The 68,641-nt window shown below is 54.8% G+C and overlaps 3 protein-coding genes and 1 non-coding gene across 5 annotated transcripts in view; 1 reads left to right on the top strand and 3 right to left on the bottom strand.

The window, feature by feature from the left end:
* The window catches only part of DAPK3 (death associated protein kinase 3), a 12,755-nt gene extending 1,710 nt beyond the window's left edge, over window positions 1–11,045 (bottom strand). Inside the window, exons 1-8 of one of the 2 annotated variants that reach the window (XM_068537265.1) lie at window positions 10,957–11,045; window positions 9,817–9,974; window positions 3,396–3,756; window positions 2,980–3,109; window positions 2,685–2,733; window positions 2,038–2,064; window positions 770–922; window positions 1–41 (exon numbers count right to left, since the gene is read on the bottom strand). The exon at window positions 1–41 is cut by the window's left edge and continues 5 nt beyond it. In XM_068537265.1, coding sequence (XP_068393366.1) covers window positions 1–41; window positions 770–922; window positions 2,038–2,064; window positions 2,685–2,733; window positions 2,980–3,109; window positions 3,396–3,756; window positions 9,817–9,878 — 823 coding nt within the window. In that variant the 5' untranslated portion in view covers window positions 9,879–9,974; window positions 10,957–11,045. Of the gene's footprint in view, window positions 42–769; window positions 923–2,037; window positions 2,065–2,684; window positions 2,734–2,979; window positions 3,110–3,395; window positions 3,757–9,816; window positions 9,975–10,673; window positions 10,791–10,956 lie in introns of those variants that run through there. The other variant, XM_068537266.1, reaches the window with a different exon arrangement.
* Window positions 11,046–13,550: 2,505 nt separating this feature from the next.
* Window positions 13,551–23,185, bottom strand: EEF2 (eukaryotic translation elongation factor 2). The gene is made up of 15 exons (XM_068537264.1): window positions 23,082–23,185; window positions 21,857–22,071; window positions 20,776–20,957; window positions 20,473–20,684; window positions 19,794–19,972; window positions 19,594–19,699; window positions 18,970–19,083; window positions 18,605–18,743; window positions 18,290–18,485; window positions 17,384–17,642; window positions 16,834–16,941; window positions 15,675–16,028; window positions 15,254–15,436; window positions 15,039–15,171; window positions 13,551–14,274 (listed from the first exon to the last, which is right to left on the bottom strand). Exons 1-15 carry the CDS (start codon window positions 23,082–23,084, stop codon window positions 14,081–14,083), a joined length of 2,577 nt encoding a protein of 858 aa, XP_068393365.1. The 5' UTR covers window positions 23,085–23,185; the 3' UTR covers window positions 13,551–14,080.
* Window positions 20,050–20,114, bottom strand: LOC137760361 (small nucleolar RNA SNORD37). Its single transcript, XR_011073315.1, has one exon. It is a non-coding gene; the product is annotated as a small nucleolar RNA SNORD37 (small nucleolar RNA).
* Window positions 23,186–39,647: 16,462 nt separating the features above from the next.
* PIAS4 (protein inhibitor of activated STAT 4) lies at window positions 39,648–65,419 on the top strand. Its single transcript, XM_068537263.1, has 11 exons — window positions 39,648–39,733; window positions 44,708–45,134; window positions 57,519–57,603; window positions 58,306–58,347; window positions 58,631–58,721; window positions 58,849–58,977; window positions 59,077–59,182; window positions 61,773–61,846; window positions 61,937–62,097; window positions 64,126–64,256; window positions 64,593–65,419. Exons 1-11 carry the CDS (start codon window positions 39,707–39,709, stop codon window positions 64,859–64,861), a joined length of 1,542 nt encoding a protein of 513 aa, XP_068393364.1. The 5' UTR covers window positions 39,648–39,706; the 3' UTR covers window positions 64,862–65,419.
* Window positions 65,420–68,641: the final 3,222 nt, after the last annotated feature.

Raw genomic sequence — 68,641 nt, 5'->3', positions numbered from 1 at the left:
TCCAGGAATGCTCCAGGCTCTGGGCGATGGTCATTCTCCTCCTGGAAGAGCCCCCAACCCTAGTTAGTTGCACGTGGGCCACTTTACCATCCTCCCCGACGCAGAGAGCAGGAAGGGGTGAGCCATGCTCTCCCTGCTGCAACTCTGGCTCTCAGCCCCACCTGTGGCTGACTCAGGCACCTGCCCCTGGGGACCCCCCCCCCAAGTCCCTAAAGTCACCCTCCAGCCCAGCAGCAAGTCCCTGAAATGACCGTGAAAGTACAGGCACCATGAAGAGCTTCCACTCTGCTTGGCCAACCACAAGGAGCCCGCCAAGGAGCCTGGGGATGCGGACTCCAGGGTCTCCATGTTTTCTGAGGGGTTTCGTTCACAGTGTTGACACTTAACGCTGGGGTCTCACAACTCAGGTGCCTAGAGGAGGAGGCTGGGGAGGACAGTGGCCCATGGGAGCACCTCTGTGTGAATACAGGCTCCGTGCTGCCAGCACAGTTAGATTTTTTTCTAAGAAAAAACAAATAGTAATCTGGAATCTTATAGGAAACCTCCTATCTTAAACGTTGGCCACAAATTAAAAGCTTAAGAGACAGCTTCTTAAAAGGGCCGACCTAACTTCTCTGTGCTATCTCCAGCCCAAAGCAGAAGCCACGCCCGATTCCCAGTAACAGGAAGGTGGCGGCTCGGACGGACAAGGACGTGTTACTTGTCCTCGGCCACAGCGCCCATCCTGGGGGCCTTGCCAGGCCCTCCCTGCCCGGCCCAGCGCTCCTACTTGGGGTCTTTGACGAGCAGCCGGCGGATGAAGTCCTTGGCCAGCTCGCTGGTGTTGCTGAAGTACTCCTCATCAAAGTCGTAGTTCACGGCCGAGATGTTGGTCAGGGTCTCCTGCTTGGTCTCTCCCAGGAATGGGGACGCGCCACTCAAACTGGAAGATGGACACCAGGCTCAGTGGGGCCGGACAGCCCAGCGGTCACCCCACAACCAGGCCGCTGTCCACGCCACCACCCAACTCCGCCATGCCCATGCAGGGGGCAGACGTGGAGGAAGGGCGATGCCGGGCCCATGGCCACCAACCACAACTGCGCCCAGCCTCCAACCAGAAGCAGTGAAAACCCACTGCCCAGCCAGTGAGGGGTGCTGAAATGGGTGGGCAAAATCTCTGCAGAATCTCAAAGTAGCTACGCAGACGCACAACCTTGAGGCACTTCCCTGAAGCGTGTAGTAGTTAGAGGGAAAACGGCTAACTTTGGGGGGAGGTCGGGGGGAGTCCTGGCCAACACCGTAGACATCGTGTGTCTTCCAGACATGCTGCACTGAGGCCACAGCACCACACTGTGGGGTTCTGGGTACGTGATGCTGTGACTTAGGGTGACAAATGTATATGTGGTCTTCACTCCAATCCTCAGGCACACACATCCGAAAACCCTCGTCATTTCCTAAAACCCAAGGTGGGAGCATCTTCTGTTATAATATTTGGTCTTTGTTCCCTTTCCTAAAACAGCTCAAGGTTCGAGATGAAAGGAGTGTTTTTGTTGTTCACAAGAAGCCGCCTCCAACCACACCTGAGTTGATGCCACTGAGGTGACTTTGGAAAGGCCCTAAGGAGGGGGCCGGTGGCCGGGGAACCAGCAAGTGGGGTTACAGGGATGGAACTTTCATCCTCACCCCTGACCTCCAGGAAGGGGAGGGGCTGGAGGCTGAGTTACTCTCCAACGGGCCCGTGTCTGAATCCACCACGCCTAGGAGCTGCCAGCCAGAGGACGAGGGGGACACGCCATCCCGGTCCAGGGCCTTGCACGGTTGTTTCACACGATCAGGCCCTGCCTTCTGAACTCTCCTGAACACACCTCTCTCTCCTGCACAAATTCATTCATTCACTCATGCATTCGTCCACCCATCCAGAGTTCCCGAGCGCCGCGACACATCAGAGCACTGAGGGTGCTGCCTTCCACTCTCTGTCCCCGCACAGAAGCCTCCCTACCCTCCTCTTGACCCAGCAGGGCCCCGGGAGGGAGCAGGAAGCGCCGAGCAGGTACTCACAGGATGTAGGTGATGACACCAATGCTCCTGGAAGAGAACATACAGAAGAGACAGGGGTCAGCTCAGCCGGGGGCACAGCACCCCAACCCCAGAGCCCGGTCGGCAGCAGGCCCGTCAGCCCCAGGGACCCTCTCCCTCCAGGGGCTGCACAGCCCCCACCAAGGCCCTCGCTCTGCTCAGAGGGTCTCAGGACTGGACGCTGAAGTGCCTCTGGCCACACCTGCCCGTCCAGGCTCAAACTGGCCAGGGTCGGGGCGGCGTGGACAGAGTCCAAAGGCACCACAGACATGCAGACGTGGGGCCCTCGACAGGGCTGCTGTGGCCAAGGGCAGGGCTGGCAAACTCCTCCTCTAAAGGGCGAGACGCTGAGCGGGGCTTTGGGGGCCACAGATGGTCTCTGCCACACGTGTGTGTGTTTTTAACAACCCTCCAGAAACGTGAGAACCATTCCGAGCTCATGGGCCTGGGTCATTGGCCAACCCTGTTCTAAGGCAGCAGTCTGTCCTGCCCCTGCCCCACAGCTCCAAGACCAGGAGAAGAGGCTACACTCCAGCCTACGGCTGTGACCGGCAGCTCCTGGGGACAGATGGGGGATGCCCTGAGGAGAAGCGACGAGGGCAGCCCCGGGCCCGCCGCCCCCCACTCACCACATGTCCGCCTCCAGACCCAGGGGCTCGTAGTTGACGATCTCGGGAGCTGCAGAGATAGGCAGACAGGGTCAGGTGCCGGGTGTGGCTAAGGGGGCACCAGCGGACAGAGCCCACTCAGACAAGGCCGGCTCTCGGCAGGGAAGGCCAGGACGGTGACAGCACCAACGCCAGGCCTTGAGTCCCCGTGTCCAGCGCCGGGGCCAGGAAGGGAAACCTGAGGCCAGTGGGCCTGCCTCACCCCATGCCAGCTGGAAGTCCTCCAGTACCCCCCAAGGCCCACACTGGGCCTTACCCACGAACTCCGGGGTGCCAAAGATGTTCTTGAACTCGTTCCCTGCTTCGATTTTGTGGGCGATGCCGAAGTCGATGAGCTTGATCCGCGGGTTGGGCACATTTTTGTCCAGGAGCATGATGTTCTCTGGCTGGGGGCGGGGTGGGAAGGCAGGGCGCTGGGCGGGAGGCAGTGCTGCTGCCGGCCCGGCACCTCAGGGAACAGCGCCAGGTTGTCCCTGAGCACCTCCCAATCCCAGCGTGCGGGGTTTGTGCGGGCTGACCCCCGCACAGGTCCAGGCCTGAGCCAGTCTGTCTCCCCAACGCCCCGGGCAAGGACATCCTGTGCCGAGGGGAGGTGGACCCTCTCGGCCCCCATCCTCACCCTCCCCGGTCAGGCTGGTCCCCAGCTTTGTCCTGAGGGCCCAGCGGGGCTACCTTGAGGTCGAAGTGGGCGATGCGTTTGGAGTGCAGGTAATGGACGCCGTCCAGGATCTGCTTGAGGAACTGGGTGGCCTCGTCCTCTGTCAGCGACTCCTTCTCCGCCAGGAAGTCGAAGAGCTCCCCGCCCGAGACCAGTTCCAGGATGAGCACCACGTCAGTCTTGTTCTCAAAGATGTCGTGCAGCGTGATGATGTTGGGGTGCCGGATCTCCCGCAGGATGTTCACCTCCCGCTCGATCTCCTCCCGGCTGACCCCCCGGCGGCTGGACGACAAGCGGCGCTTCTTGATGAACTTGGCCGCGTACTCCTTCCCAGTGCCCTTCTGCCGGCATTTCCGCACAATCGCAAACTGGCCGCTGCAGGGACAGAGCGGGAGGGGAGAGTGGGGAGTGGGCGCCGAGAGGGTCACAGGACTCTTGGGACTGGGCCACGCTCGGATGATGCAACCTCCTGGGACAGCTCGTCCCATGTCCTGGCACCATGCTGAGGTGCACCCCACCAGCTGAAGAATGCACCCCACCTGGCAGGGGTGCTCCCACGTGAGTGCAAATTGGTGAATACAGTGGCTACCTGGCGTTTCTGCAGCAGTGAAAGAACAGAAACGGCTCCACGTTTATCAAAAGGGAGCTGGACTCCCATCATGGTAAGTCAGGCAGAGTTTTCAGTCTTGGAAAAGAATGACTCTCCTTGTGCTGACTGGAAAGACACCCGTGGGCTTCCCGGGTGGTGCAGTGGTTAAGAATCTGCCTGCCAGTGCAGGGGGCACGGGTTCAAGCCCTGGTCCGGGAAGATCCCACATGCCACACAGCAACTAAGCCCGTGCGCCACAACTACTAAGCCTGCGCTCTAGAGCCTGCGAGCCACAACTACTGAGCCCATGCGCCACAACTACTGAAGCCCGCATGCCTAGAGCCCGTGCTCCGCAACAAGAAGAGCCACGGCAATGAGAAGCCCGCACACCGCAACGAAGAGTAGCCCCCTCTCGCTGCAACTAGAGAAAGCCCATGCGCAGCAATGAAGACCCAACGCAGCCAAAGATAAATAGTTAAAATAATAAAATAATTAAAAAAAAAAAAAGAAAAGACAGATACCCGTGAAGACCGGCTCAGTGAAGACAGCTGCAGGATAACACAAGGAACAAGATTTTTCTGGGTAAAAAAGGTACATGCTGTACCCACCTATGCAGGTATGTTTATGTGTGTAGATGCAGGAAAAGAGGTCTGAAGGACACGCACCAAGCTGTGAGCAAGAGACATCTCTGAGGAGTGCGACTGAGGGCAGTGAAAAGGGGTTTTTACTTTTCATTTGATATGACTCTATACGATTCAACTTCTCACAGCGTATTTCATCATTGTTTAAAATCTAAGATAAAAAACCACTGAGTTCAAAAGAGCTTCTTATTCAGGGACTTCCCTGGAGTGGAAGTGTTTAAGACTCCATGCTCCCAGTGCAGGGGGCACGGGTTCAATCCCTAGTCGGGGAACTAAGATCCCACATGCCGTGTAGCTCAGCCAAAAAATAAATAAATAAAAGGATGTCTATCACCTTTAAAAAAAAAAAAAAGAGCTTGTTATTCAATAGGCAGAGTGAAAGAAGTACATACATTTTCACAACAAGAGAGAAGAGTGAGGATGTGGAGAAACCGGAACCCAGGTGCATGGCTGGTAGGAGTGTGAGACGGGGCAGCCGCGGTGGAAAATAGTCTGGCAGTTCCTCAAAAGGTGAAACATGGAGTTACCATCGGACCCAGGAATATCACTCCACAAAAATTTGCACACAAATGTGCACAGCACCATTATTCACAGTAGCCATAAGATGGAAATAACCCAAATGTCCCTCAACAGATGATGGATACACAAAATGTGGTCCCTCCACACACAGGCACATCACTCAGCCATCAAAAGGAGAGAAGCATTGACACTCGCTACAACGTGGATGGACCCTGAGAACACGATGCTCAGAGAGAGAAGCCAGACACAGAAGGACACCCAGTGTGTGGTTCCATTGATGGGTTATGTCCAGAACAGGCAGATCCACAGACACAGAGAGTGGATTCCTGGTTGTTGGGCTGGGGGAGGGGATGGGGGTGTGCCTGCTCATGGGGATGAGGTTTCCTTTTGGAGTGATGGAAACGTTCTGAAAGTAGTTAATGGTGAAGGTTGTAAAACCCTGTGAATGTATGAAAGATCATTAAATTGTACACTTTAAATGAGTAAACTGTATGGTGTGTGATGTGTATCTCAAGACCCCTGGTATCTGAAGAGAAAGAGAGAGAAACTCTCTTTACTGCACTCCAGGGAGCTGTCCAATGTCCGTATTCTTTTGCTATCTAGGAACTTACGTTAACTTGCTTTCACTCAGGAGTTGAATGAAAAAGGCCAGAGGGTAAATATTTTAAGCTTTACGGGCCATGTGGTCTCTGTCACAATTCTTGTGTGTTTTTATAACCCTTTAAACAAGGAAAAAACCATCCTACGTTCGTAGGCGGGCCATACTGAACTAGGTGAGGGCCGGATGTGGCCCAAAGGCCACGGGTCGTGCACCCCAGCCTCCAGAGGATATATGAACACACACGTGAGCAGAGAAACTAATTCTAAGACAGAAGGCACACATTCCAGACAAGAAACTTCAACCAGGCACCACTGGGGGTCAAGGGAAAGGAGACTAGGTGACTATGTGACATCTCGTGGAAATGGGGGACAAGCACGCAGAGGAAGGAATTGTGCAGACGGGCCTTGGGGACAGGAGGGGTCTCTTAAGTTGGTGACAGCACAGGGAGGACAGGCCAGACAGAACGAGAAACGAGTGAGGGGCGCCTCTGCCAAGCCAGCAGGGCCCTCAGAAAAGCCGAGGGACCCAACTGGGTGTGTCCCAGTAAGTGGACCTCACTGGGATGCCCAGGACCACCTGCAGCCAGCAAACACCTGAAGCGCTGCCCTCGTGAGCATTGAGACACAAAGGCGCCCACGGCAGGCCACTGCAGACACGCTCCGAGCACACTCAGGCAGGTGAGGATCAAGGTGGGGAGTGCAAATTATTACCAACCAGGGTAGGCTAAATAAGGGTCCACATCCGAATCCCCAGAACCTGTGGACACGTCATCTCATGGGGCAGAGGGCCTTTGCAGACAGAATTAAGTTAAGGCCCCTGAGATGGGGATGACCCTGGATTCCCTGGGGGGCCCAGTGTCATCACAGGGTCCTTATAAGAGGGAGGTGGGAGGGTCAGAGGCAGAGAGAGACGGGAGATGCTGCGCTGCTGGCTGTGAGGATGCAGGAGGGGCCGCGAGCCAGGGATGCGGTGCCTCTAGAAGCTGGAAAAGGCGGGAACCGATGCTCCCCTGGAGTCTCCAGAAGGACCAACCCTGCAGATCCATTTTAGACTTCTGACTCCCAGACCTTTATGATAATAAATGGGTGTTGTTCTAAGCCACTAAATTCTGGTAATTTGTTACAGCAGCAACAGGACACTCATACACTAGTCTAAAAGCCAAGAGCACAGGTCAGACGAGAAATGTCAAGTGTCCCTGATCAGGCCTCGCCCCCCGCACGGAAATCCACGCTGTGCTCCTGCCCCCACCTCCACATCTTAGCTAACATTCCCCACACCTGAAAGGCCTTTCTCCCTCCCCTCTGCCGACATCAACCAAGCAAGTTATTCCAGGTCCACCTTCCATCCCACGATGACGCCTAACGGTAATAACTTCGAGGGCCGAGTGTTCGCCGCGTGCCCGGAACACTGCTAAGCACTGGACATGTGGCCTAATTCTCAAATACAAGGATTTTTTTCCCCTCTAGCTTTATTCCAAGCTGAACTAACAAAAAAACTAACAAAGAAAGAGTTCATGGGAAGAGGGACAAAGACACTGTTAGGTGTTGAATTGTGTCCCCCAAAATCCTAACCCCCAGAACCTCAAAATGTGAGGTAATTAAGTACAAAATGAGATCACTGGTGTGGGTCCTAATCCAGTGTGACTGGTGTCCTTATAAGGAGATTATAATAAGAACAGGAGTTTAGGACACAGATATGCACAGAGGGAGAAAATGTGAGGACATGGGGAGAAGGCAGCCATCTACACACCAAGGAGAGAGGCCTCAGAGGGAACCAAGCCTGCTGACACCTCGACCTTGGATGTCCAGCCTTCAGCACCGTGAGAGAATCAACCTCCACTGTTCATGCCCTCCAGTCTGAGGCACTTTACTACAGCAGCCCGAGCTGACGAATACAGACACACACAGCTCTCCGTGACGTGGAAGCCAGGCTGGAGGTCTACAATGACCAACCGCAGATTCATTTATTTCCCAAGACTGTCCAGGTGACTTGAATTAGGAGGAAAGAACCCTCCATACACATCCGCACAGGCGCACAAAGAAACTCACTCCCAGTTCATTTAGCCCGTGACTCTTGGGACAAGGAAACACGACCATGCTTTACTCGAGACAGGCAGAAGAAGCTGGATGCCCACCTCTGGTTCCAGCATGCCTGGGCTTTGCAGCCGGCAGGGCGTGGCCTCAAGGTCTGAATCCTGCCTGGCCACTTTTAGTCTGTATAGCCTTGGGCAAGCCGCTTTCCTGCTCTCAGCCTCAGTTTCTTTATCTATAAAATGAGGATAATAACAGTATCTGCCTGGTAGGGCCTTTCACAGATGAATGGAAATGTAACAAAAAAACAGCCCAGGACTCAGATGTCCAAACAACATCTGCAATTTATACAAATTGCAGCACAGTATGCACAGTGTTCTGTGGCATTAATCCTTCACCTCATGTGTCTCCAAGAATGTTCTGGATCATTACATAGGGCAGCGCTGTCCAAGATGGCAGCTACTGGCCACACGGAAGCTGTCCAGCCCATTCGAATTAACATGTGCTGTGAGTGTACAAGACACACCAGATTTCAAAGGTGCACATCAATAAAAGGCAGTAAACTATTTCATTAGTAATTTCTATAATGATCACAAGCAAAATGATAACAGTTTGACATATTGGGTTAAGTAGAATACATTACTAAAATCATTAAAATTGGGACTTCCCTGGTGGTCCAGTGGCTAAGACTCCACGCTCCCAATGCAGGGGGCCTGGGTTCGATCTCCAGTCAGGGAACTAGATCCCTCATGCATGCCACAACTAAGAAGTCCACAAGCCACAACTAAAGACCCCGCATGCCGCAACTAAAGACCACGCATGCGGCAACAAAGATCCTGCGTGCTGCAACCAAGACCTGGCGCAGCCAAATGAATAAATTTTTAAAAATCAATTAATTAAAAAAAAGGTTAATTATAAAAAAAATTATTAAAGTTGACATAGCTACTAGAAAATTTCAATAAACTCTCTACGAGGCTTGCATTATACAAGTTGCCAGGCTCTTTTTTTTTATTTAACATTTTCATTGGAGTATAATTGCTTTACAATGGTGTGTTAGTTCCTACTGTATAACAAAGTGAATCAGCTATACATATACATATATGGGCACTGAAGAAGCTTCCCATCTTTTGCTCACAGAAAGTCCTTACAGTAACTCTCCCTGTCCCTAGATCCTTAGGTCCATGTATGTACTACTCCCACGGAATTAACTCCTAGCAGCAGAATCAGTGGGTTAAAGGGAACATACATGGTATTTTTGCTGACTTTTGCCAAACTACTCTCAGCAGCAGGTCCTAATACATTTTCAACAACAGAGTCTGAGACTTCTTTGGGGGTGGGGAGACAGCCTGCATTCTCTACCACTCTACCGGAGGAAATTCCTAAAGGAGGGACTTCAGAATCCCAAATGAGCCCCATACACTCTCTCAGCAAAGGCCTGATGAACAGCTCAGTTTATGGCTCAGTTATTTACATTCCATTCTGGTGACATCATGGGGCCGGCCAGCAACAAACTCACCAAATAAGGTCTGAGGCTCTGTGGGGGGGGGAGGATGGTGCCTGGCAGGTCTGAGGGGAGTGGGGCGCTCCCAGGGGACGCTCCAAGGCCCAGCCCAGCAGGAAATCAGCTGCTGGCTGGATCGGGAAACCTCCGCTCTTTCCCACAAGGGTGTGTGCCCAGACAGGAGGCCTTCCCTGGAAACGTACGAGACCCGGGGAGACTCAACTGCCCTCCCACAAGAGAGGATTAAAGAGAGGGACAGACCCTCACCAACAAACCTGCCAACATCTACTGCTCTCACGCCAATGCCAGGCACCGTATTAGGTGCCATTTGTGCTCAGTTATGTTTCTCCCCAAAGGAAATGCACAGAGGATGTCAGAGCAAGAATTCCAGGCCCAGACTGGCTGACTCCAAAGCCCAAACTCGTTCCACAGCACATGATACTGACTCATCCCTTCTTGGAGAGTAGGATAAAGGACAGGAGAGGAGATACACCCAGAAAACCCCACAGCGGGTCTCTCCCCTCCTTGGAGCCCCATCAGAGGGGAGAGCTCACCTGCCCAGCTCCTCCCCCATCTCATAGTGGTCTTCCACATCTTCCTGCCTGAATGTGGACATAGCGGCCGGTCTGCCTTCCAGCGCCTTCCACTCCAGTGCAAACGCAGTCACAGTGGCCCGGGGGACAGGACCTCAGGGAGTCCTCTAGCTGTGACCCTGGAGGAGGAGACAGGGAAATAAGAAAGGAGTGAGATGCCAGCCATTACTTCTAGGTCAATGGAGTGACCTGCTCCCCCAAAATAGGTTTCACATTACACCATGCTGAAATTCCACGGTCCTTGTAGAAAGCACTTGCACTTGGTGGGCGGGGCACTTCCATATGTCGGCTCATTTAGATACCACACCGCCCCCGAGGTCAGTGTTAGCCCCGCTGTGCCACCTCCACCCCCATAGCTCCCACCAGCCACAGACCTCTGCTTCCAGACACAGCACCCCTGTCTTCTTCCACCTCTCCCTCCTAGGCTTCTCCCAACCTGCTCGTCCAGAGCCCCACACACTCCTGCAAGTTCCCCACACTCTTCACACCCCCAAACCCTGGGGCTCCCTGATTCCCTGCCAGACCTCCAACACGCTTCCATCTCCCTACCCATCAGCGGCCTCAAACCCTCTTTCCCTTACCCACTAACCCCTCCCCCTCGGCTGGTCTCTTAAGACTCTCTGCAGCGCTGTGCTCACCCCATCTCTTGCTCCCCCCAATCCTGAATTCCCCAGTAACTGGACAATGGCTTCCAAGCTCCTCCAAAGGCCCCGACCCGCTCTTGCTTCCCCTGACCTCCACCGTCCTAGCAAATATAACTTCTTCCTCCCCCCGTCCCCGAAGGCCCCCCCACCCCGGTCTCCACACTCCCAACAGGCCTCCTCAAAGGGCCACAGCTGAGAGTCTCCTCCATCGTCCTTCTCCGCCGACCGTCTCCCAAGCTCCAAGGCAGACCCCGACGGCTTCCTTCAGAGACGCCTCCAAGGTCTCCCCAGCCCCTGACGTCCCTGCTCCAGCGTCCCAGAGACCGCCACGCCCCTCACAGGCCCCGGCCCAGCTTCTTCTCCCGCCCAGTCATCCCTCGGGTCCCCAAACGTGACCCCCGCTAAGTCCCCCAAGGGCCCCCCAACCCGCCAGCCTCGGACCGAGCCCGCTCCGCACCCTCCTCGGCCCCGCGCCGCGAACCGGGCCCTCAGCCGCGCTGGCCGCCGCCGCGTCCTCAGGGCCCGCAGCCTTGGCGGCCTCGACGCGCTGACCCGTGCGACGTCACCGCGCCCCCAGGGCCCGCCCCCAAGAGGTGGAGCCCACCACCCATTGGCCAGTGCGCACGCCGCTCGTGAAGCCCGCCCACCGCCGCCTTCCAGGCTCAGGCCCTCGCGCTTCCCGCCCTCCTCACCAGAATGCTGCCTCGTCTTTGGCACAGGCTAGGCTTCCCGCAGGTGATTGGCTGCAAAGAACGCCGGTCAAGCTTACGGAAGTCGGCCTTCCGACTTCCGGCCCCTGGACCGCCCCGCCCATTCTCCTCTGACCGGGGTCCTGAAGCTGGGCGGCGGGATGCTGAAATTCTGCATCCCTATTCCTGCCTACCTTGGGCATGAGAAAGCGCGAATCCAAGGCCCAGCTCCGGCATGACAGACCCTGAGGTGAACCCTTGGGCTGCTTTAGTCCCTGAGTGGCAGTTTCCTTCTCTGTAAAATGCTAACCATATTCCAAATACATAAAGATGCAAATTAGGAGATTGTCAGATGGTATCTGAGCTAGTTCAGTGTGGGCTTTGGGTTAGGAGATTGGTCTGGTGTTGCCATTAATGCTTGAGGATTTTTTTTTAAATTTTATTTATGTACTTATCTTTGGCTGTGTTGGGTCTTCGTCGCTAAGTGCAGACTTTCTCTAGTTGTGGCGAGCAAGGGCTACTCTTCGTTGCAGTGCGCGGGCTTCTCATTGCATGACTTCTCTTGTGGAGCACGGGCTCTAAACGCGTGGGCTTCAATAGTTGTGGCACGCAGGCTCAGTAGTTGTGGCGCAAGGGCTTAGTTGCTCCGCGGCATGTGAGATCTTCCCAGACCAGGGCTCGAACCCGTGTCCTCTGCACTGGCAGACGGATTCTTAACCACTGCGCCAACCACGGAAGCCCCTTGAGGATTGTTTTGTGACTCCTTTTAAGCTCAAGATACATGGTAACAGCTAGCATTGATTGAGCCTTAGTGCGTACCAATCAACAACCCGAGGAGGTAAAGTACATTAATATTTTACCCTTTCTATAGTTGGGGAAACAGACCCCAGAGAGGTTAGGTAACCCACCCGGAGTCACACAGCCGGCAAAGGCATAACTGAGATTCGCTCCCAGAGAGGCCCAAACCCAAAGCCCATGCTGAACTAGCTCAGATACCATCTGACACAGACCTGTGTCTTTTGGTCCTTGCTGGCCACCCTAACCTCGTGCAATTCCCCCCCTTTTTCACTCCAACACCATTTGCCTTCTCGCCTCAAGCATCTCATTGAGATGGCACCAGCTCTTTCTTCCTCCTGCCTGGGGACCACGTTCCTCCACTCTTAACTCCTAAGCACACTTCAGTTCACAGCTAAAGCACTTTCTCCCATATCCAGTTTCCCCTATTACATCTTGTATTTGTCACCATTAATGAACCAAGAGTGATACATTTATTAACCAGTCCATACTTTATTCAGAGTTCTTGTTTTTCCCTAATGTCCTTTTCCTGTGCGAGGATCCCACGTCACATTTAGTTATGTCTCCTTAGGTTCCTCTGGGCTTTGAGCTTCTCTCACTTTCCGGTTTTTGATAACTTAGACAGTTTTGAGGATTGGTCTACTCCCTCAATTGGGATTTGTCTTTCTCATCGTTAAAGAGGGGTGACAGGTTTTAGGGAGGAAGCCCATACAGTGCCATTTTCATCACTCCTTACCAAGGGTCCATACTATCATCCTGACTTATCACTGATGTTGACCTTGGTCATCTGGCTCTAGGCAAAGTTCATCAGGTTTCTACAACTCCTTTCCTCCCCTTTCCATACCTTAACAAGACACATATTAGTGGAGGTATAGGCCTGGGCAGCCTGGGAGCACAATGGCCACCCTCCTGGCCTGGAACCCCACCCCAGCACCTCAGTGGCCCCATCCGCCTTCCTGAGGACAGGCATGTAGAGTGATAACCCATGCATAATGGTACAAATCTTGGGTAAAGTTTGAATGGACAAATCTGGAGAATCCTACAAAGGAATCCTTGCTGTTTGTTCAAAGAGCTGCTCCTAGCATGAAAGTTAGACTGAGGCTCCTCCCACATCCCAGGCACAAATCAGCCCCCAGGGTGCTAGTCAGAACTGCAGTAACCACAGGGAAGTTTTGATTGGACAAAGCTGAGCACAAGGGCAATTTTCCCAGCCTGCATTGCTATGACAGCACCAGCGCCATCAGACTATGGAAATATATTTACAGCTAAAAGTAACGGTCCTGGGCTGCACTGCCCCCATTTCAAACGCTCAGCAGACATGAGGCCAGTGGCTGCCCCTGTGGACAGCACAGATGTAGGACAGTTCCACCGGCTGGCCCCACGTGACAGATGGACAACTGGACTCGCCTGGATCACATGAAGTCTCATGGACCTCTGCCTCGGCCCTGGACGACATTTGGAGGTGATACTGAACACTGGGTATCGGAGCGTCACCAATGGCCTCGCTCACCGGCACAGGGAGTCCATTCTAGCCTGAGCGGATGGAGAAAGACCATGGACACGCATGCACGATCACCACCATATCAAATTTATTATTCCAATGGCACTAATACAGCTGGAGGTGCTCATGGTGACACTGCACAGGATTTCCTGCCTTCTAGCTTCTGTCCAGAGAGAACATCTACCCGCTTGTTCCTTCCCTCTTTCCGGAGAAGAATCCACTGCGGGCCATTTACCCAAATAAACCTCTTAATGCGTTTATTTTTAACTTTTTTTGGACATGTGAATTTCCCTCTTAACAAAAAAGCTTTGGGTGTCCCATCTCCTCCCCCATCCCCACCGGCCAGATAAGTCCCTGCTGTGAGGGCATTTCTATTGCCTCTGAAATCTAGAAATAAATATCGAAAGAAACGGCATCAAGTGTTCATGTTGAGCGATGGCACGGAGTGGGCCCCAGAAACTTGTCAGGCAGAGCGTTACTGGGTCTGGACAGCCTCAAGGTGTCGTGGAGAATGTGGGGCTGTTGCTGTGGTCACCTGTCCCTGGGCACAGGGGCTGCACCGAGTCCCACCAGGCAGCAGGCTGCGGGGAGGCCACCTACAACTTGTCCAGGAAGTTGTCCAGGGCTGGGATGCCTTCCTTCAGGCCTTTGCGCTTGCGCGTCTCTGCCACCACCTGGCTGGGGCGGCTGGTGCTGTCGAAGGGGTCACCGGGCAGGATCTGCCAGTGGTCGAACACACACTGGGGAAAGGCCTGGCCGCCCGTGTTGGACCTCAGGTCAGCGGTGAAGCCTGTAGAAGGCACAGAGACGGCACTCACCGGGCAGCCCAGGTGTGGTGCCTCACGGCTCCCTGGCGGAGGCCAGGAGGGGAAGGTGGGAACACAGGCCCACACCAGAGGATCACTGAGTCTGGACTACCTGGCTCATGTCAGATGTCAGGCCCATTATCCTATCCCTCACCCAAAGGCTCCCTCAAAGGCTACTGATTAATAAGTGAGGCAGGGCTGGCCCTTCCTGGGCCTCTGGTCTCCACCTGCTCCTTCTCAGGATGAACCAGAGCTCCAGCACAGCTGCTCTGCAGGCTTTGCTCTTAGATTTACAGGCCCAAGGACCTTCCCCCTAATTCAACAGTCCAGAGGCCCATGTGAGAAACAGGGCACCTCCTCCTCCACAACTGCGATGCAGAAAGCAACAGCTCCCATCAGACCCACCCTGTGCCATGCACTACGAGAAAGAACTGGGCCCCTGGGACTTCCCTGGTGGCGCAGTGGTTAAGACTCCACGCTCCCAATGCAGGGGGCCCGGGTTCAATCCCTGGTCAGGGAACTACAGCCCACATGAATGCCGCAACTACGAGTTTGCATGCCACAACTAAGGAGCCCATAAGCCGCAACTAAGGAGCAACCCTACCGCAACCAAGACCCAGCACGACCAAATAAATATTAAAAAAGATAAAAGAACTGGGTCCCATCCTAGACCAGATGGGCTGAATGTCTGCTGGGCTCCACCCCAAAGGCAGCGGGCATCTGAGGACCACACCAGACTAGCACTTACCAAAGGACTCATTGACAGGCAGGTAGGCCTTCACAACAAACATGGGGGTGCCCGCCACCTGGGTCTCCTCAAAGACATGGCCCCGCTTCCTGTTTAGGACACCGTAGATACCACCAACCACTTGTTCTGGACACTGTCAGGCAAAGAAAGGCTATTAGCAGCTGTTGGGCAGGCTGGGACTGGGAGCAGCAGCTGGCGCGGCCGGGCCTCCCCACCTGGATCTCCACAAGGTAGATGGGCTCCATGAGCCGGGGCTGGGCGGTCAGCACGCTGGCGTACAGGCAGCGCCGGGCCGTGGGGATGATCTGGCCGCCCCCGCGGTGAATGGCGTCCGCGTGCAGTGTCACGTCATGGACGTCAAAGCGCACGCCCCGCATGTTCTCCTCACACAGCGCCCCCTATGGAGGAAGGGGAACACCATTAAGAAACCGCCTCTACTGCACCTCCTGAGAACAGGTCAGCCAAAACTGTCTGTGCCAGCTCCTCCAGGCCTCACTGACAGGGACCATCTTGGCCTCCCTAGGGTCCCTTTCCCAGAAGACAGGACCACAGCCCCACCTTGCCAACAGGGAAACAAGGACAGGAGGACCCCCCCAGTGACAAACCCACCAGAGTCGTGCCTGAGCGGCCCCTCACCTCCTTGGTGGCCCACTGAAAGCCGGCCACCACGCTGTCCTTGATCTCGTTGAGGTACTGCACGCCCTTGGTGATGTCAGTGAGGATGTTGGGGCCGGTGCCATCAGGGCCAAAGCACCAGATCTTGCGGGCCTCGGCCACGTCCCACTCGTACTTCTCGGCTAGGTAGCGGGCCCGCTGCTTGAGCTCCTGGCGGGAAGACACCTCGCCCTTGTCGATGTCCTCGGCCAGGCCGTCGGGGAAGGGCCGTGCCTTCATGTACAGCCTGTTGTGCTTGTTGGGGGACTTGGACAGGCAGAGCACGTTAGACTCCTCACTGACGGTCTCTCGGTACGAGACGACTGGGTCGGATTTCTGCAAAAGGAGCACGCAGGTCAGGTCAGCTCTGCCACAGGAACCAGACACCTGAGAGGCATCTTAACAGAAGGTCTTCCTAATAACGAGACCCACTTAACAGTGGCAGTGGCACAGAAAGCAGAGCGCATTTGATCTGATGGCACAGAGCCATGCACGTCTTCTGTGTAAACATGAGGTGTGCAGCTACTCCCTTGTAGGAGGAAGCCCACTGCCAAGAGGGCTAGTGAAACTCCACATATGCGGTATTAACTGGGAAAAAAATCTCAAAAGATACAAGTGCTAGGCCTAACCCCACACCCCAGTATATTAGTTTTCTAACGTAGAAAACAATGGGGAAAAGCTGTCACCATACCTGAAAAAAAAAATTTCATTCCTGTAGATAAGAGAGAAACGAAAAAACAGAAGCTTAACAAGGAGAACCACACGTAAAGAAACCCAAATCCAGGTCTGAGGACAGACACAGATCTGCACTCAGTTCTGTGGGGTAAAAAAAGGAGAGAATGAAAACCAGAACGCACCAGCTGGGCGTGGGGCCGGCTATGTAAGCCTCAGTGTCTGCACTTCCCAAGAGTTTTTTTAAAAATTTGTTAAGAAGCAGACCACACTCCAGCCTTGCCAACGCATCTAGGCCGCTGGTGTCAGCACATATCACCTGGCAGTAACGGATGGAAGCATGGAGAACCGAGTGCCCCAGTCAATGGGCCCCTCAGAGCCCAGCCTGGACCCAGGTCCGTGCTCTCCACCGGCCCCTCCATCCTGGGGACAGTGGGCCTCCGGCCACCAGAGCAGTGCCAGGCCTCACCTTGATGGGAATGCAGGCGTGGTCCTCCTCCAGGTCCTTGAGGCAGATCTCCAGGTGCAGCTCCCCGGCACCCGCGATAATGTGCTCCCCGGACTCCTCAATGATGCACTGAAAAGGGCCACGTGTCAGCCTGAGCACAGACCCCGGGACAAATGCGTGAAACCCAAGGGATTCTAGGGACAGGTGGAAAGCGGGCTCCAAGCTTCCCTCCAGCTGGAAAAGGCAGACTCCCAAAATGCGGTTTTGGGGGGAAGATAGCAGGGTCCTCTTTACTCGTTTTCAACATTAACCTTCTAAAAGGACCCTCTGTGCACAAGCAGCCTGTAAAGACCCAAACAGCCTAAGAAAGAGATCGGGTTCCTGGGTGGAAAACCACCATTTAAATTAAGGGCAGCACCTCTGCCAGGACAGGTGTACCCAGCACAGCTGGTTTTCTCAACACGGAACCTCTACTTGTGTGAGAAGCCAGCGGAATCTTTCCGGCTCAGCCACACCACATAAGCCAACAAACCACCGCCACAGGTGTCGCCTCCGGCTGGGGCCCACCCACCTGCACCATGGGGTCCGACTTGGCCAGCCGCTTCAGGCCTTCCACCAGCTTGGGCAGGTCGGCCGGGTTCTTGGCCTCCACAGCCACCCTGACGACAGGGCTCACGCTGAACTTCATCACCCGCATGTTGTGGGCATGCTCGAAGGTGGTGATGGTGCCTGTCTTCACCAGGAACTGGTCCACGCCCACCAGGCCCACGATGTTGCCACAAGGCACGTCCTCAATGGGCTCGACGTAGCGGCCCATCATCAGGATTGTCCTGGGGGAGACACAAAAGGCCACAATGCATCGGCACTGGGGTGACAGATCCCCAAACCAAAGACACGCCTCCTTTGTCTTGGAGCCTGCGGCTGTCTTCCTGTCTGGAGGGGCAGTGCCACCCCACCCTGGGCCAAGCCCTGAATCTATCTTGCGACCCAGGTCTCAGTGACAGTTCTGGCTCCTGCACACCAGGACAGAGCCACCTGCTCATTAACACGTGCCCTGTGCAGGACTCTGCACCCTGACCCAGGCCAGACATGCGTGCCACAGGGAAACCTGCGGCACTCACAGGTCGCAGTACAGTCAGGGCCCTGAGGAACTAGCAGGAATGGAGGCTGTCTTCCCACTACCCACACCTGGAGCAGCGACTGGGTGGCCACCCGCCACATGACATCTCTGGGGTCAGAGCCTGCCCTCTGGGTATTTTAAAAATGTATGCTGCCCCCATAATTTCTGCCCAACTGCTTCCCACTCCGGGCTGTGTCTCACTGTGAATCCCTAGTGGGGAGGAGGAGACACTATTTCCTGGTGGGCCTCCCCTGGCCAAGCCTCCTACATTCAGATAACCCTCCCCCTTCCCCCTTCACTGGCTTGAAGGGCGGAAGGGAGGCTGCTGGGCACCCTCTGCCTCATGGAGCACCTCACCTCTGGATTGGCTTCAGGTATAGGTCTTCCTTCTTCCCGGGCGTGTAGTTGGGCCCCATGATCCTGACCTTCAGGCCGGTGGACACCAGCCCTGAGAAGACCCGGCCGAAGGCATAGAACCGACCTTTGTCAGAGGTCGGCACCATTTTGGAAATGTACATCATAAGAGGGCCTTTGGGGTCACAGCTTTTAATGCCTGAAGAGAGAGAAAGGAACCCCCCACAGGGGAAACTGATTCCCTGGCAGCTCAGCTCTCCAGAATTCTGCAGCTCTGCCCAGCGTTCTAACCCTGGGGTGCAGGCACGCCCCACGTACCCATGGCGGCCTCGTCGTCTGGGGGCCCCTCGTACAGGAGCTCACAGCGGTACTTCTGGGCCGTCACAGGAGAGGGCAGGTGGATGGTAATCATCTGCAGCAGGGCATCCCCAGCAGGTAGCCAGCGGCGCATCACTGCCTGAAGGAGGGGATTTGAGAGAGGAAGAAAAAATATGACTTGAGAAAGAATCTAGAAGAGCAGTGTAGAACACCTGATGTCTCATACCCGCTCCTGCTGGTGATACTTCTAACGTAAGCCTGGGCCCAGCGTGGAGCCCTGGGACCCTCACAGCCAGCTGTCTGATTACCCGAGAAAATGGCACTCAAGCTGGGATGGGGACTCACAGGGTGGCCGCTCCACTCACCTTCAGAAGTGGTTTGCCTTCTTTGTCCTTATCTTCACTGTCCAACTTGATGTCTAGTTTTTCAATTAGTTTTGCCGTCTCCTCTTTCTTGAAATTCATGATTGCATCAAACACCTGACACCCAGGAGACATGACAAAGTGGGTTTGGGAACATACTGGAAGCCTGAAGCTACCTGCTTCCTGCTCTGGAGCTTTAAAGACCATCCTCACTTACTGCCAAAGGCCTGACCCAATTAAGCAAATCACAGGGACACTTCTCGACAGATTGTTAAAAGAAAAAAACCCGTTTCTATTTTCAGACATTGAGCATACACTAACTAAACTCACAGGCTTGCAAACCCCAGACCCTCCTACCTCATCTCACCTGCTGCCCGACCAGGGAGGCTGATGGTCCCCCCTGATGATGAAGCCCAGGGGTCGGGGTGACTTCCTTGTCAGGGTGGAACCCTGAGGGCGTTCTGACCTCATGCTGCCTCATCCTGTCCCAGAAGCTGCCTCTGCAGCCTGGCCCTGTCTTGCCCCCGCGGCATCTTGCTACTGGCTGCAGCAGGTTGGGTACCAGATTCTCAGGGAGCTCAAGGACAGCCCTGGGGACGCCTACCTATCAAGCACATGCCAGCTCACCTTGAAGATGGGGTCCAGGATGAGCTGGCAGAATGTCCGCGGAAGCTTCTTGCCATCTGGGCTGTTGGCTGACTTGCTGAATTTGCCGTTGGCTGGATCAAAGTACCTGTCAGAGAAGGCTCAACCCAAGTTAGGGGAATCTGGGGGGACGCGGGTATGAAGGACCCCACAGACACTTGAGCTGTGTCTCCAGCACTCACCGGTCTCCCCACAGCTTCTTCATCATGTCCTCCACCTTCCTGGCCCGCTCGGCAGGCCCCAGCTGGCCCTCGCCCTTGGCGGCAAACTTGGCCACATACATCTCCGCAAACTGCTTCAGAGTGAAGGCCCAGCCGTGGAGACCAGACCCGAAGCCAACAGTACCGAGAACAGGGTCGATCTGAGAGAGCAGGAGAAAGCTGTGAGTTGGGACAGTCGGACACAAGCCACATCTACGAAGTCCCCAAGCACCCCGGCCCTCAGACACTAGATTTCTTCAACAGCCGTCAGGTCAAAGTGAAGAAATTTTAGTCATCACGTACAGGGTGCCCAGCTCTGCCCCCATCATGAGGGGGTGCGCGATGATGCCACAAGCACTGCCCCATGCCCCTCTGTTAGCAGGCTGAGCCTCTACCCCCCAGCCTCCACCGAAGTCCAGCCTTCTTGCCATTCCAAGGTTCCTGGCAACCTCACCTTCCAACCTCCCAAGAATCCCCAGGAGGCCATGGCTTCACAACAGTGGTTTCCCAAGGGCAGCCCCCAAGGAGAAGACCACAACCCTTCCAGTCTGCTTGAGGAACGCTGCCCACCCGGCGGGAGAAGCGGGAGGGGGTACTAGGAACGCAGCAGGAGACGGCGATCTGCCAAGGGACCCCGACTTCAGCAGTCAGGCAATCCTACCATGATGTTGCCCATGGGGCCGCTCTCGCCCTCCCCGTAGGTTGAGATGATGACGTTGACATTCTCCACGATGCGCTGGAAGGTCTGGTAGAGTTCCTCGGGCTCCAGCTGCAGCTCAAGCAGCGCCCGGTCCATCTTGTTCATCATCAGCACAGGCTTGATGCGCTCGGCAATGGCCTGGCGCAGCACCGTCTCTGTCTGCACGCATACGCCTGTGGACCAGCACGGGATGAGGCGTCTCCGTCAGCCAAAGAGGGGACAGCCCCAGTGTCCCCGCCATCCGTGGGGAGGCCTGCTGCTTACCCGACACGCAGTCCACCACCACCAAGGCACCATCAGTGACACGGAGGGCGGCTGTCACCTCTGAGGAGAAGTCCACGTGCCCAGGGGAGTCAATGAGGTTGATGAGGAAGCCAGAGCCATCCTTGCTCTGCTTAATGAAGTTCAAGTCATTCTCTGAGAGCTCGTAGAAGAGGGAAATGGCCCTGAGAGATTGGGACAGATTACCCAGATGGAGGCACACCTCAGCCTGGCTCCTAACCTGCTCCCACTAGCCCTGTGGTCCATCAGGTTCCTGCCCATGGGAGTCGGGGTGGATGCTCTTGATTCTGAAGTGAGGCTGTAATCCAGTAAAAAGCCAGACAGATGCTGCAACCTGTCTCCTCCCCCAGCATTACTCATCCCTAGAGATGAACTGCAGACTTCCCACGCAAGAGCTATCCTATCCAGGGACATTTACCTCTGCGGCACCCTCTGCCGGGAACCACCACCTCCCTGGTACAGGTGCACTGGTAGCAGTCCACCTGGTTCCTCTCAGGCTCAACACACCTGATTTCAAAGAGCAACTACACAATCAGGCAAGATCCAGAAACCCCAAAGACTACCTTTCACCCGTCCCTCCCCAGCTGAAACGAGTCTGAGAGCCAATGGCCAAGGAGATGTTACCAGATGACGACAACTGTTGTTACAGCCTCTTTTTTTTGTGGGGGAGGGGGGTTTTCTCACCCTCTTAACATCTGGGGCCAGAAAACTCACAGGGGGCCACCACAGGCAAGGCAATACCTTTAGCAGTATCCTTGGATGCCAGCAGCACCCACCCAGACTTCTCCAGACAATGCCAAGAGTGCCTCGGCCCCCCTCCTCTCCAAATCCCCTTAATACCACCCATCACTGTGCCCCCCCACAGGAGACAAAGGTTCCCATCTCACTAGCTTAAGCCCCATTGCCCCTCACAGTCCAAAAACCCAGCCCCAAGCTGCTCATCTCCCCAGAAACCTGTCAGGAAAGGGCTGGCTACTGTCTGCCTTCCCTACCCACCACCCAAGGACTCAAGAGTAAGCACCTCCCCCCCTTCCCTATCCAGAGGGCACCAAGGCTTGCTCACGTCGACTTGATGGTGATGCAACGCTCCTGCTCGTCCTTCCGGGTGTCAGTGAAGCGGGTCTCCCCAGCCCGGGCGGAGGCGATGATACCCGCCTTGCACACCAGGGAGTCCGTCAGAGTGGACTTGCCATGGTCCACGTGGGCGATGACGGACATATTTCGGATGTTGGCCTTCTTGTCCATGATGGCCCGGATCTGGTCTACTGTGAAGTTCACCTGGGCGGGGGGCGGGGGGAGGATCAGGATGGCCCGGCACTCCAGGAATGAGGCTTGGCACTAAGACCTTGATCAATACAGAATGCTAGGCCATGGCCAGAGGGAGCTGGTCCTGGCGCTGCCTCAATTCCCACCCACATGCCCCTTTCTTTGTTGACACCCCTTTAAAAGTGCAATTCACCCCGTCCCTAAAAAGCCAGACGCTGGTTGTCACAACCCAGAATGAGTACTGAGGACTAAGTCTCAAAGAGTGACAACAGTTTCCCTTTATAGTATATTGGCGTATCTGGGGTCCAGCTTAAGTTCCCCCCACCGTGTTGCCACTGGTTATACCCCCAGCCTTCCCACAACCAAAGGGCCTCTTTAAAATCCAAGGTCACCTCTCGCTGTGCGGGGGGGGGGGGGGGGGGTCAATCACGCAGAGCCACGCACCCCGCCCCCGATTCTTAAATATGCCACCCCCGGTCGGGTGGGAGGTTTGCGCAGCCCTAAAAGGCAGGGGCCTCCACCTCGTGGTTCTGGAATCAGGTGTTCACAATTGGGAGGTACAGGAAGGACCAAGATTACACAACGTCAGAAGACAGGACGCTTCTAAAGGTCTTACTCTTCTCTCCTTTTGCCATTTCCTTGCCGCCCCCGGCTCCCGACAGAAAATCGAACTCAAACTCCAAGCCCACGGGTTACATAAGGCGGCTCCCCTCTCCCCGCTCGCACCGCGGCGCCCGCCATTACAGCGTCTGCCACATCATCATACCCCCCGCCCCGCCTCCGCCCCAGCTTCAGCCGGGCCCGGGGTCCTGGAGGCGGCGGCGCCCCCTGGAAGCGGAGCTCGGCGAACAGTGCAGCGCGCAGACATGGCGGCAGCCGCTTCCCCAGCCCCGGGCCCGCCGGCCCCGCCGCCACCATGTCTCCTCTCAGTCAGGGAGGCCACAGCTCTCCAGGCCTGGTAGGGCCGGCCCTACGGAGGTCCCGCCGCCGATTCAGGCCACCCGCTGAACAGCGCTGCTCACCATGGTGGCGGATGGCGGTGGATTCTCCCAGGCAGATCCGAGTGTAGCTAGCCGCGCCGAGGATGGCGGCGACGACGGCGGAAGAGAACGCTGACGTCAACACTCAAGCTTTTATAGGCCGACGCCGGTTGGGCGGGTCATCTGACCCCGCTTCTGGGGCTGGGGCGAAGCGTCGCCCCGCGCAGGCGCATGGACGGCCTCCCACAGGGTAACCCTTATGCGTCGGCGCCGCTGCACTAATACAGAGGGTCTGCGTTCCACTGTTGGATTTTCCCTGGGGCGTGGTCCGCCCGGTGCAGGGTGCACGCCTCCGGGATGCAACACTTAGGTGCAAAAAGCCAAGAGCCGTTTTAGCTGAGAATATTAACCATATCATAGCAACTATATCAGTCTGCAAAGTGCCAAGCACTCCTATTAAAAGCAGATTACAATATTAATAGGGTCTGTGGATTGTACCAAGGTTAATTTCCTCGGTTTGATGTTATGTAAGATGACAGTACAGGGGTAAGAGTACTAGGAACCTCTCAGTACCGTTTTTGCAACTACCTGTCTATTTACAAGAAAAAAAAAGCTTTTTTAAAGGCAGGTATTAATCACTCATTTATTCCACAAAGAGAGATTGAGCGTCTACTATACCAGGCACTGCTATAGGTGTTGTGGATATAGCAGTGAACAAAACACCTTATTAGCTCCACCACTTTAAGTGTTCTTACAGTAGATACTCGTATTTTTCTATTCTTCAGTTTTCTTATCTGCGCAATGGGGTCATCAGTACGACCTCACTGGGGGAGAGTAAAATTCACTAAATATATGTACAGGGATTAGCGCCGTGCCTGACACAGTTCTCAATACACGTCAGCTATTTTTAATTAGCTATCATTACTATTAATAAAACACATTTCAGGTACTGGTTTGCCCTGTCGCAAGCACGGGGGCTAAGCGCTTTTCTACATGCGCAATCGCATTTTCTACTTCATTTTCTCTCCAGGGGGAGGCGCAGGAAGACTATTTTGCATTTGTGTCCTAATATGACCCTAAGAAACAGCTGTATTTCAGATCTTTGGCTCAAGAGAACGAATTGGCATTCAATTCAGTATTTTTATTCTTGGTAAAGAGCCCAGCTCAATGCCTGGTACACAGTAGGCGCTCATAAGTATTTCTTGCATCAATTAATGATATTCTCATTAGCGTAAATAAACCCCTTTCAGTAAATCTTCCCCTAAATTCACTCTGTCAAAAAGAGGGGGGGGGGCTTCCCTGGTGGCGCAGTGGTTGAGAATCTGCCTGCCAATGCAGGGCACACGGGTTCGAGCCCTGGTCTGGGAAGATCCCACATGCCGCGGAGCAACTGGACCCGTGAGCCACAATTACTGAGCCTGCGCGTCTGGAGCCTGTGCTCCGCAACAAGAGAGGCCGCGATAGTGACAGGCCCGCGCACCGCGATGAAGACTGGCCCCCACTTGCCACAACTAGAGAAAGCCCTCGCACAGAAACGAAGACCCAACACAGCCATAAATAAATAAATAAATTTTTAAAAAAAGAGGGGGACTGCAATGCTTTCCCTGCGCTGGGAGAAGGGGAGATGTGCGTCTGTAAAAAGCCAAGCCAAGTTCGGGTCTGGACTCTAAAATAAGCCTATGCACTCCTCTCTCCGCAAAGGCTTTGCGCGTTTTGCCTTGTAAAGCGCTATCACAGCCCTGATTTCGTTTAATCGAAGACTGCCATCACTATCCCGCGTTTAACCCAGGGGGAAACTGAGGCAGGAAGGAGCTGCTCCAGAAATATCTACCGAACGACCGAGGATCGGAGCCGCAGAGTGCCAGGCAGCAGACGTCAATGCCCGAGCTCAATCCCGTATCTTTAACACCTGCGCCTGTGTTCCTGACACGTTAATTTTACAAGGCAAGCGCATGCGCCGTTCGGGGGGCGCGATTTCAGCAGATGGATATCCAGTTTCCCATTCTTAATAAATGATTTATCTTAATTTTTAAAACATGTTTAAGTGAACTCAGCACTCACTGTGTGCTGGGCTCCGTCTTAGGCACTTCACAGCACTTCCTTGCTAATTGGAACATTTCAGAGATGAAAAGCAAAGGTTTTCTCGTTAAGAGGGTTGAATTTGCTCCCAAGTGAATAGATTGCTTATTGAGAAATTTTAACTTAATGTAAATTAAAGAAGCCGGGGAGACTTTAAGGGGAATGGGGAAATGTGACATTCCCTCCCCTCTGTAACCCTCCATGCAGAGGTGTTCCACCCCACAGCTGCAGGGATGGGGCCAGATGTTGGCAGGGGACAACTCCCCACCGCCATCCCCAGACCCAGAAGCCTGGGGGAGGAGCAGGCCTTCAGCACAGAGCAAAAGCAGACAGGCAGGCTCAGGGTGTGCAGTAATAAATACAGGCGAGGGTAAAGGGCGGGGAAGAAGCACGAAAAAAAGCAACCGCTGCAGGAAGGCTCTGCTGCGCGTGCGCTTGCTGCGGCTTGGGGCGGACACGGAGGTCCCGGCAGCGGCTCCTGCTGACCAGAGGCCGCCACTGCACGCCCCTTGCATCTGTCTTTTGATGCCGTTGAGCGCGTATTGGATACCCATCACCACCCTTTAAATCAATTAATTCACGGGACTTCCTTGCTGGCCCAGTGGGTTGGACTCCGTGCTCCCAATGCAGGGGCCCCAGGTTCGATCCCTGGTCGTGGAACCGGATCCCGCATGCATGCCGCAACTAAGAGTCCACATGCTGCAACTAAAGATCCTGCATGTCACAATGAAGATCCCATGGGCCGCAACTAAGACCCGGTGCAGCCTAAATATTAAAATATAATAATAATAAACCAATTAATTCACGTAATCCTCCCCACACCCTGGGCTTTCTGTGGGCTTATTTATGCAGGAGCAAACTGAGGCTCAGAGAAGTTAAGTGATTTCCCCAAGGTCACACAGCTAATAAGGGCAGAACCAAGTGACTTAAAAAGGCATGGTTTAGTGGTCCATTCATACGCTGGAATATTAGCCTTAAAAAGGAAGGAAATTCTTCTCTCTTTTTTTTGGCACTTTTATTATTTTTTTTTTGAATTTTATTTTTTTATACAGCAGGTTCTTATTAGTTATCCATTTTATACATATTAGTGTATATATGTCAATCCCAATCTCCCAATTCATCCCACCACCACCACCCCCCCACCACTTTCCCCCCTTGGTGTCCATATGTTTGTTCTCTACATCTGTGTCTCTATTTCTGCCCTGCAAACCGGTTCATCTGTACCATTTTTCTAGGTTCCACATATATGCGTTAATATACGATATTTGTTTTTCTCTTTCTGACTTACTTCACTCTGTATGACAGTCTCTAGATCCATCCACGTCTCTACAAATGACCCAATTTCGTTCCAAAAAGGAAGGAAATTCTGACACAGGCTACAACATGGATAAAATGGTATGCTCAGTGAAATAAGCTGGACACAGAAGCACAAATATTGGAGAATTCCCTAGCGGTCCAGTGGTTAGGACTCTGCGCTTTCACCACTGAGGGCCCAGGTTTCATCCCTGGTCAGGGAACTAAGATTCCACAAGCTGCATGGTGTGGCCAAAAGAAAAGGACAAATATTGTATAATTCTACCTATATAAGGTCCCTAAAGGAGTCAAATCCACGGGACAGAAAGTAAAGTGGTGGAGGCCAGGGTCTGGGGGAGGGGGAGTCAGTGTTTAATGGGGACAGAGTTTCCATCTGGAAAAATGGAAAAGTCCTGGAGATAGATGGTGGGGATGGCTGCACAACAATGTGAGTGTACTTAATACACTTAACTGTACACTCAAAAATGATTAAAAAGGGCAATTTTATGTTATGTATATTTTACCACAATTAAAAAAAAAAAACAAAAACATGGTTTAGTCAGGGAGCAACTCTGCTCCACTACTACTTCCTAGATGGATTGCAGATTTGGTTGATCTGAAGCCAGAAATCATGAGTTTAGATTCTGCCCTCACTGCCTGTGTGAACTTGGGCAAGCTACATAATCTCTCTGAGCCTCAGGATTCTTCATGTAAAATGTTGAATAATAACAGAACCTATTCTATTATGGGGCTCTTGTGAGACTTAAAGAAATTAATATAAAGTACCTAGCACAGTGCCTGGCATACATTAAGCCCCGTTGAAGAGTTTGCTCCTGTTATGGGCTAAATTGTGCCCCTCCCCCAAACATATATATTAAAGTCTTAACCCCCCAGTACCTCAGAATGTGACTTTATTTAGAGACAGGGTTTGAAAGAAGCAATTAAGTTAAAAGGAAGCCCAGTATCACTTTTTAAACTTCAAATAAATGCAAAAAAAGTCCATGATGAGCAAAGCATCCAAATTTTAAAGAAAGATAGGACCAGGGACTTCCCTGGTGGCGCAGTGGTTAAGAATCTGCCTGCCAATGCAGGGGACACAGGTTCGAGCCCTGGTCCGGGAAGATCCCACATGCCATGGAGCAACTAAGCCTGCACGCTTGGAGCCCATGCACCGTAACAAGAGAAGCCACTGCAATGAGAAGCCCACGCACCACGTTCGCGGCAACTAGAGAAAGCCCGCGCGCAGCTACAAGGACCCAAAGCAGCCAAAAATAATTAATTAATTTAAAAAAGAAAGATAGGACCAGTATTATTGATTTCTCTTTTTCTCTCAGGGTCCAGGATAACTGCACACAGCTCAGGGTTAGGTAGTCCCACTACATGCCCTAGGGATGTTCTGTAGCATGGAATGTTCTGGAATAGCCTTAGGAAGGGGTGTACTGCTTCTCTGGATGGTTGAACAGCTGAGTTTAGGGAGGTCTGGTGGGGCTGCATGGTGGGAATGGGTGGTCCAGTGTTGGTTCCTAAGATCACTGAACTGTGCAGAGGTCTCACGGAGGAGACGGATTTGCTGGCCCTTTCAGAAGGTTCTCACTGTTCAGATCCAGTTTACAGAGGCTAAAACTGAGACTCTTAGACGGTAAGTGAAGGTGGGTCTGTTCCGGACTCCGCCTCCTGTGAGGGCTCCCAGCAGGTCCACAGGGACTCACTGAGAGCCCTAGGCAAATTGTTTTGCATTTCTTTGTAATCTGCCCCTGGGACCTCCAGGCTGAGGGACTTTCCACCCGCCCTGCCCTTCCCCGCCTGCAAACACACCCATCAGCTTTGCAGCCCAGCTCAACCTTTTTGCTTGGAATTCCTCACATCCCTCCAGTCTCGGCACTCATTGGTCTAGCAAATGTTTTCCTGGGAGCCTGTCAAGAGGAAAAAAAGAATCCCTGCCTTCCAGGAGCTGACCCTCTGGTGAAGGAAATAGTCAATCAAATATCTGCACAAATGGAAGCTTTCAAATTGTGCCAGGAAGGAGAGAGAGAAGGAGCAAAGGAGAGGATAGAACAGGGAGGGCTATGATCTAGCCTGGGGGATCCCAGAGGGCTGCCTGGAGGAGGTGATTCCTTAACTGTTACCTGAAAGATGACCAAAAGTGGAGATGGCACTCCAGGGAGAGGGAGCAGCAGATACAAAGACCCTGAGGTGGGAGGCACAGTGAAGAAACAGTGTGACTGAGTGTAAAAAGAGCAGAGGCGGTACTTCCCTGATGGTCCAGTGGTTAAGACTCCGTGCTTCCACTACAGGGGGTGCGGGTTCGATCCCTGATCAGGGAACTAAGATCCGGCTTGCCACGCAGCACCGTCAGAAAAAAAAAAAAAAAAAAAAAGCAGAGCGGGCTGCTTTAGATGGACCAGTCAAGGCATGACTGAGACAAATGTTGGCTCATTTTTTCTAAAAGGGCCAAGTAGAAAACATTTTGGCTTTTCCGGCCACACGGTTTCGATCCCAGCTACACAACTCTGCAGTAAGCAGCCACAGATGACACATACTCAAATGCGCATAGCTGTGCTCCAATAAAACTTTATTTATGGGCTCTAAAATTTGAATTTCATACAATTTTCACGTGACATGAACTATGATTCTTCTTTTGATTCCCCTCCGGGACTTCCCTGTTGGCGCAGTGGTTAAGAATCTGCCTGCCAATGCAGGGGACAGGGGTTCGATCCCTGCTCCGGGAAGATCCCACATGCCGCGGAGCAACTAAGCCCGTGTGCCACAACTACTGAGCCTGCGCTCTAGAGCCCGCGAGCCACAACTGCTGAAGCCTGCGCGCCTAGAGCCCGTGCTCTGCAACAAGAGAAGCCACCGCACCGCAATGAGAAGCCCGCGCACCGCAACGAAGAGTAACCCCCCTGCTCGCTGCAACTAGAGAAAGCCTGCGCGCAGCAATGAAGACCCAACGCAGCCAAAAAAAATAAATAAAAAATAAATAAATAATTTTTTTAAAATGTAAAAAACCATTCTCAGCTCACTGGGGCATACAAACAGGCAGTAGAGGGGGGATACGGCCCCTGGGCCTTAGTTTGAGACCACCCCACCACCCTGCCCGGCTCTAGGAGAAGGGTGTCCCTATAATTTATCATCTAAATAAGAACACTTTACATTTGCAAAGTTGCGATTGAATTTTTTCAATTGAAGTATAGTTAATTTACAATGTGTTTGTTTCAGGTGTACAGCAAAGTGATTCAGTTACACATATATATGTGTGTGTGTGTATATATATATATATGTATGTATGTATTCTTTTTCAGATTCTTTTCCACTACAGGTTATTATAAGATATTGCATACAGTTCCCTGTGCTCTACAATAGGTCCTTATTTTTCATCTCTTTCGTATATAGTACTGTGTAACTGTTAATCCCGAACTCCTAATTTATCCCTCCCCTCCCCCTTTCCCCTTTGGTAACCATAAGTTTGTTTTCTCAGTCTGAAGCTGTGACTGAAGTTTAACCAAAATAAGAAACGGCATAAATCAAACGTATAAAATCTGATGCCTTTCACAAAGTAAACACATGCCAGTAGCCAATATGAAAATCAAGATACAGAATGACCAGCTCTCAGAAACCCCAGAAATCGCCTGTGTCTCTTCCAGTCACTACCTCCCAAAGATACCCAGCATCCTGTCTTCCAACAACACAAACTGGGGGGGGGAGGGCTATTTTTGAATTTCATACACCTTGAATCATGCAGCATGGCCTTTTTTTGTTTTTAACTCTTATTCCTTATTTTTTTATTTTTATTTACTTTTTGGCTGCGTTGGGTCTTAGCTGCGGCATGCGGGATCTTTCACTGCAGCATGTGGGCTTCTCTCTAGTTGTGGTGTGTGGGCTCAGTAGTTACCGCGCACGGGCTTAGTTGCTCTGCGGCATGTGGGATCTTAGTCCCCCGACCAGGGATCGAACCCGTGTCCCCTGCATTGCAAGATGGATTCTTAACCACTGGACCACCAGGGAAGTCACAGCAGCATGGTCTCTTTTCAATCCAGCTTCTTGCACTCAACATTCATACGAAGGTTTACCCATGTTGGGGATGACTGAACTTCACCTGTTCTCACTGCTCCATTCTCTTTCTGAGACCCTGGCACAATTTACTTATCCGTTTCACTGTTGGTGGGCATTTGGGTTGTTTCCAGCTTGGGCCGGTTATGACTAATGCGGCTATGGAACATTCTAGCACGTGTCCTGGCAGCATTTCTGTTGGGTACATACATAGGAGTGGGAATGCTGAGTCATACACTGTGCCTGATTCCAGCTTGAGTGGATGTAGGCATTCACCAAAGTGCAAATCAGGACGGGTCTGAAAGCAAAAGGGACACTAATTGATTTACACCAGAATGATGGTTGTAAACCAGGCTTATCCCAGGCCCCTGGGATGTGTGGTCCCCCGGGGTATAGGAGAGCATATGAGTGAAGAACCCCAGTGAGCAGAACTCTGATACCTCCTGTGCCTGATGTAAGCCTCATTTGTAAAATGGAACGGGTAATCCTCACCCTCCAGCACAGGGTCACACCCAGGAGTGATTTTGCCCTCAGGGGACGCTGGGCCATGTCTGGGGACCTTGGTAATTATCACAGCTGGGGGGGGGGGCTCCTGGCATCAAGTGGGTGGGGGCCAGGGAGACTGTTCCATACCCCACAGTGCCCAGGACGGCCCCCCAGACAATGATCTGGCCACAATGCCCACAGTGCCAAGGTTGAGAAAAACCCTATATTTGATTATTTACAACATGGTCTAAATTTTTCGAGTGCAGATAGTATTCATTCATCCAACACATACTTAGTGAGCACCTCCTGTCTTCCCGACATTGAGTGAGGTTCTGGGGACACAGAACAAGCATCCCTGTCCTGGGGGGCTTATAGTTTAGTGAGAGATGGCAGGGAAGAGAGTAAATAAATATGTGATATGTCAGATGGTGAGAAGTGCCATGGAGAGAAGTGAAATAGCATTAGGGAACGCCGTACTGGGGGCGGATGGTAGCAAACACTTAATATGTATAAGGAGATATCCAAGCAGAGCCCTGAAGAAGATCAGGGAGGGGGCAGTTGTGGGTGTCTGGGGGAAGGGCATTCCAGGTGGGAGAAACAGCTTGGGCAAAGGCCCCGGGGCAGCACCATGCTTGGCATATTGAAGGAACAGCTAGGAGTTGACTGAAGCCGAGTGAGTGAAGAGGAGAGAGAGAGGAAGGAGGTGAAGATGGGGGGTGGGCGGGGCCTTATAGTTCACAGGGAAGATCTGGGCTTTTACCCTGAGGGAAGTAGGATCCCAGGAGGGCTGGAGGGCTGTGGGCAGAGGAGGGGCAGGACCTGACTCAGGTACTCAGGTACTCGGGGACGGGACGCTCTCTAGTGGCTTCTGTGGGGAGGACAGACCATGGTGGGGGAGGGGCTGCAGGGGGGAGGCATGGCCTTGAGGATTGTGCTGGTCCAGGAGAAAGACGGTGGGGGCTGAGGAATGGAAAAATAAAATGTGGTCCATTCACACAGTGGAATATTATTAAGCCATAAAAAGGAGTGAAGCACTGACACATGCTACAACGTGGATGACCCCTGAATACACGACACTCAGTGAGAGAAGCCAGACACAAAAAGCCACATAGTGTGTGATTCCATTTATATGAAATGTCCAGAACAGGCCAATCCACAGAGACAGAAAGTGGGTTAGTGGTTGTCAGGGCCTAGGGGACAGAGGAGTGACTGCTAATGGGGACGGGATTTCTTTTTGGGGTGACAGAAACGCTTTACAATTAGAGCACAGTGATATTAAAACTCATTAAATTGTACATTTAAAACAAACCCGGTGGACTTCCCTGGTGGCGCAGTGGTTAAGAATCCGCCTGCCAATGCAGGAGACACGGGTTCAAGCCCTGGTCCAGGAAGATCCCACATGGTGCGGAGCAACTAAGCCCGTGCGCCACAACTACTGAGCCTGTGCGCCACAACTACTGAAGCCCGCGTGCCCTAGAGCCCGTGCTCTGCAACAAGAGAAGCCACCGCAATGAGAAGCCTGCGCACCACAACAAAGAGTAGCCCTCACTCGCCACAACTAGAGAAAGCCTGCGCGCAGCAACGAAGACCCAACGCAGCCAAAAATAAATAAATAAATTTATTAAATAAATAAATTTTATTTATTTAAATAAATAAATTTTATTTATTTAAATAAATAAAATAAAACAAACCTGTTGACTCTGTCCATTTCACCCCATCCCCCCCGGCCCCCACCCTGGTCCAGGACCCCATCATCAGTTGCCTGGGTGACTGCACCAGCCTCCTCCCTGGCCTCCTGCCTCTGCTATTATTCCCCACCAGCCATTTTCCACTGCTGCCAGGGGGATCTTTGTAAATACAAATCCTATCTTACCCTGGGTTAATTAATTTTAATTTGGTTAATTTTAATTTTTTTTTTTTTGGCCGTGTCGCATGGCATGTGGGATCTTAGTTCCCCAACCACGGATTTAACCTGTGCCCCCTGTGGTGGAAGCATGGAGTCTTAACCACTGGACCACCAGGGAAGTCCCGCTGGTTAATTTTATGTGTCCGCTTGGTTGAGCCACGGTGCCCAGTATTTGGTCAAACATTATTCTGGCTGTTTCTGTGAGGTGTTTTCAGATGACATTGATATTTTAAATCAGTGGACTACTAAGTAAAGCAGATTCCCCTCCCTAATGTGGGTAGGCCTTATCCAATCGGTTGAAGGCCTGACTAGCACAAAAAGACTGATCTTACTAAGCAGGAATTCTGCCAGGAGACAGCCTTCAGACTTGAGCTGTGACTTCAGCTCTTCCCTGGGTCTGAATATTCAAGGGCAATTTCAATGTACTTGTTTTCCTAGGTGACACTGGCAAGTCACGTAACCACTCAAGACCTCAGTTTTCTCATCTGTAAATTGGACCTAATAATGGTACCTATTTCATGGGGTTGGTTACCTCAGTTTTCTCATCTGTAAATTGGACCTAATAATGGTACCCATTTCATGGGGTTTCAATGGTACCTATTTCATGAGGATGAAATGGTAGCACATGTTAAGTGCTTAAAACAAGGCTTGGGACTCCTCTGGCAGTCCAGTGGTTAAGACCCATGCTTCCAATGCAAGGGATCAAACCCTGGTCGGGGAACTAAGATCCTACATGCCCTGCAGCGCGGCCAAGAAAACACAACAACAATAACAACAAAAAACACGAGGCTTGACAGTAAGTATTAGCTGGTATTGTTACCATCAGCAGATTACAGTGATTTCCGTGGAAAGTGGAATTGGTGGGTCAAAGGTTAATTGACCTCCTTTTTCTGAAAGGCAGTCAACCCAGCCATTTTCCACACTGGCTCTTTTAAATATTCTCAGCTTCTCTTTCTCCTCATTTTTTGAAAAATAAAATACTAATCACCTGGTAGAAAGGCCTCAGGTAAAGCAATCAAAAATATCAATTTGGGAAGCAGTGGGTTTGGGGAAGAGGGGATTGGGGCTTTGTAGCTAACATTTTGTCCCTGATAAGAAAAGGCTGCCAAAGACAATTTTTTTTCTATTTTTCTTTCTTTCTTTTTTTTGGCTGCGCGGCTTGTGGGATCTTAGTTCCCTGACCAACGATTGAACCCGCGCCCTAGGCAGTGAAAGCACAGAGTCCTAACCACTAGACCTCCAGACAATTCCCTCTTTTTTTATAGTTAAAAAAAACTGTGGTTAACATACACATAAAATTTGCTCTCAAGTCTACTCCATTGGTCTATGCTTCTGTGTGGATGCCATTATCACACTGTTTTATTTAGGTAGCTTTATGGTAAAATTTGAAATCAGGGAATGTGAGTCCTTAAGTTTACTCTTCTTTTTCAGGATGGTAATGGTGATGTGGGATCCCTTGAGATTCCATATGATTTTTTTTTTTTTTTTTTTTTTTGGCTGCACTGCAGGGCATTCACGATCTTAGTTCCCCAACCAGGGATGGAACCGGCGCTCCCTGCAGTGGAAACACGGAGTCCTAACTGCTGGACCGCCACAAAAGCCCCGAGATTCCATATGAATTTTAATTTTTTTCTTAAACTTTTTAAATTTTATTTATTTATTTTTGGTTGTGCCGAGTCTTAGTTGCAGCACACAGGTTCCTTAGTTGTGGCACGCGAACTCTTAGTTGTGGCATGCATGTCGGGATCTAGTTCCCTGACCAGGGACCAAACCCGAGTCCCCTGCATTGGAGGTGGATTCTTAACCACTGCGCCACCAGCAGTCCCCTCTATGAATTTTAGAAGGGACATTTCTATCTCTGAAAACGTTGTTGGGATTTTAACAGGAATTGCATCGAATCTGTAGATCAATTTGGGTAGTGTTGACATCTTAATAATATTGAGTCAGACAACCTAGGGAATAGGAGAAAATAGTTGCAAATCATATATCTGATGAGGGATTGATGTCCAGAATATAGAAGGAACTCTTACACCTCAGCAACACAAAAACAAACCCTGATTTTTAAAAGTAGGTAAAAGACTTGAATAAACATTTTTTCACAGAATATATACAAATGGGCAATAAGCACATGAAAAACTGAGAATCCTAATCACTAACCCTTAGGGAGTTAAAATCAAACCCCCATGAGATACCACCATACACCTATCAGGATGGCTATTATTAAAAACTAACAAACAAAAGGAAAGAAAAACAAAGAAAACAAGTAACAAGTGATGTAGAGAACCTGGAACCCTTGTGCTCGATTGGTGGGAATGGTAAACAGTATGGAGGTTCCTCAAAAAATTAAAAGTAGAACTACCATATGATCCAGCAATTCCACTTCAGGGTATACACCCAGGAGAGTTGAAAGTGGGTCTCAAAGAGCTATTTGTAGGGTTTCCCTGGTGGTCCAGTGGTTAAAAATCCACCTGCCAATGCAGGGGACACAGGTTCAAGCCCTGGTCCGGGAAGATCCCACATGCTGCAGAGCAACTAAGCCCGTGCACCACAACTACTGAGCCTGCGCTCTAGAGCCCGTGAGCCACAACTACTGAAGCCCGCACACCTAGAGCCCGTGCTCTGCAACAAGAGAAGCCACCGCAATGAGAAGCCTGCGCTTCAACAGGCTTCATTTGGCTACAACAAAGAGTAGCCCCCGCTCGTCACAACTAGAGAAAGCCCGCGCACAGCAACGAAGACCCAACGCAGCCAAAAATAAATTAAATAAATTAATTTTTTTTAAATCCTTAAAAAAAAGAATCTTTAAAAAAAAAAAGATCTATTTGTACACCCATATTCATAGCAGCACTGTTTACAATAGCCAAAAGATGGAAACAACCCATGTGTCCATCGACAGATGATGGATAAACAAATTGTCCATCCACACAGTGGAACATTACCGAGCCTTAAAAAGGAAGGAGATTCTGACACCTGCTACAACATGGATGAACCTTGAGGACATGATGCTCAGTGAAATAAGCCAGACACAAAAGGACAAATTCTGTCTGATTCCACTCACAGGAGGTCCCTAGAGGAGTCACATCCACAGAGACAGGAAGTAGATGGTGGGGGCCAGGGACTGGGGGAGGGGCTGGGGAGTCAGTGTTTCCTGGGGACAGAGTTTCAGTTTGGGAAGATGAGAAAGTTCTGGAGGTGGATGGTGGGGATGATCACAAGACACTATGAATGTACTTAACGCCACTGAGCTGTGCACTTAAAAATGGTTAAAATGATAAATTTTATGTTATGTGTATTTTATCAGAATTAAATTTTTTTTTTTAAAATGCAGGATGGAAGGAAAGAGGAAAGGGAGGGAGGAAGGAAGGAAGGGCCAAATCTAGCCAGACAACTGCTTCTGTACAGCCTTTGAGCTAAAAATGTTTCTTTTTCTCTTTTCAGTGTTTGAACCAAAGAATAATACTTCATAACATGTAAAAATTATATAAAACTCAAATTCAGTGTTTAGAAATGAAGTTTTACTGGCACACAGCCATGCCCATTGAGTTAAGCCGTTGCTACAGATGCTGTAGCCCGCAAAGCTGAAAATATTTATTATCTGGACCTTCACAGAAAATGTTTTCCCACCTCTAATTCAAAACAGTGTCTAGCATGTAGTAAGTGTTTGATATTTGGAGAAATTATTACTGAATATCTGATGGAAAAATCTGATGCAGTTTACCACTTGACTCTGCTCTTTGGAGAGGGTCAGGCCTGGATTAAGATTCTGGCTCTGGGGGACTTCCCTGGTGGTCCAGGGGTAAAGAATCTGGCTTACAATGCAGGGGACGTGGGTTTGATCCCTGGTTAGGGAACTAAGATCCCACATGCCGCGGGGCAACTAAGCCAGTACGCCTCAACTAGAGCCCAAGTCCTGCAATCTACAGAGCCCAAGCGCCCTGGAGCCTGCGCACCGCAACTAGAGAAGATAAAACCCGCATGCCACAACCAAGAGCCTGCGTGCCACAACGAAAGATCCTGCATGCCTCAACAAAAGATCACCCATGCGGCATCTAAGACCCGATGCAGCCAAAAATAAATTAAATAAATAAATAAATAATAAAATAAATCTTAAAAAACAAAGATTCTGGCTCTGCCTATGTCTGGGCAGGTTGCTTCCCATGTCTGAGCCTGGGTAAAAAACAGGGGTCAACAAGAATGCTGATCACACAGAAAGAGCTTGATCTGGCAGTTCTGTGAGAGCTCAGCAGCCTTAGCTACTTGAATATCATGACTCCCTCATAAGTCCATATCCCTGGCCTCAACGATAAACAACTTACAGTCCATTTTGTTTCGTCCAGCTTTCCCCATGCCCTCCTCATTCTTTTTTTTCTTTTTTTTTTTTTTTGCTGGCCAGGCCACACAGCTTGTGGTTCGTGGGATCTTAGTTCCCCGACCCGGGCCCTCAGCAGTGAAAGCAGAGTCCTAAACACTGGACTGCCAGGGAATTCCCTCCTCATTAGTTTAAAGCAAATCCTATATCATTTCTTCTGTACATATGCCCTCATGTATTCTTCACAAAGACTCTTTTTATTTTTTTCTCTTGTATTTTATTTATTTATTTTATTTTGTACTGAAGTATAGTTGATTTACAGTGTTGTGTTAATTTCTGGTGTACAGCAAAGTGACCCAGTTACATATATATACATATGTATATTCTTTTTCAGATTATTTTCCATTACGGTTTATTATAGGATATTGAATATAGTTCCCTGTGTTATACAGCAGGACCTTGTTCTGTATCTATTTTACATATGGTAGTGTGTATCCGTTCATCCCAAACTCCTAATTTATCCTCCCCACCCTCCCAACCAGTGCCTTTCCCCTTTGGTAACCATAAATTTGTTTCTATGTCTGTGAATCTATTTGTTTTGCAAATAAGTTCATTTGTATCATATTTTAGATTCCACATATAAGTGATATCATAGGTATTTCCCTTTCTCTTTGTGACCTACTTCACTTAGTGTGATAACCTCTAGATCCAACCATGTTGCTGCAAATGGCATTATTTCATTCTTTTTTTATAGCTGAGTAATACTCCATTGTATGTATAAACCACATCTTTATCCATTCATCTGACAAATACTCTTTCCATAACATAGCCATAGCACCATTATCACACCTTCAGCTGTTCCAATCGTGATGATTGCAAGAATCTGTAAGTGATCAAAGTTCATAAAACTATACATGACCACCACCACCAGCAACAAAAGCATGCATGTAAAAACCGGTGAAATCAGGCTTCCCTGGTGGCGCAGTGGTTAAGAATCCGCCTGCCAATGCAGGGGACACAGGTTCGAGCCCTGGTCCAGGATGATCCCACATGCCGCGGAGCAACTAAGCCCGTGCGCCATAACTACTGAGCCTGCGCTCTAGAGCCCGTGAGACGCAACTACTGAAGACCGCGTGCCTAGAGCCCGTGCTCCGCTACGAGAGGAGCCACCGCAATGAGAAGCCCGCGCACCGCAACGAAGAGCAGCCCTTGCTCACAGCAACTAGAGAAAGCTCGCGTGCAGCAACGAAGACCCAACACAGCCAAAAAATAAATAAATAAAATAAAAATTAAAAAAAAAAAACAAAAAAAATCCCCCAAAACCGGTGAAATCCAAATATCTGTACCTGAGTTGATTGTATAGTACCAACATCAATTTCCTGGTTTTGACAACACACTGTGGGAATGTGAGATATCATTGGGGGAAGCTGGGTGAAGGGTACATAAGGGTGAAGGGTGCTAGTTCTGCACCCTTTTCAAAATAAAAAAAGTGTAGGAAAAGTAAAACAAAACCCTGCAGAGTCAGAGTTTGGATGAGGTGAGGGAGGTCCCTGTACAATTGCAGAGCTGGATTCCTTCTTTACTTAAATTTTAGTATTTTCTTCATCATGGAATTTTTTTGCATTAATTTTATTTTAAAAAGTACCGCACAAACATACTTATCTTGATAACTGAGTCATTTGGGGCGCTGTTTTAAATTTCGCCTAATTCTTGCACTGAGATTTATCATCTCAAGGGATGGGCCCTGAAATATGTTTTTGTCCTCTTGCTTCCAGGTTTTGGCACACGAAAGTTTGAGTACAGCGGCCCGCGGGCACTGGGGAGCCACGGAGAGCTCTTGAGCAGGGGAGTTTCCGGTTAGTGCAGATTCCGAAGGTTTACTGTGGGTGGGGAGGCGGAACTAGGGGGGCGGGGTGGGGAGGGGCGGTTCGCCGGCATCCCGGGAATTGGGCAGGGGGTCCGGCATTTCTCCTCCGGGGGCCAACGAAGGAGGTGTAGCGCCCGCGCTCCTTCGGCCGCGCTGGGACCCGGATGTACAGCGCGCGGGTCGCCCGGCCAGCCGAGGCTGTCCCGCGCTGTGCTCCAAGGCGCCTCACTGCACGCACTGGCGGCCGCTGCGCGGGCCAACCGTCTCCTCCCCCCACGCCGCCGGGCGCCCAGTCACGCACCTGGAGGCCGCCTCGCGCCGGGGGCCGCGGCACCTGGCTGCATTGTTGTCGCCTCTGGTGTCTATTCCCTCCCCAGACAGGACTCAGCACCCACCCCCACCTGTGCCGGGCTCGTGCCACTTTAAGAAGCCAGACGCGGCCAGTGGTGGGCGTGGTCGCCGCGAGCGGAGTGGGGGGGGCGGTGTCAGGCCGCCCTGATTGGCCCGAGGCCCGGGCGGTGGCCGCGCGCGCCTGCGCAGTGCGCAGTCGCGCGCGCCCCGAGGAGGAGGGCGCGCGGGAGCTAATTGGCCGCGGCGGCGGCCCCGCCCGCGAGTGGAGGGTGATCACGTGACGCGACGGCTGGGGGCTCCCGGCGCGGGGGACGCTGGTGGCCAAGATGGCGGCGGAGCTGGTGGAGGCCAAAGTGAGTGAGCGGCGGCAGCGCCGGCCAGGGCGGGCGGGGGGGCGGGGGCCGGGCGGCCGGCCGAGGTCTGCGCCTTCCGCTCGGGGCCCCACAGTGCGGCCCGCCCGCGGCTCGGCGTCCGGCTCCCTCGCCAGCCCCTGGCCCCGGGGCTCCGGTTGCGGGCGGGGCGCGGGGAGGCCGGGGGCGGGGCCCCCCAAACCTCACCCCAGTTTTCGCGCCAGGGGTTCGGCCCCCAGGTGGGAGGTTGGGTTCTCCTCGCTCCAGCTCAAGCGGTTGGGGTCTGGATCTCCCTAAGCACGGGCACAGGGCCGCGCCTCCCAGTTTGAGGCACGGTCCCCCCGGACAGCATGACTGGCTGGACTGCTCGTTCCCTCCTCGAGTTCGGCGCTCTTTGGCCTGGGGGAGTGTCTGCGCCTCCCCGCCCCCCATGGTACAGTAGGCTGGCATCTGGGTCTCAGCCTCCTCGCCTAGCTGACCAGGCTGGGGTTGGCGACTCCTGCTCAGAAGGGTCCCCTGACTTTTCTGCCACCGTTTCCACCATCCGGGGTGATGAGCTGGGGTCCTGAACCGCCCCCAAACACTGTGTCTCTTGGGGTCTCTACCCTAGGCTGGGGTTTGGAGCCAATATTCAGCTCCCGCTCTGGTCCCAGAGCCCCGCCCCCCTCCCGACACCCTCTTCACCCCGGAGTGCGCGCGGCGATAACTGAGCTTGCCCTCCCCAATGGGATGGAGCCCTGGCCCCTGTGTCGGTGCCTTCCTAATAACTCTCTTCTCTCAGTCTTGGGTCTTGGGCTCTGCCTTCCTTCTCCCTCTCTACCCTCAGGACAGCATCTGTGCTGCTTTGGACTCTGTTCCTGGGGTCTCTGGACCCCACACTCGCAAGATCAGACTCCATTTCCAAACCTTGTCTGCTTCCCTTATACTCTACCCCATCGTGAGTCTACTGCTCAGATCACACTCCCTTCCCACACAGCCCCCAGAACCCCTGCTTTAGATCTGTTTATGCATCCCAGCTCTGGCATCTGAGGCACCCTTCTCTTTTTGCCGGTCTCTTACGTCGATCCTTGGAGAGTCCCTGGCTGGTTGCAGGGTAGGGTAGTTAGGAGGGCGATCACGTGACGGGACAGCTGGGGGCTCCCGGCGCTGGGGAACGCTGGTGGTTAGTTTCTAGTCTTTCTCCCCCGTATTCCTGTTTGGGGTCCACATTCCACATCCCATAGATGCCACCTCTTCTCCAAGCTTGGGGCCCCTTTTAACCCTCTTGGGACTAAGCTGGGAGCATCCCTCTCCTGGGGATGTATCTTCCCCCAGATGCCTCCCCGAGGTGAGGCTCCAGAACCCTTGCCCCTGACTAGGCTAGGGTTCTTCCCGGAGAAGTTTACTCAAGGCCGCTGATCCCAGGGAGGTGGGGGACCGGACCTTGCAGGACCGAGGCACCGCCCCCTCCCCCTGCTGCTCTCCCCTCCCCAGGGTCCTGACCTGTAAATGTTTTCTTTCTCTTGCTCCTCCCTCTCCTTACATCTCCCTTCCCTTCCCACTGGGATCTGAAATGCAGCCCTCAAGGTTCTGTGATTATAGGGTATTAGTCTCCATTCACCCCTGAGTGCCCGCTCCGTATACCTGCATCACACACATGGCTGCCCCTCTCCGGAGTTTTGAGAAATTGAGACTTGCCCTAGAGATGCAGAGGTCTGAACTCTGCCAGCCCAAGGCAGCAACCTGCGGCCTGAAGTCCCCTGGAGCCCTGAAATTTAACCTCCTCGGGCCGCTGTGGGGCTGTGGCTCTGGGCGCCTGCCCCCACTCCAGCCACAGAGTAGGATCTGAACTCTTATATCATCCAGGGCCTTGAAATATGATCTGATGAACTCTACTTGACCCTCCAGTGGCTGGGGCCCCCCTCCCCAATTAGATCAAGTTGACCCTTTTTCAAGTGCTCTAAAACACGAGCCTCGTGAGCCCAGCCTGCTCCCATCCTAGGGAGCCTTCTTTCTCCTTCAGTCCCTTGCTGTCACTGTGGAGTGCCTACATGTCATTGAAATGTCCCCCTCTTTTAGGCGCTTTCCCAGCCTTTTGTAGCGCGAGCGGGAGACTTTGTCTTTTGGGGTGCAGAATGGGCTGGTCTGAGGGGAGAGCGAGGGGCTTGTTGATAAGCTTGGAAATCTGAGACTCTTAACCTGAGGCCCCTGAGAGGGGCTTGGGGGTGTGGGGGGGGAGTGGTCTGGGAACTCCCTGAGAGGGTGTGTAGCATTCTGCACAGAGCTCTTAGTTCCTGGAGAGAGGCGCCCCTGTTAAGTTCAGCGCAGCTGCTGTTTCTCCACACGGCTCCGAAGGAGCCCAGAGTTGAGGCTCTGGAAGCCGTTGGGGCCTGGCGCTGTTTATAAACACAGATCTGAGGGGCAGGCGGGTCAGGATGAAGCCACGGCAGGAAGTGGTCTGCGCAGCACTTGGGGCTTCTTCCTGAACGTTTGCACCCTGCTTGTGCGGCCCCCCTCCCTCCCAGTGTCAAGGGCAGGCTACTCGGTGGTGGCAGCTGCTGAGAAATCCGAGTCATGAACATATGGCAGCTCGAGGGGTGTGCCCCGGGATGCGCGTGCATGAGGCGGCTCCGGATGGCCCCAACCTGGTGGAAGGGGTAGGTAGGGGCAGGGGCTCCCAGGGGCAGGAAGATGTGCTGTGGTCAGACTCCAAAAGGCCAGGCCCACCTGCCTTTGGCTCCATGGTGGGCGGTCAGCTTCCATATGACATTGCCTCTCCCCTGGAGCGCCTTGGGGCTCTTCCAGAAGAAACATCTTGTCTGCAAGCCTTTCTTCTCTGTTCAAGGTAGGAAGTCAGGCCGAGGGAGGCAAAGCCTCTTTGTTTTCAAAAGTGTTCAGACTCTCGGAGAGCCAGCAGACTGCTAGGCCCACAAGCAGTGGGTGTGCTGGGGAGTGAGGGGCTCCCAGGCAGCTGGGTGTGAGTGGAAGTAAGCAGCCTCAGGAGCCCGATGGCCCCGAGTCCAAATACTGCCAGCCCTGCCGCGGATGCACGGGGAGGCCTTGGGCCAGCTGCTTGCCTCTCAGAGCCTCAGTTTTCTCACCTGTGTAATGGGCACCAGTCCTTGTGAGATTAGTGACCATGAAGGCCCTTGTGCTTGGCATTGGTGGGCGCTCCCCGTCTGCAGTGCAGGAGTAGGAGAAAGACCCTGCAGCAGGAAAAGCCTCCCCCTCGAGGCTTTGCAGGCAGGATGGGGCCTCCCCGCACCTTTATCTGTGTCGTGTTGGGCCCGGCAGACCTCTCTGCCATCAGCAGGAGCCTGGCGCTGTACAGCTGGAAAGAACGTTAGAGTTCCCACCTTGTCCGAAGTGCAGAGAAGCCTGACAGCGGACCCAGGGTCATCTGGGAACCTAGGGCAGGGTCTGGGCTTGAACCTAGGGCTCCTGAGTCCTGGAGCCACCATCAGATTCCACAGCTCACTCTTTGACAGCCCGAAAACAGCAGCGCCTTCTGGCACGTAACCAGCCTGGCAGGGGTCCCGCCCACCTCTGACCATCAGACTTTTTCTAGTTGAGTTTAAGTGATTTATTGGTTTCTTTGGGTGCTGTCCTGCCCCAGGCTCGCCAGCTTTCCATGTCCACTGTCATCGCTTGTGCTTTCTCTTTCTCCATCCGCCCCCGGAAGTGTCTTTTTCCCACCACGTTTCACTCATCACAGGTCAGCTTCAGGACTTGGCATGGGTGGCCCCCATACCCCGCCGGCCCATCCCTCCAGGATACTTTGCTTATGTAGCTTATCGGGGAGCCCAGAGGGTCACGGAGGGCAGGCCACTGCCGGCCAGTCCCACAGAAAACACTGGGCTCCACTGCTCTCTTGTATTTGGTCTGATTTCGTTGGAGGGGCCCTGCCAGGTAATAATGGCCAGTCATCACTTTGCCACGGGTCAGTTCATAGCCTCTGTGGCTGCTGGATCTCCGCGCTCCTCTGTTGGGGCTGATCCTACCCCCCAGGGGACATTTGGTGATGTCTGTGGGACATTTGTGGTTGTCACGACTGGGGTTTGGGGGAGCTCTGGCATCGAGTGCGCGGGGCTAGGGATGCTGTTTCACACCCCACCATGCCCGGGACGGCCCCAGTGTCCACAGCGCCAAGGGGAGGAAGCCTGCGGGGGGGACCAGCAGACGCTTTGACGGCCTCGGCAGTGCTCAGCTGAAATAAGTCGGTGCTGGGGCAGCCTGGTAGAGAGGAGCCACCCTGGCTTCAGAGTCGGGTTTGGATCTTGTCTGTAACTGGAGCTCACCCCAACCTGGTAGGGGTGTTTGAAGGATCAGAGTTAAGTGCATAATCACACGTGCAGCTCAGTCCCCGGCAGGTGACTCAGTACTAAGCAAGCGGTGGCTACCGTGCTCCAGACCAAAGGGAGAATGTGTTTGTGGCCGACGTTGGTTGAGCGCTCACTCTGCTTTACGTGCATCGCCTCATCTGGTCCTTCCCACATCCCGATGAGGTGGACCCGCCGTCCTCCCTGACGAAGAGGCCTAGGGTCAGAGAGGCCATCAGAGTTCTCGGCTGGAGAGCAGCTGAGGCTGTTTATGGAGAAGCAAGATTCCCAGTTCCTGCCCTGGGGATGCTTTCAGGCTTGAAGATGGGAAAAGAGGACCTAAAATAGAAGCAGTTGGTGGGGAGGGGTCAGTCAGAGGAGCTTTTGCTGCGTTGGTGATGCTGAGGAAGGTTGGAGGGGGCGGAGGGGAGCAGGGCTGAGCGGGGAGGGGGCCTCTCAGGGGAGGGGGAGGCGGCAGCCTGAGCACAGGCGTGGAGGTGGGACCAAGCCCGGGCCGGTGGGACTGGGGCAGAAGCTGCCGCCTCCTCCTCCTGGGGGCCCCGGGCCGGCCAGCTGCTAGCAGGGTATCACTTCACTTTCGCCCCAGCTGGCCCAGGCAGTCCCTCACCCTGGCAGCGTGTCCCTCTGAACCTGTGTGTTTGTGGTTGCTCTTCCCCAGAACATGGTGATGAGTTTCCGAGTCTCTGATCTTCAGATGCTCCTGGGTTTTGTCGGCCGGAGTAAGAGCGGACTTAAACACGAACTTGTCACCCGGGCCCTCCAGCTGGTCCAGTTTGACTGTAGCCCCGAGCTGTTCAAGAAGATCAAGGAGCTCTACGAGACACGCTACGCCAAGAAAAGCTCGGAGCCCGTGCCACAGCCCCACCGGCCCTTGGACCCCCTGACCATGCACTCCACCTACGAGCGGGCCAGCTCGGTGCCCAGGACTCCCCTCACGGGCCCCAACATTGACTACCCCGTGCTCTACGGGAAGTACTTAAACGGACTCGGACGGTTGCCTGCCAAGACCCTCAAGCCAGAAGTGCGCCTGGTGAAGTTGCCCTTCTTTAACATGTTGGATGAATTGCTGAAGCCCACCGAGCTGGGTGAGTCCCCGCCGCCCCTGGGGGCGGCCCCACCTTCTGAGTTCTCCCAGTGCCCAAGGCCAGCCAAGCAGCCAACCCAGAGCATTTTCTGGGGAGCAGCAAGGGCCGAGGGGCTGAGGGGGGCTTGTCCCTCCCAGGAAGCAGAGGGGCCACCTTGGGGTCCTTGAATTAGTGACTTGTTGCCATGTAACAAGTTACCCCAAATTCCAGTGGCTTGAAACAGCCGACACCTCAGTTTCTGAAGGTCAGAACTTGGGAGCGGCCTGGCTGGGTGGTTCTGGCTTGGGGTCGCTCAGGGGGGTCACAGTCCACCTGTCAGCTGGGGGCTGCCTAATCAGTAGGCTCGACTGGGGCTAGGGGCAGGGCGCTTACTCACGTGGTTGCCAGCTGCTGGCTGGAAACCCCAGTTCTTGCCGCCTGGGCCTCTGGGGGCTGATTGAGCATCCTCCCAGCATGGTGTGGTGGCTCGCTTCCCCCGGAGCCATGATCGGGGTGGGGGTGCTGTGGTGGACAGAGGGAGAGAGAAAACATGTGCACCTGTGTGAGTGCATGACCCCACTGGAAGCTGAGGGCTCTCTCACAGCCTCAGCTTGGAAGTGGCATATTTTCACTTTTGCCACTTTCCACTGGTCAGAGGAACCAACTCTGGTGCACCGTGGGCGAGGGCTCCACCATGCTGGACCACCAGGAGGCGGGGGCACTGGGGGCCACCTGCAAGGCTGGCTTCTGTGGTCTTACTCCTGGTGGCAAAGGGGCTGGAGGTTCGACCTTCCCTCCCGCCCCCCCGCGGAAGGCTGTTTCCTAGTAGGCAGCCTGCGGGAGTGACCTCGGTCAGCGGGTTCAGGCCTGTCAACACGGGCCGGCCCGTGAGGACATGGTCAGGTGTGCCTCTGAGAGGTGGGGTGCAGCGCGGATAGAGAGATGATGCCGGGGAACCTCGTCCTCTTTTCTCTGTCCTTACGTTGACTGAGGGACAGGCCTGCTGTGTATCAGGCCTGTAGCAGCCCCCCCCATCCCTCCCACTCCGGACAGCCTGATGACAGGGCTGGGAGTGGGTGTCAGCCTGGACTCAGCCTCAGATGCTGCCCTGAGCTCTGGGACCAGGACACCAACCAGCCACAGCTTCCTGGGCCTCCAGGGCTCCAGAGAGCGAGTGGAATACGATGGGGCTCTTGTCACCCCTCAGGTTTTACCAGGTGCCTGAGTGTTCCTGGAGACCCCTCCTGCCACTCTTCACCCACCCAGTCACACAGCATATACCTGAGCACCTGCTGGGTGGGCACCCATCAGGGGGTGCAGCAGGGAGCAGACAGAGCCGCCCACCCTTGTGGAGGTTCCCTTCTAGCACCCCTTGTTCGGAGCCTCGGGGTGCCCCCAGCCTACCCACGCTGTGGGTCCTGCCATCCGTCACAGTGGGCCCTGGTCGTGAGTCGGTCCCTGTGTGCTGTGGCCGAGGTCACGGTCCCTCCACGCCCCCACCCGCCGTGCCCTTGGCCACGCGGCTCAGTCCCTCCCAACCCTGCTGACCCAGCGGCCTGCCTTGCGGCCTGCCTTGCTCGGCCAGGGGGCCCTTGTCTGCACACAGGCTTTAGCTCCAGCCCCGCCTGCCAGCCCCCTCCGTCCTGCCCTGGGTGGGGAGAGGGGGAGGGACGGCGGCTCTCTCAGAGGGCCTGTGGCTCCAGGTGAGGCTGTAGGAGGTGGAGGAAAGTGCTTCAGGTGCTCCTGGCCCTGGGGTCTGAGGCCCCGCACTCTGGCCCGGGGCTCCTCCCTCCCCTGCCTTCTCTCTGGAGTCAGGAGGGGTTTCTCGCCAGCCCCCAGGTGGGGGGCAGGTTGGCTCACCAGCACCTATCGTGGGGGTGACATGGCCGCACTGGGGACCCAGGGCCCCTTCCTGAGTTTCTCCAGGATGACCTTCCCTGTCTCTGCTCCCCGCAACCTCTCTCTAGATGCCAGGACCCATCCCCCTCCCCCCAACCCCCCCCCCCCCCCGCCCCACCCGCAGGCTTTGGAGTCTCAGGCCTGGCTGGCTGGCTGGTTCTGGAGGTCGAGCTGAAGATTCAGATTCCTTCCTAAGGACTCGAGCACGATCTTTATATCAGGGAGGCTGGGTTTTTACAGGGAGGCTGCAAGGCGGGCTTGGGAGGCTGCACGGCAGGCTTGGCGCTGGGCGGGGGCCTGGGACTGGAGGTGACTTTGAACTCAGGGCCGGCAGTCTCCCTCCCCTGCCCAGACCATGGGCTTCCTTCCTGCCTGCGAACATGCAACCATTCCCGCCCCACAATGCATCACTTTGCCCTGAGCCCCCAGGGACCCCAGTCACCTGATCTCCGGGAGAGTCTGCTCCCCTGTCTACACCAGGAATCACTCTGCTCTCGGCTCAGAACAAAGAGGCCGACCCCACCCTGCCTTTGCTCCCACCCACTCCCCTGCCCCTCTCCCAAGATGTACCCTTTTCCCAAGACTCCCCTCTCCTCAGGGACTCCCCAGGGGCTGCCCGGGTTCCTGGGGGAGGCCTCATCGAGCACTGATGGTGGCCCTGAAGCCATCTGGTCCCTGCTGTTCCAGCACCAGCAGTTCTGTCCGCCTACCCCTCACCCTGGGCGCCTCCCCACGGGGAGTTCTGCAGCACTGGCATTGCCCAGGAGCCACCTCAGGAGGCTCTAGCCAGCTTCCCCTTCCCCCTCACCCCTGGTCATGACCTGCCAACCAAAACGAGGCCCAAACAGTCTGGTCCTATTTCCCCGGAAGAGCCGCCGGCAGGCTCCGGGATGGAGACCGCGCCAGGCAGACAGGAGACATAAATCACGTGGAGGGGAATGTTCTGGTTGGGGGAGGGAAGGGGAATAATAGAGCCACAGACTGGGAGCTGGAAGGACCTTAGGAGAAAGATGATCCACTCCAGCGGGGACTGGGGGTTGGCACCCAGAAAGGTCAGGAGACTAGCCCAAGGTCACACGGCATCCTAAGGGAGGGACTCCGGGGCCGCGTGCTCAGCCATCTTCCCTCCTCTGACCCCCTCCCCGCGCCATTGGCACTTTGCTTCCCTGTGGGAAAGCCCTGGTTCTGAACCACACGAAGGTTCTGGACCTCAGACCTCTTCTCAGGACAGGGAGCCCAGCCATCTGGGCCAGGCACCCTGGGGGCAGAGGCGCTCGCTGCTCACCCACAGCAGAACTCGGAGGGACTGGGAATGCAGTCTCAGGTCCAACACTGCTGCTTGGGGCTCAACCCTCTTATGGCCGGAGGGTCCCCTAAGCCTGGCCACTTGGGGTGTCAGCAGGCAGAGGCTGAGTGTCCGCTCTGGGAGGCCCAGACCTCAGGGCCAGGGAGCGTGGGGGAGACGAGGTACCATCATGAGACTTGCCACGGGCAGAAGGAAGGAAACGCGACCTGGCCCACCGCTGCTCCTCGAGGCTCCCGGCATCCTGTGGCCAGCGCCTTGTGGGCTGGGACCACTCCCGTGGCCCAGCAGGGTGAGCAGGCTGCCCCCCAGTTCTCCTCATGCCCCAGGACGTGGTTGGCGCTGACTCTGGTGGAGAGCCAGTGGTCTAGCCCTGTCCCCACTGGGCAGGGCCAATGTATCAATACGTCCCTCATTCAGGCTCCGAGCCCTTTGGCTGGTATTGCCCAAGCAAGGTAGTGGGGTCCCTGACCTGGCGAGTTTTGCCAGGAAGGTGCCCTAGAGGTGATTAAACGGTGACGGGCGAGGAATGCTCTGGTCAGGGAGTGCAGGGTTCCCCAGGGGCGGGGGTGGGGGGAGGGCACTGTCAGTACCAGGAGCCCCTTATTGTGCATTTGTGGGGAGGTGGCAGTCAGGAAGCCTTCCTGGAGGAGGTCACAATCCCATCCAGACCCAAGGGATAAGTAGCAATTAAGCCAGACAAAGGGGGTGGGTGGGTGAGCGTGTTCCAGGCAGAGGCCCGGTGGTGAGAGAGCTCATGAATGGAGGCCATTGTGACCAGAGTGTGGTGTGCCGCAGGCTGGGGAAGGGAGAGTGGCCTGGACGTGGGTGGCAGAGGCCAGAAAAACCAAGATCGGTGGGGCACGGGGAACGGTGGGGACCAACTGGGCTGTCCTGAGGGCTTCCCAGGTCTTGTTCTTTCGCGTCCTTTCTGAGGTGGATAATACCCCTGCGGCAGGCCTGCCTGCCGCCCCACAGCCCAGCGTGGTACCCACCAGGCCCATGGGCTGTCTGTGGCATCAGGGGCAGGTGGCCTGACCCACTGGGCTGGCTGGGCCTCCCCTGCCCGTGGTGGTGGGAGGGGCTCTGTCAGCTCTGCAGCAGGTGGGTGCCTTGGGGAGCACCCAGCATTACCTGTGAGGGGGCCCCCAGGTGGGCGTGTAGGTTGTCCCAGGCAAGGCCTCCAGCCCACCCCAAGTCCTGCCAGAGGTGGCTCACCTCCGCCTGCTGTGATCCCCCTGACTTTCTGCCCGCCCCTGGCCTTAATCTGCCCAACCTCCTTTCTGGTGTCTTCCCCACACACTTTACCCCCAGCAGCCAGAGGAAGCTTTTATTTTTCTTAATTTTTTAAATTTTTTATTATTTTTTTTAAGATGATTACTTTCTTTTCAGTATTTAATTTTTTATTTGGCTGTGTTGGGTCTTAGTTGCGGCATGCGGGCTCTTAGTTGTGGCATGTGGGATCTAGTTCCCTGAACAGGGATCAAACTAGGACCCCCTGCGTTGCAAGCGTGGAGTCTTAGCCACTGGACCACCAGGGAAGTCCCCAGGGGAAGCTTTTAGAATAGCAGGCTGGTCACGTTCCTCCTCCCTCCCCTCACCTCCTCTCTCTCACCTGGCCTAACCCTAACCCTAACCCTCACCCTCACTCACTCTGCTCCAGCCTCCTCCAGCACTCCAGGCTTGGTCCTGCCCCAGGGCCTTTGCATGTGCTGTTCCTTCTGTCTGTCACACTCTTCCCCAGACACCCCCATGGCCCTCCCTGCCCCATCGCCTGATCTACAGCTCATCCCTCTCTCCTTACCACTCTCTCCTCCTCCGGGGCCTTGATCCCAACCCTGGCATTGTTGATCGCCTGGGACTGGCTTGTTCCCCACTGCATCCAGAGGACAGAGTGAGGTGGGGGTAGGTGAGCAAAGGCTTGGAGATGAGGAGCAGCCTGAAGGCTGCAGTGAGAAAGACTTTGAGTCATTCCTTCAGTGCTTGTTCCTCCCGTAACCCCACGAGCAGGAAGTCCGGGTTCCTCGCCCCGTGAATGGAGGAGCTGGGATCCGAACCCAGAGCCCTTAGTTGGGGCTTGTACCCGCCCACCCCTTGCTGTTGTGAGGCCCCTGCGCCCAGCCTGGGGGACCTGTTTTCCCGCCTCCTCCAGGACGCCCCCGCCATCACCACTGGGGCCAGGCCTCAGCCTGGAGCAGGGGGCCTCGGGGGCCCAGGGGCAGGGGCTGCCCGCCGAAGGGCTTCAGGCCAGTGGAGGAAGTCCCAGCTGATCAAATTCTCTTATTTTTTTAAATTTAAAAAAAATTTTATTATTTATTTATTGATTTGGTTGCGCCGGGTCTCAGTTGCGGCAGGCAGGGGCTCCTGAGTTGCAGCATGCGCACTCTTAGTTGCAGCATGTATGTGGGATCTAGTTCCCTGACCAGGGATTGAACCCAGGCCCCCTGCATTGGGAACACGGAATCTTAACCACTGCGCCACCAGAAGTCCCCCGATCGAATTCTTAAAATCTCCTTTTCTTTCTATTTAAACTTTTGTAAAAATACGTGTTCATCATAGAAAACACTGGTTAACAGCGAAGAAGTCACGCTCTTGTCCTTGCCGCTGCTGCCTTCTGTCTGCGTGTGCAACCTCGAATGTGTGGTGTGTCCTGACTGTTGGTTTGTCAAAACACCCCCCCCACCCCGCCCCAGTATGTGGTGAGCACCTGCTGAGGTCATTAAATACTCTTCCCTGGTGACAGTTTGCAAGGCTGCCTGGCAGCCACCTGCGTGTGCCAGGCCCTCTGTCGGGGTCTTGGATTGAGCCCGGGGTCTGAGTCCCTGGTCCACTGGCTCCTCCTGGGATTGCAGCTCCCCGAGGACCTTGGGGCAGGGGTTCTCCCTTTAGTCCCGGAGAGGCATTGAGGCTGAGACCTTTGGGTGTGCTTGGGGCTCGGAGGGCGTGTACCTCATCCCAGGCCCCAAGCCGCCTGGCAGGGGGCCCCCATGGCCACCCTGCTGTGCAGCATGGGTGACAGTAGAGGTAGTTTTGGTTCTGTGTCCACGACGAACCAAAGACACGGGAAAATTGTGTTAATTCTTAGGAGGTGAGGGTTTGGGAGAAAAATGGAGCCTGGAAGGAGGTGGGGAGTGCCAGCGTCGCTGGTGGGTTGGGGTGGAGGGTGCAGTTTTTAGATACAAGCACTCGGGGAAGGCTTCATTCCTACTGATCAGATGAGCACTGGGGGTGAAGGGACCGCCCTGGGCGCGTTCGGAAGTCCTCAACAACAGGATTGGCCAAGGGAGCTGATAGTGGGGGTGAGGGTGAGGGTCACGGACGCCCCCAGAATCTCAGTCCTGAGAAGCTGGAAGGGTGAGGCTGCCCCTGGTGGTGGATGGCCCAGGTCCGGGTTTGGGGGACCCCTGCCCACTGTGTCCCAGCTGAGCTGGCAGCTGGCCTCCCACCGGCCACTTGGCTTCCTGGGGGAACAGTCGGCCACCCCAGGCTGATGGCACAGCAGAAGATCGGGATTCGGAATGCATCCCCTGCCTCCGCAGCAGGCTCACCTAGAAATAGGAGTCCTTCCGGGAAAGGGACTCCGGAGCTAGTTCTTCGGCAACGCTTCTCGCGGTTTCTGCAGGAAGAGCTCCTTGGCTGGCGGGTGGGCCGTCCCCTCCCCTGCCTCCCAGGGGACTCTGTGGGGTGGGGGAGTATTTTTGACACGCCCCCCCCCCCAGCCTTGGTGGCCCAGCTCAGATGTTGTGAGACCCCCTCCCCCCATAAATAATTGCCCGGGGCTCTTCGGGCAGGTCTGGGCGCATCTGCAGGTAGCCTATGTGCACCCCAGCCCTCCAATTAAGCGGCCCTTTTCAAGGGCCCCAACCGGGACTCCGGAGGGACCAGCCCTCCCTCCACAACGAGCAGGAACTGGCGGCAGCAGCGTGGCGGTTTCAGCAGCCACCTCCTCCTGAGCGCCAGCTCCAGCCCCGGCACTATGAACCCCGAGAAACTGGTCCCTTGCGTGGAGGGCGCACAGGCTTGGGTGGGGATGGGGGCGTGGCTGAGCAGAGCTGGGGTACGAACCCCAGCCCAGGAGCTCTGGCTTCTGAGCCCGAGCTGCTTTTTTTTTTTTTTTTTAATTGAGGTGCTCCTATGTTGGGTGCATATATATTTATAATTGTTATATCTTCTTCTTGGATTGATCCCTTGATCATTATGTAGTGTCCTTCCTTGTCTCTTGTAACATTCTTTATTTTAAAGTCTATTTTATCTGATATGAGTATAGCTACTCCAGCTTTCTTTTGATTTCCATTTGCATGGAATATCTTTTTCCATCCCCTCACTTTCAGTCTGTATGTGTCCCTAGGTCTAAAGTGGGTCTCTTGTAGACAGCATATATATGGGTCTTGTTTTTGTATCCATTCAGCCAGTCTATGTCTTTTGGTTGGGGCATTTAATCCATTCACGGTTAAGGTAATTATCGATATGTATGTTCCTATGACCATTTTCTTAATTGTTTTGGGTTTGTTTTTGTAGGTCCTTTTCTTCTCTTGTGTTTCCCACTTAGAGAAGTTCCTTTAGCATTTGTTGTAGAGCTGGTTTGGTGGTGCCGAATTCTCGTAGCTTTTGCTTGTCTGTAAAGCTTTTGATTTCTCCATCAAATCTAAATGAGATCCTTGCCGGGTAGAGTAATCTTGGTTGTAGGTTCTTCCCTTTCATCACTTTAAGTATATCATGCCACTCCCTTCTGGCTTGTAGAGTTTCTGCTGAGAAATCAGCTGTTAACCTTATGGGAGTTCCCTTGTATGTTATTTGTCGTTTTTCCCTTGCTGCTTTCAATAATTTTTCTCTGTCTTTAATTTTTGCCACTTTGATTACTATGTGTCTCGGCGTGTTTCTCCTTGGGTTTATCCTGTATGGGACTCTCTGCGCTTCCTGGACTTGGGTGGCTATTTCCTTTCCCATGTTAGGGAAGTTTTCGACTATAATCTCTTCAAATATTTTCTCTGGTCCTTTCTCTCTCTCTTCTCCTTCTGGGACCCCTATAAGGCGAATGTTGTTGCGTTTAATGTTGTCCCAGAGGTCTCTTAGGCTGTCTTCATTTCTTTTCATTCTTTTTTCTTTAGTCTGTTCCGCAGCAGTGAATTCCACCATTCTGTCTTCCAGGTCACTTATCCGTTCTTCTGCCTCAGTTATTCTGCTATTGATTCCTTCTAGTGTAGTTTTCATTTCAGTTATTGTATTGGTCATCTCTGTTTGTTTGTTCTTTAATTCTTCTGGGTGTTTGTTCTTTAATTCTTCTAGGTCTTTGTTAAACATTTCTTGCATCTTCTCAATCTTTGCCTCCATTCTTATTCCGAGGTCCTGGATCATCTTCACTATCATTATTCTGAATTCTTTTTCTGGAAGGTTGCCTATCCCCACTTCATTTAGTTGTCTTTCTGGGGTTTTTTCTTGTTCCTTCATCTGGTACATAGCCCTCTGCCTTTTCATCTTGTCTATCTTTCTGTAACTGTGTGCCGAGCTGCTTTTAAATTCAAATTGTGTTTGCTTTTTAAATAGCCTACCCGAGGCGGCGCTTTGGAATTCAGAAGGTTCTGAAGCAGGGGTGGGCCGACCAGGGCCGCGTGCTCCCTATTGGCAGCCCCACACCCCGGCCGCACTGGGCGGGCGCGTGCTCGCCCTCACCGGCAGCTTTCATGGTACAAGGCAGAGTGGGGACGTAGAGGCAGAAACAGTGTGGCTTGCCGAGCTGAAAATACACTCCAGCCCTTTGTAGGGACAGTTTGCCCACCGCTGTCCTAAAGGGTTTGCAGTATAAAAAGAGCAGACGCCTTACCTCCCCCGGCTCCAGGGCTGCGGTAGTGGCCAGTTCTGGCACCCACCCTCCCCAGAGGCGGCTCTTGCACAGACCCCCTCCTTGGTTTTGGTTACACGAATAGCAGCCTGAGGTGCACACTGCTCTGCACCTGCTCTTTCCACTTAAAACCATCTTAGGGATTAGTCTCTGTCGGAGCATAAAGAGCTGCTTGATTCGTGACTCCCTGTGTTTGCGGGAGCGTAGTATTCCTCCACGTGGGGCCTGGAGCCCATCTTCCTTTTTTGGCTGCGCCGGGTCTTAGTTGTAGCACACGGGATCTTTGTTGTGTCATGTGGACTCTTAGTTGCTGCATCCGGGGTCTAGTTCCCTGACCAGGGATCGAACCCGGGCCCCCTGCATTGGGAGCATGAAGTCTTAACCACTGGACTGCCAGGGAAGTCCCTTGTTTAGTTTTGGTAGGTTTTTTTTTTTTTGGTTTTGGTTTTTTTTTTGGCTTCATCAAATTTATTTTTAAATTGAAGTATGATTGCTTACAATCCAATATTAATTCCGGGTGTACAATACAGTGACTTGATATTTTTATTCATTACAGAATGATCACTACTTCTCAGTGTAGTTTTAAAATTTTAAACATTGAGGTATAGTTTACATAGAATGAAATCCACAGATACTTAGTGCGTAACTTGAGTTTTAGCGAATGCATGTGACCGAGTAACCCCAATGCCACCAAATACAGAACATTTCCATCACTGTTAAGTTCCCGAGGGACCCCCCTCCCAGGCAGTCCTTGCCTTCCCCCGACCCCCAAAGGCCACCTCTGTTCTGAGTTCTATCACCATAGATTAGTTTTGCCTGTTCAGGAAGCTGATATAACGCACACGCAGCACGTACTTCTCTGCGTCTGCCTTCTTTGGCTCAGCTTTGGGGCTTCAGATTCGTCTGTGTCGATGCGTGGACTGCAAGTTTTACTGTATGAATGTACCACAGCTTGTCCATTTGTTCTTCCGTTGTGGGGCACTTGGGTTGTTTCCAGTTTAGAGCTGCCAGGAATAAATTAGCCAGGCGTTCTTGCACAGGTCTTTTTGTAGACGTACTTCCATTTATTTGGGAAATAGCTAACAGCAGATTGCTGGTTACAGGGTAAGCGTATGTTTAACTTTACTAGTCATTGCCCAACGGTTTTCCAAAGTGTCTGTAGCATGTTACAACCACCCCTACCCCCAGGAGAGAGTCCTGGTTGCTCCAGGTCCTTGTCAACACTTGGAATTGTTGGTCTTGTCATTTTAGCCACTTTAAGTGGATGTGTGGAGGTTTTCAACCAATCTTGCATTCCAGGGCCAGATCCCAGGGGCCCTGGCTGTTTGCTAATATTTTGTTAAGGATTTTTTACATCCACGTTCATGAGGGATATTCAGCTGTGTTTTTCCTTTCTTGATGCATTTTTGTCAGGTTTTGGAAGCAGGGTTATGCTGGCCTAGTTAAAATGAGTTGAGAAGTGTCCTTCCTCCTCTAGTTTCTGGAAGAGTTTATTTATTTATTTGTTTTTGGCCATGCCGCACGTCTTGCAGGATCTCAGTTCCCTGACCGGGGATTGAACCTGGGCCCCAGCAGTGAAAGCCCAGGATCCTAACCACTAGGCCACCAGGGGACTCCCTGGAAGAGTTTATATAAAGTTTATATGGTTTATTCCTTAAACGTCTGATTGAATCCACCAACCTGGACCTGCAGTTTTCTTTGTGGAAAGGTTTTTAATTATGAGTTCAGTTTTTTTAAGATTTATTTTTTTTATTGATTGATTGATTGATGGATTGATTGCTATGTTGGGTCTTCGTTTCTGTGCGAGGGCTTTCTCTAGTTGCGGCAAGCGGGGGCCACTCTTCATCGCGGTGCGCGGGCCTCTCACCATCGTGGCCTCTCTTGCTGCGGAGCACAGGCTCCAGATGCGCAGGCTCAGTAATTGTGGCTCACGGGCCCAGTTGCTCCGCGGCATGTGGGATCCTCCCAGACCAGGGCGCGAACCCGTGTCCCCTGCATTAGCAGGCAGATTCTCAACCGCTGCGCCACCAGGGAAGCCCGAGTTCAGTTTTTTTAACTGCTAAAAAGCTTTTCAAACTTTCTATATGTTTTGGTGCCAGTTTTGATAGTTGGCATCTTTGGAAGAGTTTGTTCATTTCATCTAAATGGTCAAATTCATTGGCATGAAGTTACAGCCCCCTATTGAAGGCTATAGGATCTGTACTGATGTCCACCTTTCATTCATGATAGTTTGTGTTCTCACGATCTTATCGTTCAGTCTAGCTAGGTATGTATCAAAGAACTTTGGCTTTGTTGGTTTTCTCTGTTGTTGGCTTTTTGGTTTATTGACGTCCATCTTTATCTTTAATTTTCTCCCTTCTAATGGCTTTGGCTTTTAGTTTGGGCTTCTTTTTCTAGCTTCTTGTGGAGGAAGCATACATCATTCATTTCAAACCCTTTTCCTTCTTGTTTAATAGAAGCATTTAAAGCTATAGCTTTCCCTCTCACAACTGCTTTAGCTGCCTCCCACAAGTTTTGGAGTATTGTATTTTCTCGTTCAGTTCAGAGTGCTTTCTGATCTCGCCTGGGGTTCTCAGTACAGTTATGACTGAGAGTGAAGATCCGGCTCTTCACTACCAAGGTCTCCGTCCCCGGCAGACTCTCTCCCGACTTCTGCACCCAGCGCTCCATGATGGCGAGCAGGGCTCTGTGTGTGCTGTCCTTGCTGCCCTCCTCACACCTCCTGCTGTGAGCCAGGCCAGGCTGCTCTGTGACTCTTATTTTGTGCACTTGGAGGTTCACTGCCGGTTCACTTCTGTATCTCCTTGGCCATCCCGTGAGTGCCGGAGGCGGGACCTTGTTCAACTTGTCCCCATTCCCTCTGGCAGTGCCGTGCTGAGCCCGTGCGGGGCCTGGGCCGAGTGCTGCATGGTTGGGCACATGGCTCACCAGATGCCCAGAACAGCCCTGGGAGTTGGGGACAGAGTTGTTGCTGGCGTCTCACAGACCTGGAGAAAGTGGCTGGCCCGAGGGCACGCGGCCTGGTGTGCTGCATCCTGCCGGCCCAGCAAAGCTCTTCTGCCCCCGCCGAGCAGTTCTCGGTACTCTTGAGTAGATGCCTGAGCCCCGGAGGGCTGAAGAGGCTGCTGCTCCCTTAGTGGCCCTCAGTGGGGGACATGGGGGGGCATGAGTGCTCCCTGAACCATGGGCTGTGGTTCTCCTTACCCAGGAAGGGGCAGGATCCCCCAAATCCATCCCACCTGGGTAGGGCTCAGCCTCCCGTTTCCTACTTCCCAGTCTGAAGAGGGCCAGGCCTGTAGGAATGACCGTGGTCGGCACCCTCGCCAGGGAACAGACGTGACCCTGACCCCAAATTTGTCTCCAGTTCCGCAGAATAACGAGAAGCTTCAGGAGAGCCCGTGCATCTTTGCCTTGACGCCCAGACAGGTGGAGCTGATCCGGAACTCCAGGTGCGCTGTGCCCACCCCCTGCCCGCCGCTGTGGCAGCCCAGGGCAGCCTTCGCCAGGCCCGCAGCAGACCCTGGGCTTGGCGTGGCGGGGAAGGGTGGCCCCCACCCCGTGCTCAGGGCCCGCGCGCTCTCACCACCTTTGACCCACAGCCCCGAGGTGGGCCAATCGTCCCCCTTTTACAGGGTCGCCCCCTCACTGGTCCGGACATCAGGGTCGGGGCGTTCTCTGTGGGGTGTAGAGCAGCATCCCCGCCCCCACCCCCTTGATGCCAGGAGCCCCCCAGTCGTGACCACCACGGATGTCCCCAGACATCCCCAGTGTCCCCTGGGGGCAGAGCTGCCCCCGCTGAGCAGATGAGGGATGCAGGCTGGTCCCAGGGCTCTGACTCTGCTCTCTGAGGCCTTCAATCTCCAGCTGAGACAGAAGTCACCGTTAGGGCCGCCGCTTCTCGGGCACAAGGCCCACACCCACCAACCCTCTTACTACCCGTACCAGCCCCGCATTTTCCAGAGAGAGGCGGTCATTTGCCCAAATCACCCGTGAGTAAATGGCAGGAGAGAACGCTCTAGGCAGTACCCTTGGCCTTCGGTCGCCTTGGGAAGTAGTGGGTTAGTCTGTCTGGCTGGTCCCCCCGGTGAAGGGTCAGAGGCGGCTGCTGGGCGCTCTCCCGCCATTGACCCTCCCCTCCTCCCCCCGCACAGAGAACTGCAGCCCGGGGTCAAGGCCGTGCAGGTCGTCCTAAGGTAAGCCCAGGTGTGCCCGGGCCCCGGGGTGGGTGGGGACATGACCCTTGCCCACCTTCCCCTCCCCCACTCTGGGAGGCCCCAGGACCCTCTCAGGCACACACACACACCCCCCCCACTATCTGGCCTTGTCCGTGGGTACGCCAGCATGCAGCCCCCACTCAGGCCAGATACGGGTCCTGTCACCTCCACCCTCGCCCCCCATCTGTCCTCCCCGCCCCTCCCAGCGGGCCCTCCCCTGCCCGAGGTGCCCGTGGCCCTATGGTCCCCGGTGTCCTTGCAGAATCTGCTATTCAGACACCAGCAGCCCTCAGGAAGACCAGTACCCACCCAACATCGCCGTGAAGGTCAACCACAGCTACTGCTCGGTCCCGGTGAGTGGGCCACCCTGGCAGCCCTGGATCTGCTGCGGGGGGCAAGGCAGAGAGTACAGAGTGGGGCGGTGGGGGGCGGGCACATGGAACACCTTGTGATGGTCACAGCCGTGGTGTCTGCTTCCAGGGCTACTACCCCTCGAACAAGCCTGGAGTGGAGCCCAAGAGGCCGTGCCGCCCCATTAACCTCACCCACCTCATGTACCTGTCCTCGGCCACCAACCGCATCACCGTCACCTGGGGGAACTACGGCAAGGTGAGCAGGCCCCGGAACTCCCTCCCTCTGCCCTCCCTCCCCTGCCCACCCCGCCTCCACTGGCGCAGTCCTGACTCCCCTCCCCTCCCCCACCCCCAGAGTTACTCCGTGGCCTTGTACTTGGTGCGGCAACTGACCTCCTCAGAACTGCTGCAGAGGTTGAAGACCATCGGGGTCAAGCACCCGGAGCTGTGCAAGGCACTGGGTGAGCCCCGGGGCTTTCTGCACTGCTGGGTGGGGCTCCCCACGGTCCCTGGGGGTGGCCATGGCTCCATCACTGCTGACCCAGTTTGCTGGGCACAAGGCACAGGCCTGGTCCTCAGGAGCTTGTTGCCTGTGGGGGACCTGGACCTCCTCAGTCTGGCCATCACCCTGGTGGTTGGGGAGCTCTGGGAGGTCTCTGGAGGATGCGGAAGGAGGAGGGGGAGCCAGGCAGCGAACCATCAGTGCAAAGGCCCTGAGGCAGGGACGAGCTGGGTGTGCTGAAAGCCCCCAGCGAGCTCCGTGAATGCGGCGAGGAGAGCCAGGGTTGGTGGGCGAGGAGCCTTGGAGGGTTTGTGGGGAGGGGAAGACCCCAGGTGATCAGTGTTCCAGGCGGGTGCTTCTGGCGGCTGTGCGGTACCGGGAGGGGGCGGGGGCCAGCGCTCAGCAGGAGCAGAGGATGGATTCCCAGTTGGAGGCACACGTGATGATGAGGGTCTGGCCGGGAATGCTGAGACCATTGTTTTTTTTTCTTTTTTGTACTTTTAAGAACCAGAAAAAAGGGGGTGGGGATACACAGAGCATTAAAAAACCCCAGAAGAGCCACTCAGACGGGCAGATCGAACCTTCCTGTGTCCTGCCCCGGGGGGCTGCCCACCACACAGCGGGGGCTCAGGAGTTCCCTCTCTGGTCACCTGGAGGCCCTTGCAGAGTGCCTTCTGACTCCATCCTCACTGCGGATCCGGGCAGTGGGGCCTGGCCACGTCCCAGTCTGACCAGTGGGTACACTGAGGCCAGCGTGGCAGAGTTAGGGCTCTGTGACCCCAGGACCTCAGCCTAGGCACCCTGCCCTGCCGCCTGCCTGTTTCCTCAAATGGCCCTTTCTTCGATCCCCCCCCCCCCCGCCCACTTGCCCGCTTGGCAGGTTCAGGCATTGGCGCAGGGTTGGGCAGGGCTCATCCAGGCACCCGTGGGCCCCAGGGTGGGGATGGACATGGGGAGGCCTGGCTTAACTCCTGCATGACCGGCCTGGAGCCAAGGCCTGGGGCAGTGCAGGGGCCACGGCAGCATATGTCACGGCTCATGGGACAGCCCGGGCCCCTGCTGGGGCGGGCAGGGCCTCCCCTCTGAAGCAAGCCCCCAGCTTCCTTCCCACAGCCAGCTCAGGCTGGGCATCGTGCCTGCTGTGTTGCTGTCTGATTGCAGCCTGGAAGTCCTGTTCTCTGTCTCACTTGAACCCTTCCTGCTGCATGTACCCTCCCTCTATTAGGTAGAGGAGGACCGAGGCCTTGCTTTGAAGCATGATAACGCACTGCACCCGTCCTCAGCTGCCCAGGGTCTTTTTGAGGGGCCAGGGTCTCTGGGTCTACCATTTATCTGCACCTGTTAGCCAGAGATGGGAGCCACAGGGTGGCTGAGGACAGTAGGGGCGTTGAGGGGGTGGGAGGCCAAGCTGGCAGGTCACCCTCAACCCCTTGTGGGAGGGGGAGGAAGGCTCTCTGGAGGAGGGGGCGCAGGCGTTGTATCAAGGAGGGAAGGACAGTCCCATCGTCCAAGCTGAGTGCCCTCCACTCTGCAGGGCCCAGGCATGGTCCCGAGCCATTTGGGGATGGAGCTGAACCGCTGCCCCTCTCAGGTTGGTCGGCCAGCCTCCCTGCGCCCCCTGCAGGCCCATCCCCAGGGCTGCAGTGGGCCAGTTTCCTTCCAGGCTTTTTTCCTCCACCTCGTGGGCTCACCGTGCGGTGGGTTTATGGTGGGCGCCCGCTGTCTTCTGATCTGTTAGAGAAGTAGACTCAGACGGTGCAAGGGAGCTGTGCTCGTGGGCTCACTCCGCCCTCGGAGGGTCCCTGGTGGGGCTCTCCTGGCCTTGGGGCTTCCCAGCCCTTGGAGTGGTGCGGGAGGTCCTGGCGGTTTTCATCAGAGCTAACAGTCACAGCAGGTGGCCTACGGCAGCTCTTTGTTGCCTGGATCTTTCCAGAGAAGGGCAGTCTTGTTGGGGGGCTGGCCCCCCTCATTGTGCACCCAGGTTATTGTCAAAAATAAAATGGCTGCTGCCGAGGGCTTTTTTTCTGTTTTTGGCTGCTTCGGATCTTCGTTGCTGCTCGCAGGCTTTCTCTAGTTGCGGCGAGCAGGGGCTACTCTTCATTGCGGTGCGCGGGCTTCTCATTGCGGTGGCTTCTCTTGTTGCGGAGCAGGGGCTCTAGGCGCGCAGACTTCAGTAGTTGTGGCTCACGGCTCTAGAGGGCAGGCTCAGTAGTTGTGGCGCATGGGCTTAGTTGCTCCGCGGCATGTGGGATCTTCCCGGACCAGGGCTCGAACCCGTGTACCCTGCACTGGCAGGCGGATTCTTAACCGGTGCGCCACCAGGGGAAGTCCCTGCCCAGGGCTTTTTTAACATAGATTCTCCTCGTAGTCCTGGGTCCTGGAGCTAAAGCATGTGTCTCATCGTCCTGGGAGGTGAACATGGGGTGCTCACCGTGTTTGGCTGAGGCGAGGGGTGCTGAGGGTGTTCACTGCTGCCCTCCCGAGCATCTCTGGCTGCTGGGAAAACCTGCCCCTCGGCCCCGCTGACACCGGTCGCCCCTTCCCCACAGTCAAAGAGAAGCTGCGCCTGGACCCCGACAGCGAGATTGCCACCACCGGCGTGCGGGTCTCCCTCATCTGCCCGGTGAGTCGGGGCGCGCGGGTTTGTGGGAGCGGCTGGGTGGACAGTGCTCGCCGGGCGGCCGCTCACACCCGTCACCTCCCACCCGCGCAGCTGGTGAAGATGCGGCTGTCAGTGCCCTGCCGCGCGGAGACCTGTGCACACCTGCAGTGCTTCGACGCCGTCTTCTACCTCCAGATGAACGAGAAGAAGCCCACCTGGATGTGCCCGGTGTGCGACAAGCCAGCCCCCTACGACCAGCTCATCATCGATGGGTGAGTCGCTGGGGTGCACGGGGGCCCCGCCGCCTGCCAGGCTGTGCTGGGCTTGGCCCCTTGCCTGTCTGGGCCTCTGGAAGGAGGAGCGGGGCCATGCAGCTTCTGAGGCCTCCTGGGGCCTCCAGGCTGCCCAGCAGCACCCTGTGGCAGCTCTGCAAGCCCTGGGCTACAGAGAGAGGCGGGTGTCAGCCCTGCGGGACTTGTCAGGGCCTTTGCTGTGTGGGTGGCAATGGCGTAGCTTAGGGTTCAGAAGTGGGGCTCCAGATCCACGAGGTCCTCTGTTGCTCCCCACGTCACCTTGCGTTTTGTGAGTCTGTTCCTCCCCCGTGTAAAACGGGGACCTGAGAACCCCTAGCTTCCATCCCATTGCACCACTCGGGGAGCTGCTTCTCAAGTGGCGTTCAGCAAAGGCTTGGTCACATCCTCCACATAGGAAGGTGAAGGGGACGCACGTCTTCCCAAAACTCTGACCACCTTCTGTTGGGCCCTTACCGAGGAGACACCAGCGTGCGGCCAGGCTGTCCCCTGAGCCTAACCAGCAGGCCCTCCCCATGCCGCAGGGGGGACAAGGGGAAGAAGGCCATTCTCCCTAAAAGGGAAACTTTGCTCTGGTCTTAAGTTTCCAGAAACTGAGCCCAGCACCTGACTGACTGGCTCCTGCCAGGCGCCAGCCACACCCACTTCTGTCCCCAGAGCCGGGGCTGGGGAAGGGAACCTGGTGGCCCAGGCAGGAGCGGACCATGGGGCAGCCCAGGACCGCCGACTGCATGGCCTCCGCCCGCACACGATGACTGAGGCGCGGCTGGGGTGTGTGCCACGGGGAAGGGGGTAGCCCTGACCTGCAGTGGCCGCGTGTGAACTGTCCCCACGGTCGGGCACTCGTCTCCCTCTGGTCACTGCGCTCGAGGTCTCAGAAGCCCTCCCTCCCAGCCGTCCAGGGAGGTGGACCTTGATCATCCTCACCTTACAGATGAGGAGAAAGATTCAGAAGGGGTGGCCACTAGCCCAGGCCCCCAGCTCACAGGTAGCCGGGCAAGGACTTCAAACCCAGTCTGACCAGCTCTGAGCCTGGGTGCCCTCCCCGGAGGAGCCGAGCAGCCACCCCAACGCTGTCCAGCCTCGGGGTGGAGTGAGGAGGCCCCTGGGGCCGGGCACAAGGGCTGGGCCTGAATGGCAGCTCTGTTCCCAGCCTGGCAGCTGTGCAGCCCGGGGCCCGCCTTCCCCCGCACAGGCCTAGAGCAGGTCACTCAGGCCCGGGTGGTGGTAACTGACAGCTCTAGGGACAAACGGGGCTGGGGCTGGGTAGTGTGACTGTGCTGCACACGGACTGCCATTCCATCAGCCCATGCAGCCTGGGTATAGCCAGGGAGGCTTCCTGGGGAAAGGGTCCTTGAGTCGTGCATTTATTCCACAAGGCTCTGCCACTTGGTTTCTGGCCCTTAGCTGGGTGATTTACGGGTCCCCAAAAGGACTCCATCCCAGACCCTGCCTTCAGGGAACTCCCAGCTGGACGTGTGGGATGGGAGGACCGAGCCAGAGACAGACATTCCTATTGCTTGTGCTCTGCTTGGAGAAGAGGAGCCGTAGAGTAGGGCTTTGGAGGGTGAGTAGGAGTTTTCCAAGTGCAAAGTATGTTTCAGGCAGACCTGTAGTCATACTGTGGTGACCCTCTGCCGTACTATGGCAGAGGTGTATTCATACTATGGTGATGGGGCTGGGAGGGGCCCCATCTGCCACAGAGGGTGTCCTGGACAAGGCCTCCTTCCTGTGTGATCGTGACCGAGGCGGTCAGAGTCACCTGGAGGCAGGTTGCAGTGTTGATGTTGAACGAACGCTGGGGGCTCTGGTGTGTCCCTGCTCCCGGCCTGGCATGGGCCCCCGCCCCGAACCTCAGGTCAGCAGGTGCAGCCAGTGCTGTCCTGAAGCCACTTTTGGAGAGCAGGAAGTGGCTCGGCGAGCATCCCACCCCCGGCCAGGGGAGCAGGGTGGGGCCCAGGAGTCAGCACGCCCTCCTCCCGCCTCCAGGCTCCTCTCCAAGATCCTGAGCGAGTGCGAGGATGCCGACGAGATCGAGTATCTGGTGGACGGCTCGTGGTGCCCGATCCGCGCCGAGAAGGAGCGCAGCTGCAGCCCCCAGTGCCCCATCCTTGTGCTCGGTGAGGCCTCAGCCGGGCTTTGCCCGAGTTTCTGTTCCCGGAGTTTGCCGATTGCTGAGTTTGACTCTATCCCACCGCATGGCCTTTTTATCTGAAACGCGACCGTCCTGGTGGAGTCGATCCCCCTGGAGCTGGGCGTCTGAGGCGGTTAGTGAGCGCCTGCTGTGTGCCGGGCCCCATCCAGAGCGCGGGGGAGCCGGTGGCCTCAGGTCACCTCGCCCCGTCCTCCAAGGTGTGCTGCTGCACAAGGCTGCCCCCGCCCCTCGCCGGCCTCGATTTCCTTGCTCTGCGGGTCACCTGCCATCCTGAACATCTGTCCCTGTCTCTCTTCCGCAGGCACCTCGGATGCTAATGGGCTCCCATCCACCCCCAACGTCAACGGCGGGGGTGGCGGCGCGCTCGGGGGCTCGGGCGGCGGGGGCGGCACGGCGGGAGGCGTGGAGAACGGGAAGCCGGGAGCTGATGTGGTGGACCTCACGCTGGACAGCTCGTCGTCCTCGGAGGAGGACGAGGACGAGGACGAGGAGGACGAGGATGAGGACGAGGAGGGCCCCCGGCCCAAGCGCCGCTGCCCCTTCCAGAAGGGCCTGGTGTCGGCCTGCTGACCGCTGGCCACTGCCGCGACCAGCCGGACACTCGACTTTCCTGGTGCTCACCACGCAGAGGGGCGCAGGCGGGCCTCGGGCACAGCGGGAGGAGTGATTTTTTTTTTTTTTTTCTTTTTATTGTTGTTCATTTTGTTTTTCCACCCCTTTCCCTGCCTGGCTCCTGGCACCTGTACCTCTGGACTCTCCTATCGGAGGATTAAAAAAAAAAAAAAAGTAAAACAACAAAAAAAAGTCCAAAAAAAAAAGAAAAACAAACAAAAATCAAACTTCAAAACAAGGCAAGCCACCCACACAGCCGCTTCCCCGGCCGGAGTCGGAGCCCGAAGTCAGAGCCAACCCTGGGAAGGGCGGGTGGGCCCAGGACGCCGCGCCCCCCGGACGACCATTCCAGCTGGTGCGAGGGACCGGGCGGTGGGGACGCGGGGAGGACAGCCTGTCCCCCGGCAGCAGCCCCCGACTCTGACGTTCGTCTGTTCCTTTGCTTTCTCTCTCTGCAAGCGTGTCCTCTCCTGAGAGCCGGGAGCAGGGAGCGTTTTTTTTTTTTTTTTTTTAGCCAAGAAGCCATGGAGTGGGGGGGGGGGGCGGGGGGCGGGGCCGGGCAGTGGGGGGCGGGGTGGGGCGGGGCGTGGGGGGCCGGGGAGGGTTTAGCCACAGATGTGTTGTATTTTTTGAAAGTGCAATAACTTGGTATTTTGAAGACCCGGCGTGTGGCCAGGACCCCCGGCGGAAGGCGGGGGCCCCAGAGCGCGGCACCGTGTGGCGTGGGGGGGGGGGTCTCAGTTTTCTAGCCAGCTACCTCGGTAACTCCAATTCAGGTTAACTTCCCTACGGAACAGCGCAGGTGTCCAAGGACGCCGCCGTCGCCAGCCCCCTCCTCAGTGGGGCAGGGGGGCGCGGCCACTTCCGAGGGGTCGGCCAGGACCTGCCCCGGCCTCTCCATTTGGGGCGGTCCCTTCCCCCTCTCCTTGCTCTTGGGTTTTCCGACGGGTACGAAGCCTGCCCGGCACCCGCTCCCCCGGGAGCCTCACTCTTGTCTTCCAACAGGACTGGGCCTCAGCTCCCTGCCCAGCCCCAGGTGGCTCCCGGCTGGGGGGCGGGCATCCAGCGACCACGGGGGCCTACAGCGGCCCCAGATGCCTCCAGGGACCCGCAGCTGGGTGCCCGGACCCCCGCCCAGCACCCTTGTCCCCCGGAGGCCACACCTGGTTCTCCAGATCTCCTGTGCCCGCCATTCTTTTTGCTTTTTCTTTTCTTCCCCGCACCCCTCACCCCCAAGCCCCAGAATATTTTTTCTTTGTATAAACAGAACTCTCCTAGTCAGGAAGCAATATCATTTCAGGTCTAAAGAAGAAAGGGACATGAATCTGGTCGAGGGCAAATTCAGTTTTACTGTATAAACTCGGTTGTGCAGTTCAGCCCCCCCTCCGTCTGCGCTGGCAGCCGAGGGCCGCTGTTTTCTAATATTTGTATTCTAATTTAATTGTTTTTTAAAAACGCAAATAAAAAAGTCAAGGTGAAGCTACCACAACGTCCACTTCTCTGTGCGTCGGGGCCATGGCTGGGAGCAAAGGACAAAACCTGTGCCCTATCCCATGCTTCTCCTGGCCTTGTGCTGCATGGCCTTCCGGATTCAGAAGTCACAGCATTTGGTCAAATGAGAAAGATTCCACCTTGAACTGCCAGGTCCAGTGTGTGTCTGCTGGACCGGGCAAGGAACTCAGACAGAGCCATTGAATCCCAGGATGGCCCCTGCTCCCCTGGGTGGCCAAGATACACAAATGGCCAATAAGCTCCTTAGAAGGATGCTCGACATCATCAGTCAACAGGGAAATGCACATCACGACTGCCACCTCACCCCTCACCCCGACTAGGACGGCTAGATGGCGAGGACGGAGATTAAGTGGGGACCTCGAGCTTGCCGGCGGGAATGTGAGATGGGGCAGCTGTGGTGGGAGAGTCCTGGGCTGGAGTTGCCGTCTGACCCAGCAACTCCACTCTTAGGTGTCTACCCCAAGGTCAATGAAAACAGGCTCACGTAAACACTCGTACACACCTGTTCACAGCAGCATGATTCACAACAGCGAAAGGGTTGTTGTGAAACAATAACCCTTTCATCTGGGAAAAACCCAGATGTCCACCGACAGGTGAATGGACACACCACGTGCTCCATCCACCCAGTGGAATACGATTCAGCCTTAAAAAGGAGCGGAGCGCTGACGCTCGCTAGTGTGGATGAACCTTGAGGACATGATGGTCAGTGAGAGCAACCATACAGAAGACCACATAGCGTGTGATTCCATTTATATGAAATGTCCGTAACAGGCCAATCCACAGAGACAGGGGTTAGAGGTCACCAGGGGCTGGGAGAGGGGGATATGGAGTGACTGCTAGTGGGGAAGGGGTTTCTTTGCGGGGTGATGAGTGTTCTAGAACCAGGTGGAGGTGATGGTTGCACAGTTCTCCGAATATGCAAGAATTCTCTTAGCGGGGGAGGCATGGGAGCCTAACCGAAGATGCCCTCCTGGGCCGAGTGGCTGCAGAACCATCCTTCACCATCATCCGAGGCCTCCAGTCTCCCTGTTGGCTGGCTCAGGTCCCCTCGGGGTCTGGCTGTGGAAGCCCTGGTCCCCCACCCACCCTGGCCCGAGTTGGACACCTGGGTCCACGTGAGCACAGTGACCTTGCTGCTGATGGAGGACCCCCGGAGCCGCCACTCTGCATCCTCCCCAAGCTCCTGGCAAGGGCTGGCTGGCCCTCCTCTCCCAGGCCGCGGCGTGGCCATTGTGTCCCCTCGGGGCTCCTCCATCACCCCACCCCTACCCCAACCCACTGGCCCCAGTCTGACTGGGAGACAGACGGGAGGAGGGCTCTTCCAGGGCCCTGGAAGTGGCTGTGTGTGGTGACCCCAAACCAGAGGTGGGGCTGCAGCCTACGACCCCTGTCCCCGGTGAGGGGGCCCCGGCCTGACTTCCCCCGGGAAACGTGGGTGGAAGCAGCCAGCTCGGATACGGGGTCATGTCAGTGGGGCCCAGCGTGGGGTGGCACCTTGGGGCCCTCTGGCAGACTTGAGGTTCCCGGGCTGAGGCCACCCCAACCCAGGGCCTCCAGAAACCCTGCAGTCGGAGGTGACCGAGGAGGCTGCCCAGCCGGTTCTCCCTGCCCACCCCATCCTCGCCCTCACCGGCCCTCGGGCCCCTTCCTGGTGCCACCCGCCCATGCCCCGGGGTGTGGGTCACCTCCTCTGTAGGGGCCCCAGGCCTGGCACTGCTGGTGACACCCACCCCACCCTGGAAGCCCAGAGGCAGGGTCACTGCATCCAGGCCCCTGCCTCCCAGGCCTGGCAGGAAGGGTCAGACTGAGTCTGAAGTCCTCTCCCTGGAACCCGAGTAGGGGGGCCCGGAGTGGTGTGGACAAGGGGCCCAGCCCACAGGGAAGGGGCCCCCCAAACCCTCCATCCCCGCTCCCCAGCCACCCCCCGCCCCCGACAAAACACAAAGAACATCAAAATCAGGCAAATGAGGCAGCAGCGGTCGTAACAGGCTGCGTTTAGTGGTTTTTTTATGTACAAGAAAAATGATTTTTTTTGTCTGGTTTTTCATCATCTTTTGTCTTTTTGTTTTTGTTTTTTTTGCTTCTTTTATTACTTTTAAAGCTTCTCCCTCCCCACCCCCAAAAAGTGCATTTTTATCAATTTTTTTTTTTAAATCTCCCACACTTTTATAAAGACTCTCAAATACAGTCTATGGAATGTCTGCTCTGTGCTCTGTGCCCCCGGTG

The sequence above is a fragment of the Eschrichtius robustus genome, chromosome 2 (assembly GCF_028021215.1).
Source record: "Eschrichtius robustus isolate mEscRob2 chromosome 2, mEscRob2.pri, whole genome shotgun sequence".
Lineage (NCBI taxonomy): Eukaryota > Metazoa > Chordata > Mammalia > Artiodactyla > Eschrichtiidae > Eschrichtius > Eschrichtius robustus.
Note: the sequence above shows the minus strand (reverse complement) of the source record. Positions and strands in the feature narration are given on the sequence as shown.

What these genes read in the sequence shown, in the direction of transcription:
- EEF2 (XM_068537264.1), bottom strand. An exon ending in TGCATCACCATCAAGTCGAC is followed by an intron (nt 20,958 to 21,856) that starts GTGAGCAAGCCT and finishes CCAATCTCTCAG; the next exon opens with GGCCATTTCCCTCTTCTACG. An exon ending in TCTACCTTGTGGAGATCCAG is followed by an intron (nt 15,172 to 15,253) that starts GTGGGGAGGCCC and finishes TTTGCCTGACAG; the next exon opens with TGTCCAGAACAAGTGGTTGG.
- PIAS4 (XM_068537263.1), top strand. Translation starts at nt 39,707, where the DNA reads ATGGCGGCGGAGCTGGTGGAGGCCAAA. An exon ending in CCTGGGGGAACTACGGCAAG is followed by an intron (nt 58,978 to 59,076) that starts GTGAGCAGGCCC and finishes CCCCACCCCCAG; the next exon opens with AGTTACTCCGTGGCCTTGTA. An exon ending in GACCAGCTCATCATCGATGG is followed by an intron (nt 62,098 to 64,125) that starts GTGAGTCGCTGG and finishes TCCCGCCTCCAG; the next exon opens with GCTCCTCTCCAAGATCCTGA.